The sequence below is a fragment of the Aedes aegypti genome, chromosome 2, assembly GCF_002204515.2.
Source record: "Aedes aegypti strain LVP_AGWG chromosome 2, AaegL5.0 Primary Assembly, whole genome shotgun sequence".
Taxonomy (NCBI): Eukaryota; Metazoa; Arthropoda; class Insecta; order Diptera; family Culicidae; genus Aedes; species Aedes aegypti.
The window spans coordinates 178,467,588-178,539,676 of NC_035108.1; the positions used below are offsets into that span (position 1 = coordinate 178,467,588).

The 72,089-nt window shown below is 37.2% G+C and overlaps 8 protein-coding genes across 8 annotated transcripts; 4 read left to right on the forward strand and 4 right to left on the reverse strand.

The window, feature by feature from the left end:
* Nucleotides 1–4,802: 4,802 nt before the first annotated feature.
* On the reverse strand, nt 4,803–5,424 carry LOC5571366 (pro-resilin). Its single transcript, XM_021839537.1, has 2 exons — nt 5,416–5,424; nt 4,803–5,363 (listed from the first exon to the last, which is right to left on the reverse strand). Exons 1-2 carry the CDS (start codon nt 5,422–5,424, stop codon nt 4,803–4,805), a joined length of 570 nt encoding a protein of 189 aa, XP_021695229.1.
* A 334-nt stretch (nt 5,425–5,758) lies between these two features.
* On the forward strand, nt 5,759–6,379 carry LOC5571367 (cuticle protein 19). The gene is made up of 2 exons (XM_021839538.1): nt 5,759–5,767; nt 5,834–6,379. The coding sequence occupies exons 1-2, from the start codon at nt 5,759–5,761 to the stop codon at nt 6,377–6,379; spliced, it is 555 nt and encodes a 184-aa protein (XP_021695230.1).
* Nucleotides 6,380–15,200: 8,821 nt separating this feature from the next.
* On the reverse strand, nt 15,201–16,220 carry LOC5579448 (cuticle protein 19). Its single transcript, XM_001647697.2, has 2 exons — nt 16,135–16,220; nt 15,201–16,063 (listed from the first exon to the last, which is right to left on the reverse strand). The coding sequence occupies exons 1-2, from the start codon at nt 16,141–16,143 to the stop codon at nt 15,689–15,691; spliced, it is 384 nt and encodes a 127-aa protein (XP_001647747.1). The 5' UTR covers nt 16,144–16,220; the 3' UTR covers nt 15,201–15,688.
* A 7,979-nt stretch (nt 16,221–24,199) lies between these two features.
* LOC5571369 (cuticle protein 19) lies at nt 24,200–24,774 on the forward strand. Its single transcript, XM_001659601.2, has 2 exons — nt 24,200–24,266; nt 24,394–24,774. The coding sequence occupies exons 1-2, from the start codon at nt 24,258–24,260 to the stop codon at nt 24,763–24,765; spliced, it is 381 nt and encodes a 126-aa protein (XP_001659651.2). The 5' UTR covers nt 24,200–24,257; the 3' UTR covers nt 24,766–24,774.
* A 7,817-nt stretch (nt 24,775–32,591) lies between these two features.
* On the forward strand, nt 32,592–33,112 carry LOC5571370 (cuticle protein 19). The gene is made up of 2 exons (XM_021840490.1): nt 32,592–32,693; nt 32,762–33,112. Exons 1-2 carry the CDS (start codon nt 32,685–32,687, stop codon nt 33,065–33,067), a joined length of 315 nt encoding a protein of 104 aa, XP_021696182.1. The 5' UTR covers nt 32,592–32,684; the 3' UTR covers nt 33,068–33,112.
* A 16,682-nt stretch (nt 33,113–49,794) lies between these two features.
* LOC5571371 (adult-specific cuticular protein ACP-20) lies at nt 49,795–50,444 on the reverse strand. Its single transcript, XM_001659603.2, has 2 exons — nt 50,375–50,444; nt 49,795–50,314 (listed from the first exon to the last, which is right to left on the reverse strand). Exons 1-2 carry the CDS (start codon nt 50,381–50,383, stop codon nt 49,886–49,888), a joined length of 438 nt encoding a protein of 145 aa, XP_001659653.2. The 5' UTR covers nt 50,384–50,444; the 3' UTR covers nt 49,795–49,885.
* Nucleotides 50,445–63,443: 12,999 nt separating this feature from the next.
* Nucleotides 63,444–64,117, reverse strand: LOC5571372 (adult-specific cuticular protein ACP-20). The gene is made up of 2 exons (XM_001659604.2): nt 64,067–64,117; nt 63,444–63,968 (listed from the first exon to the last, which is right to left on the reverse strand). Exons 1-2 carry the CDS (start codon nt 64,073–64,075, stop codon nt 63,606–63,608), a joined length of 372 nt encoding a protein of 123 aa, XP_001659654.2. The 5' UTR covers nt 64,076–64,117; the 3' UTR covers nt 63,444–63,605.
* A 5,937-nt stretch (nt 64,118–70,054) lies between these two features.
* On the forward strand, nt 70,055–70,672 carry LOC5565814 (cuticle protein 19). Its single transcript, XM_001650132.2, has 2 exons — nt 70,055–70,082; nt 70,141–70,672. The coding sequence occupies exons 1-2, from the start codon at nt 70,074–70,076 to the stop codon at nt 70,558–70,560; spliced, it is 429 nt and encodes a 142-aa protein (XP_001650182.1). The 5' UTR covers nt 70,055–70,073; the 3' UTR covers nt 70,561–70,672.
* Nucleotides 70,673–72,089: the final 1,417 nt, after the last annotated feature.

Sequence of the window (72,089 nt, forward strand, 5' to 3'; positions counted from 1 at the left end):
TTTCCTTACGAATTTCTTTTAGAGTTTCGTTCGGAATTCCTTTGGAATTACCTTAGGAGCTTCCTTTGAAATTCTATTTGGAATTTCTTTTGGATTTTCCTTTGGATTTTTTTTTTCGGAATTTCCTCTCTTCATTAAAATTTATTTTGGAATTTCTTCCAAAATTTCCTTTCGAGTTTCCTCCAGATTATCCTTTGAATTTACTTTGGAGTTTGCTTTGGGATTTCTTTTGCAGCTCCCTTCGGAGTTTCCCTTAGGAATAACTTCGAAATTTCATTTGGAATTTTCTGCAAAATTTTCTTCGGCGTTTCTTTTGGAATTTTCTTCTGAATTTCCTTCAGAATTGCTTTCGGAATTTCCTCTGGAATTTGCTTCGAAATCTCTTTCGGAATTTCCTTAGAAATTTCCTTTGGAATTTCCTCTGGAATTGCCTCCATAATTTACTTTGGAATTCGCTTCGGAATATCCTATGCAATTTCTTTTGGAGCTAGCTTCGGAATATCATTTAAAATTTTCTGCGCACTTTTCGTTGGAATTTTCTTTAAAATTTGCTTCGGAGAAAATTCATTCGGATTTATTTTTATGGAATTTCCTGTGGAATTTCATTTGGAATTCCTTTCGGGATTTGCTTTGGAATTTCTTCGGAAGATCGTTTGGAGCTACCTTTGGAATTTTATTTGGAATTTTCTACGTTATTTTCGTCGAATTCATTTTGCAATTTGCTTCGGAAATTCTTCTGGAGTTTCCTCGGAATTTTCTTTGGAATTATCTTTGGAGCACAGACAAACAGACGTAACACTTAGAACAAATCTCGATCAAAATCATAGTCACGAGGACATGTACGCCCAATGCTAAAATTAGTGTGTTTGGCCGACATGCCAACAGATGGCGGTAGTGTGTAAACGTCAAACGCGAACAAAAACGATGCGAGCGCTGCAGGTGGCGGATTGGCCACCTACCTTATTTTTGAATCTACCGTTAAAAAGGTGGTCGATGCACAATGATGAGAGTGTGACGTCTGTTTGTCTGTGTTTGGAGCTTCATGCGCAATACTAGAGGAAATTCCGAAGGAAATTCCAAAGGAAAATCCAGCGGAAATTCCAAAGGAATTCCAGATAAAATTCCGATAGAAATTTCAGAGGAAATTCTGAAGAAAATTCCAGAGGATATTCCGAAGGGCATTCCAGAGGAAATTCCAAAAGAAATTCCAGAGAAAATTCCGATGGAAATTGCAGAGGAAGTTCCAGTGGAAATTCCGAAGCAAAATCCAGAGGACATTCCAAAGAAAATTCCAGCGGAAAATCCGAAGGACATTCCAGAGGAATTTCCGAACGAAATTCCAGAGGAATTTCCGAACAAAATTCCAGAGGAATTTCCGAACGAAATTCCAGAAGAGTTTCCGAACAAAATTCTAGAGGAATTTCCGAACGAAATTCCAGAGGAATTTCCGAACGATGGAAGTTCCAGAGGAAATTCTTAAATAATTCCAGAGGAAATTCCGAAGGAAATCAGAGGATATTTTTCTGGAATTTCCTTCGGAATTTCCTCTGGAACTTTGTTCGGAATTTCTTCTGGAATTTCCTTTGGAATATCCTCTGGAATTTCCTTCCTACGGAATTTCCACTGGAGTTTCCACTGGAACATCCTCTGGAATTTCCTTCGGAATTTCCTCTGGAATTTCCTTCGGAATTTCCTCTGGAATTTCCTTCGGAATTTCTTCTGGAATTTCTTACGTAATTTCCTCTGGAATTTCCTTCGTAATTTCCATTGGAATTTTCTCTGGAGTTTCCTTCGGAATTTCCTCTGGAATGTCCTTTGGAATATCCTCTGGAATTTCCTTCAGAATTTCCTCTGGTATTTCGTTCGGAATTTCCTCTGGAATTTCCTTTGGAATATCCTCTGGAATTTCCTTTGGAATATCCTCTGGAATTTCCTTCGTTCGGAATTTCCACTGGAACATCCTCTGGAATTTACTTCGGAATTTCGTTCGGAATTTCCTCTGGAATTTCCTTCGTAATTTCCTTTGGAATTTCCTGCGTTTTTTCCTCTGAAATTTCCATTGGAATTTTCTCTGAAGTTTCCTATGGAATTTCCTCTAGAAAGTCTTTCGGAATTTCCTCTGGACTGTCCTTCGGAATATCCTCTGGAATGACCTTCAGAATTTCCTCCGGAATTTTGTTCGGAATTTCCTCTGGAATTTCCTTCGAAATTTCCTCTGAAATTTTCATTGGAATTTTCTCTGGAGTTTCCTTTGGAATATCCTCTGGAATTTACTTCAGAATTTCCTCCGAAATTTCCTTCGGAATTTCGTTCGAAATTTCCTTCGGAATTTCGTTCGAAATTTCCTCTGAAATTTCGTTCGGAATATCCTCTGGAATTTCATATAGTAGTTGAAATTTTCTTCAGAATTTTCTGTTCTGTTTTTCCATCGTAATTGTATTGTGTAATTTCTTTTGGAATGTTGCTTCAGGAAGTTCCTGCTAAGATAATTGCAAAGAAAATTCCGTAGAAAATTCCAACGAAAAAATCCATATGAAATTCCAAAGTAATTTCTCTAAGGAACTTCCTGAAGCAACATTCTAAAAGAAATTCCAGAGGAAATGCTGAAGAAAATTTCAACTTCTATATGAAATTTTGCGTAGGAACTTACCGAAAGAACTTCCTGAAGCGACTTCCTGGAGGAAATTTTGATGGAATTGCTTCTAGAAACATTCAGAGGAATCTCATTTATATACTCCCAGAAGGAACTTCCGGAAAAACTATGTAGAAGAACTTCCGGAGGAACTTCCTGATGGAACTACGAACTTGATAAGGGACGATCTTTTCCGAAGAATATTTGGAGGTGGAGGATTTTAGCAGAAACTTCCTAGAGGAACTTTCGGAGCTGTGAGATTTTGACAAAGTAATCAATTAAATGTGGTAAGAATAAGAAGAAATAAAAACATAATATAAGCTGTCAAACAATATCACCATAACATCAAGTGTGAACGGGTTTCGTGATACAGTTGTATCACCTTGCTTGTACCATGATACAACTCCGTAGTCTGAACAAGGCATAATCCGTCTTTGCCCAAACCCACACATATACATTAAAAATTGCCTTGTTCACTAGCAGTGTAGTTTTACGCATGGTTATCTGCAAAAGTTTGAAAAGCCGTTTTTGTGTGTTGGGTTTCACTCCGGGTAGTAGATTTAATTTTTTCAGTTTTGCGCATTTTGGTGAACTGCATTGAGAGAGGAGCGGCGATTTGCAATGAAGCTTCGAAAAGGAATTTGGTGAGTTTGTTCCAATCTACAGCCAATACGTAAATATCAACAGTTTACTGGTAAACTGTGACTCACAAGATTTGAAAGTTAGCACCATTTTACATTTAGAAACATCTGTAAATTATACCAATTATATTAGTGCTGAATAATAATAAAATCATAATATCATACTTCAATTTTTGAATCAACACGCTTAACACACACATTCACGTAAAACTGAAAATAAAAAAGTTAGGCCAAAATAACTGATTTTTCGTGTCCACCCTAAGTAAAAACTTACGAAATCAATTTACCAAGCTCAAAAGAAGAGTTAGATCAAAAGTCGTCGACAAAGTTGTTCAAAATAACATTTTCTAAAAAAATTACAGAAGAACGCAGCTACAAATTTCAACGAACAAAAAGTTCGAATCAAAATTTAAGCTTAAATAAGGGCCACCCTATTCAACATTTTTATAAGAAGATGCAAAATTCAATTACAAATAACTTCACTGAAGACATCGATCGTCTAAAATCGAAGAGAACAGTTAAAACACTTTTCTCCTGCTAAATTGTCGACTCGGACCATTGTGGAGTGGTTTTATTCTAACAAATTCAATGAAGATCAGTTGAAATATTGACAATCCACCTGTTGGTTATGGAAGCAGCACTCTGAAATTTCAACCCGATCAAGAATTCCCCACCTCTCGGGTTAACATTCCAAGGCACATGAGTATGAACTATGACATACCAACATAAATTTTGAAGCGCATGTCTGATTTCTTTTAAATGAACTTGAAGTTTGGGGGCATTCTGAATCTCTCGCGTTTAGTATCATACAGGCGTATCTGCAGTGATCAATTTCTCTTCGTCGATTTTCTCTTTGGATTAGTTCACAAAATTCAATCGATTTTCATAACATTTAACGATGCAGCTTAAGAAAGGACGATGAGTAGTTTCTATTGAATGAAAAATAGCAGTCAAAAACAGTTGCCCAGCAAAGTTATTAGCTAAAGAGAAAGTCTATGAAGAGAAATCGATCATTGCAGTTACGTCCTTATGATACTGAACGCGAGAGCTGATCTAGAATCGAAAGAGCGATGAACAGTATCAATTTTGCTATGTGAACAATTCTAGTGCACATTTGTGATTTTCTTGGGTATCGTACACTCAAAACACAATGAGCGGTCATTAAACATCATATTCCGAATTCTAATACCTAGTAAGCTCTTCCAAGTCAACTTGCCGGACGGGAAAGGTAAAAACACAAATTCACACTAGATACTTCATTTTTCCACTCGATCTACTTCGATATGCTCAATAGACACATACCACAGAGCCGTAAGTGGGTTTGTATTTGCAAAACAAAACATATTCAATTACATCTGATTATATAAAACTTAACAGTCACGGCTGCCGCAAAGGCACAGCAATGAACACAAAATAACAATTTTCACTAATTACGCCTAGTCGTCTGGTTTGACTCCGGAGCCGAGATCTTGAGATTCATTCATCTTGGCAGTTTGAGGTGCTTGTTATAGATATGTAGATTGTCCCGTTCAGTGGTGGTAGGTTTTCTGGTTGGCATAGCTGGTGGCAAACTGTTCACCACCTCCGTTTTTCCATCCATTATATTGATTATGGTTGCCGTTCGTGGTAACTCCTTCATTGGTCCAGCCTCTCTGCGGTGTGTAGGTTTGCTGCTGATTGGACTGAACCCAGAGATCATTCCCATTGAAAGAACCGCCGATGTCTTTATGTTGTGTCTGTTTATGCTCGAAACCATTGCCATTACCGTTCTGAGAGTGGTGATCCTGGTGGCGAACTACGAATGGAGCACCGTAAGACTTTGGGTGAACAGCATGGCCTATGCGTTTCACAATCGCCTGGAACCCGTGCCATTTATCAGCTTTGTACTCTACATAACGCTTAGTGCCGTCGGGTTCATCTAAAGTGTAACCACCCTTCAACCCATGACCGTGGCTGATTTCCCATTGGCTTTTATGATCACCGGTGTGAGGGTCTTCAACACCATACTCAAATTTGTACTTTGCTCCAGAGTCCCAATCGTCATAACCTGCTAAGCATTTGGCAACCAAATAGGTGCAAAAGATGATAATCTGGAATAAACGGTATTTTAGAAAGATAAACTCTAGGGAAATTGATACTAACTTTTAACATGTTTAACACTGCTTCTCCGATTTTGAACGTACAAATCTCACTAGAAGATTACAACTGATAACCCTTCAATCAGGACCTGGCCTTTTATACTATTATCACCTATGTGGCAGTAATTATTTACAATGATTTTCAAAATTATATACAGCTATGATTGTCTCACGTTTGTTCTTTTTAATACCTTGGTCATGATTTCGAAGAAACAATCTTAAGGGCAGTTGAAAGGTGAAAGGGCAAGAATATAAAAGCCATTTGCCGAAGAGAAACAGTTATCAGTCATTGATTGAGAGCAGTTCAATCAACTCTTATCGTACAACGTTCATCTTGTAATTCGAAGATGTTCCAGGTTGGATCCACTGTTATGAAAATTACCAAGAAAAACACCAAGCACATAAATTCGTTTTATTTCCAGATTGTCATTTTGGCAGCCTATTTAGTGGCAAGTTGCTCAGCACTTCAAGACCATTCGGATGATTGGGGTTGGAATGGCAAGTATAAGTTCGAGTATGGCGTCAAAGATCCTCACACCGGTGATCACAAAAGTCAGTGGGAAATCAGCGACGGTCATGGACTGAAAGGTGGTTACACTTTGGATGAACCCGACGGCACTAAACATTACGTTGAGTATAAGGCTGATAAATGGCACGGGTTCCAGGCGATTGTGAAACGAGTAGGACATGCTATCCATCCGAAGACCTATGGAACCCCTTTTGTAGTGAAACACAAGAAACAAAATAATGAGCAGATTAACAATGGATATGGATATGAAGAGAAAGATTATTCTAGCAGTGGATATCAATCATCAAATGGACAAAATGCTTATTCATCAGTTGAAGGAGGCAACGGTTGGATCAATCAGAAGGCTAGCTCAAGCAGGAGCAATAATGCGAATGGATGGATAAATGGGAATGAGAACAATTACGCTACCAGCTATGTAAAACAGAAAAGCTACTATTAAATCATATATTCGCTCTGTAACATCCATCAGCGATTTGTTTGGAATACTGTCGAAAATTACTAAAAATAAATAAAGCAATGAATTGAAAACATGAACATTATAATCTTGAAACCATCTGAATGTTTTCTTTGGTGTGTTTTAAAAGAAATATATCTTGAATTTAGCGTTTTTATTCTGATTGCCGATATTTTTTTCATTCTTTATTAGTATCATTCCAAACATTGCATTCATTTCTTATATCTAGGTATTTTGTGTTAGACAACACTATAATCCTAATTTGGTACCGTAAAATGGGGTATCTTTGATAATGCGGGTAACTTTGATAGTGCGTTCCCCCCTTACATAGCAAACCAAATATCGGTTAAGTAAAACGAATGCAAAACTAAAGAATATTAGTATGACACTTCATGTTAGAGCTGTTTTCATTTGAATTGAGAACATTTGAGGCTGTTTATGAGAATTTTAAAAATTGAAACGATTTTAGCATTTCCGAATCGCTTACAAACAATCTGTTCTAAGATCACTATTTGATGTAGTTTTGAATAGTTGGTCACTTATCTTTGACAGCCTAGTTATCATAAAACTTGAATATGCTCTTAAGTCTTTTATCGAATATCATCTTCACAAACTGGGACCATTTTTGTAATCTAAGTCAGAAAATTCCATATAACGTTAAACGCCTAGATGTATGCAATGCCCTATAAATGTTACGTTATTCATTCAATTTTGTTCGATTTATACTCCATTATCAAAGTTACCCCAAAACGGAAATCTGACTTTCGATTATAAAAAAAAATATATATCCATTCAAAATAAATCTTTTGGCAATCTATCAACTGTAATCGATAAATATAAACTATAATAACTATAAACTGTCGTCAAACTGAACCTAACGTGCGTGTTTGCACTCATTATTAGTTTTATGTTTTATCGTATGTATACCGTTTCTATTCGTATTTTGATTGAACCGGTGTAAAGTTCTCGTAATCGGCTTTCGAAAAATCGTGTAGTTCAGTGCTAAAGTCTGAAAATTGCAAAGATTTTGCGAAGACAAATTTGCTCACTTGTGATACAATAAACAGTAAAGAATCATCCATTCTTCGCCCATCTATGGGCATAGGAATCGGGTGTTTACGAAAGGGAAAGAGAAACAATGAACTCTGTTCTGTGCAGTGCTTGCGTTCAGAAGCTACAGTCTGAGAATGATCGTGTTTACTGTTTTGGTGGTTGCGATCAAATCCTTCATGTGAAATGCTCGGATATCAACACAGTGGGTGCCAAAGCAATGCATGACAATGTGGCTCTAAAATATTTGTGCCATGGATGCAGGATAAAAATGGTATGTCTGACTGACATTCAGAGAAAATGTAACAACATGGCCAAACAGATTGAAACTCTAGCCGCCACCGTTAACGAACTTGAGCTGAAACTAACTACATCAATGATGAACAAGCTAGATGGTTTTGAGAAGAAAATAACCACCAATGTAGTAAAGGCTCTGAAAATCCATTTCCAACAGACTAGAACTTCATCAGAAGTAACTCTGACTACTCTGACAGAACAAAGCACATCGTATGCAGCTGTACTTGTTCAAAATGATTCAGACGATAAAGCTAATCCTAGAGATTTATACCCTGGAATAGGTGGTTTGCTTCGTTCAGGAAAAAGGCGTAACTCGCAAGTCCAACAAAAAGGTCCCTCCACTATGAATACCCCGGTAGCACCCCTACGTGAAAACCTGCAGACAACAGCCGTATCCACTGTAAAGAAATCTCCAGCTGTAAAATCCAAGTTGGTCACTAGAATTGAACGGTCCGTCGCATTAAAACAAAAGCAACTCAATCTTCCGAAATTACAAAACGTGCTATTAGTAATCATCTGGACCTACTCGAATTCGCTGTCAAGGAAGTACGCTGCAAAGAAAATGGTGACATCATCGTTCGTTGTGAATCAAAAGAATACGCGGAAAAGATGTGCCACGTCGCTAGTGCATCTCTATCTGAAGCATACTTTGTGAATCTCCAGAAGCCTTTGAAGCCAAGAATGAAGATTATTGGTTTATCAGAGAATATTACGGAAGATGAATTGATGAGCAAGTTGAAAAAGCAGAACAATATTCCCGAATCGTCTGAAATCTCAGTTACTCGTATAGTAAAAAGAAAGCATAGGAGTTCTGACTCAGTGATGGCTTATTTAGGAATGGATCCACAAACCTTCGATCATCTGATGAAAATGCAACGTGTGAACATTGGTTGGGAGCGTTGTCCAATTATCGAATCCATTGATGTCATGCGTTGTTACAAATGCTCTGAATACGGTCATAGAGCTTCGTCGTGCATGAACTTATTATGCTGCCCCAAATGTGCCGATGGACATGAAGTGAAAGACTGTCAGTCCGACTATGAAAAATGCGTAAACTGCGATAAGATCAACAAGCAGTGAACCTCACGGGATGATGATATTATCGACATTTGTCACTCGGCTTGGAGTACGGACTGCCCACTGTATCAAAAGCGCCTACATTAGCTTTTCAGTTGAACAAGTCAAAACCGCAATCGGAAGATTGAAATCATCTTGGCGAATTGGACCTGATGGAATCCCTCCTGCGATTTTGAAGAAATGTGCAGATGCTCTTTGCGAACCATTGATGTCCATTTGCAATAAATCAATGACGCAACTAAGTTTCCTGAAATCTGGAAGAGAAGTGTAATGTTTCCGGTCTTCAAAAAAGGGGACAAACGAGATATTGCCAACTATCGCGGAATAACGTCTCTGTGCGCTGGATCCAAACTACTAGAAATTATCGTGGGAACAGTACTATTCAGCGAGGCAAAGCAGTGTATTTCATAGGACCAACACGGGTTTTATTCGGGCAGATCGACTTCAACCAATTTGACAGAATTCACATCTTTCTGCATCAAAACATGGACCGCGGACTTCAAGTAGACACAATATACACGGACCTGAATGCTGCCTTTGATCGCGTTGACCATCGTTTGCTTCTGGCGAAAATTCAGCACATGGGAGCCACCGACGGCTTCGTTTGTTGGCTCGAGTCATACCTGACCAATCGTCGTCGGTCAGTGAAGCTAGGTGATATCGAATCGTATAGCTTCTGCAATCAATCAGGTGTCCCTCAGGGGAGCAACTTAGGGCCACTCCTGTTCTCTTTATTTTTTAATGACGTATGTCTAGTTCTTCCGCCAGGCTACAGGATTCTGTATGCAGACGATTTAAAGATCTTCCTTGTAATCAAAACTCTTGACGACTGTTTAGAGCTTCAACGACTGGCGAATATTTTTGCAAACTTGTGCGGCAGAAATCGATGACTAATAAGCGTTAACAAATGCGTAGTTATATCATTCATGCGTAAAAAATCTTCTGTAGATTGGTGTTATTCCCTTTGCGATGAACCGTTAGTGAGGGTAACGTCTGTGAAGGATCTCGGTGTAAATTTAGATTCAGCGTTGACGTTCTGAGATCATTATGCGAACATAATTGCTAATCTAGGGGCGGGAAAGCTTTTGCTTTTGAGTAACCTCTCGAGTTGATTTCAGAGCAACTCTGAGTAACTCTTGTTGCTCGATTTCATGTCTGCATAGCAACCAGTGTGAAAACTTGTTATTATGTGAAAACCGATTTTGCCACTAATCGCCACTATTTTACATACGGATGGTTGGCCATAGAACCGTGGAATATTTTGTAATACTGTACTTTTCCTTGATATTTTTAGACTCCGAGTTGCTAGTCTACAGATAGCAGATACAAATGCGATGGGTTCGTTTTCCATTGAACAGCAAGGCTGGAATTATGAGAGAGAAACATGTATAAATTCGTTTCCAAAAATGTTCTATTCCCGAAGAGCTGAGTTAAGGTTGAATAGGGATCCTGGGATTTCCAGGATTAATTTGTTTAGGACACGGAATGAAGCCGTGCGTGGCATCCATATTTACTGATTATTATTATGGTTGTTATTTTTAATCAGTTTTTCACTGCAGTCCAGAAAAACGATTGTTATGAACGTTTTCCGAATCAATCGGCATTGCAAGCTAGTCCGTTATCCCATTTGCTTCTTCCAACAGACAAAAAGGCATTGAGAGCCGACTTTCTTGCAAATAAAACCCTTCCAGTTCGCAACCCCATTTCTCAGAGGTTTTAAAATAAATTTACAAAAGTTTTATACATTGTTAATCATACATTGTTTTATTATCACAACAAATTAAGGATTGCTTCAACACATGAATGATTCATTTGAATGGTCCTTTCCTCCAGAATTGACGGAATATTACTGCAAAACGGTACTCATATTGGCTGCAGCAAATAAAATTCCAGTACTAGAGATGTTATTGAAGTGTTGCAATATTGGCTTTATAAAATTGAGTGAAGAAACACTTTTACTGACACACTTAAATTTGGAACATCGCCGAACTTCACTTTTGTTGGACAGAAACACAAAATTTGTTCAATTTATTATTGCTAGCTGAAAATAAAGTTTGACATACGAAATGTGCAAACTAGATATCGTTAGAATTCCAAATCTAAGTAATCGTGAATAGTTCTGAGCAAAATGCGAGTAACTCAAACTTGCTCTGTGTTCAAAGTGTTGCTCTGAGCAAAGCTGTCCCACCCCTTGTTGCTAATGCAAACAAAAATTTAGGATTTTTGATTAGATTTTCCAGTGAATTTCGCGATCCATATAGCCTACGAAATTTATATTTCTCTTTAGTGCGTCTGGGCCTTGAATATGCTTCTATAGTTTGGAGCCCCTAAATGGATATCTGGAAAACTAGAATTGAGGCAGTACAATCTAGATTTATCAGGTACGCGTTGAGACATCTTCCCTGGAATAATCCAGTCGAACTTCCACCTTATCAGAATTTTTGTCGATTATTAGGGCTAGAAACTCTTGCCAGCAGACGTAACTTGCACAGAGTTTTATTTGTGGGAAAAATTCTCACAAGAGAGATAGACTTACCGTAATCCGGGGACAAATTGATCACTTTTTCACAACTTTTTGTCATATTTTCCCTTGGAATTCAAAAAATGTCAAATAAATTTTAGTAAAATCAGTACTTCACTGATCTCCATAAGTTTATGTTATCAATTTTTTATGAAAAAAATTTAACATTTCATAAAATTAGTTTTAAAATCAAAAATTGAAAATGACACTTTGGGGCGAAATTGATCACTATATAATAACGCATATTTTAGAATGTGAAATTTTCCTATCTACTAAATTTGGGTCTTCTGAATCTGGGATTGATGTCAAAATTCTTACAACTCGTGTATATCATCATATTATTGCAAAATTAAACATTGAAGATCTGCATAGAACGCCTAAATGTATGCAATTTCCCTTGAAATTAGCACGTTAGTCAACAATAAAATGGTTCTATGAGCAAAACACTATTTTTGTAATGCTGTACGACTTCAAAAATGAGTTCAGTAGTTCACACTGAAGCTTTCGCAACATTTTTAACACTCAAAGTTTACATGCTGGCTTAGCACCAACGGAATGTTTAGTACCGACATTTCCAACAGTATTGCTAACAACTGCAAAAACTGTAAATATTTCTATGCAAAACTAACCTTAAGGATAATGAAACAGCTTTAAATCATCATTAGACATCTATAAACTAGAAAACATGGAATGTATTTGATGGCAACGAAGCATTGAGCATCCTTGAAAGGAAATGCTATTCGGTACTGACCTGATCAAATTCACCCCAGTGATCAATTTGCCCCCGGATTACGGTACCAAATATTTTAAGTCAACTGAGATTAAATGTGCCACGCCTCATGCGCAGAGCTGATTTCCTACATTTAGAATTTAGACGCACTGAATACGGTAAGAATGATCCAATTCATGTCATGTGTAAATTGTTTAACAATGTCTGTTTGATTTTTCAATTTCAAGTGTAATGTTCAAAAATCGTATTTTAAGATCTAACTTGATGTAAAATTGAAATTAGTACAAGTAGGTTAGCCGTTCATGTAGACAATAATGTCAGATGGATCAATAATAATAATATTAATAATAATAATAATAATAATAATTCTTTGAAACAGTGTGCATAAATATAAGTTTTCTTCGAAAAAACTATCAAAGTTACCCCGTTTTACGGTATACCAAATTTAGGCTTTTATTAAAATTTTGTTAGAAATATATTACATTTAATTTACCGTAGCAGTTCGGAATATAAAAAAAACATAAATTAAAATTTCGTTTCTTTATTGTGAAAAACGTTTTTGCTTCCTTTCTGCAAATCCTGCCATATAATGTTCGAAGCAGGATCGCGAGTGCGTTGAAATTGCCTTCTCCTCACGTTTTTAGAACGGATCAAGAGTTTAAGATCATCGTCTATAATCATGGATTAAAATTTTACTCCACATTTTGGAATTGCAATGCTCCTGGCTTCAACAATGGAATTTGTTAAAGTTTCAAGAGCATTACCAATATCAATTTTTGTTTGTAAAGATATGTTAACATCAAGATTAGAGTCAATATATGTTTCATATATATTCAAGTTGGCTCGAAAATAAATGAAAGTGGAGCTTATAGGATTGAGAATCGCTTCATGAGATAATTGAAATGTAACAGGGACATGATCAGAATCAAATCAGCATGAGTAACTAATTGGCTACAAAGATGACTAGAGTCAGTTAAAACCAAATCAATCGTAGATTGATTTCAAGAAGAGGAAAAACATGTAGGGCTATCAGGGTATTGAATTGAGAAATATCCTGAAGAGCACTCATCAAATAAAATTCTGCCGTTGGAATTACTTTGAGAATTATTCCATGACCGATGTTTGGCATTAAAGTCACCAATGACAATAAAATTTGACTTATTGCGATTCAATTTTTGCAAGTCAGTTTGGAGCAAAGTAATTGAAAAGGCAAATAGGCAGCTATGAAAGTATATTTATTAAGCTGTGTTTCAACTGAAACACCTAAAGTTTCAAAAGCTTTAGTTCCAAGTGACGAAAACAGTTGATATTTTATACGCCTATGAATGATGATTGCAACTCCCCCACATGCCCCAAGTCGATCATTACGATAAACAAAAAAGTTAGGATCTCTTTTGAGTTTGGATCCAGGTTTTAAATAAGTTTCAGTAATAACTGCTATATGCACGTTATAAGCTGTAAGAAAATTAAACAGCTCGTCCTCTTCACCATTCAGAGAACGAGCATTTTAATTTAAAATATTTAAATTATTATTCATTGAATCCATTTGAAAAACGTCATCCAATAACAATTTGATTTGTAAATTTTACACCTACTTGGACTGCTTCAGTCATAGTGGTGGATTTGAACATTGCATCAATCATTAGATTCAATTGTTCAGTTAGAATATTAAAATCAGAGGCAGACATATCACTTGGAGTCGGTACATTATCTGATGGTTTTCCGTTCGAATTTTTGGTAGACGAAGAGATGGAGTAGAAGTTTTCTATGGCGGCAGGATTTTTTTTCATTCGATTTAAAACAATTAGAACAAGTACTCGTAGTATGCTTAGGAGAGGAGCTCAAATTACCTGCTACTATATCGGCAAAGGATTTTCCTTGGGTAGATAAATTCGAAATAAAAAGATTCGAACGGCTACCCGACAGATTAAAATTAGTTTGTGAATGAGCATCATTATAATCTTCCTTATAGGTATGATTCTCAATCAAGCGTTCGTTAACTGAAAAATGAGCATTGTTCGATATTCTACCAGGGACATTCCGGAAACGACCGTTATCGTAACGGATATTATCTTTCATCTGACTGGCACGAGCCTCGACGACTTGCCTACTCGAAGGGCAAGCCCAAAAATTTGACTTATGATTGCCCCCACAATTCGCGCATATGAACTTATTGGTATCTTCTTTCACTGGACAGACGTCCCGTGACCCCACTTTTGGCACCGACGGCACAGAGTGAGGGCCCAGATAGCCGTAGTGGTAAACGCGCAGCTATTCAGCAAGACCATGCTGAGGGTCGTGGGTTCGAATCCCACCGGTCGAGGATCTTTTCGGGTTGGAAATTTTCTCGACTTCCCAGGGCATAGAGTATCTTCGTACCTGCCACACGATATACGCATGCAAAAATGGTCATTGGCATAGTAAGCTCTCAGTTAATAACTGTGGAAGTGCTCATAAGAACACTAAGCTGAGAAGCAGGCTCTGTCCCAGTGGGGACGTAACGCCAGAAAAGAAGAAGAAGGCACTGAGTGAGGTTCTGGTAATTTCCTCCAGGTTTCTGGATCTTTTTTGTCAAAGTTAAATAAATAATAATATTGTTGAAAAAGCCCTTTTCGAACAATGCCAGATTGGGTTCTCTTTTTCATAATGATTACTTGGACTGGGAAAAATCCAAGTAAATCATTTATTCCATTTTTGAACTCTTCAGGTGACTTATAGTCACTTGAGAGTCCTTTCAAGACGACTTTGAACAAACGTTCAGTTTTGTCGTCATAAGTAAAAAAATGTGCTTCTTCTCTTCAAGATGTTTGAGAAGAAGTTCGCGATCTTTAAGAGTTTCAGGCAAAACGCGGCAGTCTCCTTTCTTTGCGATTTGGAAGGAAACCTTGATTCCCCTAATGGAGTTCAAGATCTCCTGCCTAAATCCCCCAAATTCAGAACAACTGACCACGATAAGGCTGCACTCTTTGCTTCCTCGCTTGAATCAAAGAGCCTGACCTCGTTCGATTTGCTGTTCGGAAATTTTGTCTAGAGCATCGAACTGATTGCTCATTTTGAAATAAATTCTTGCGTAGAATTTCAATGAATTTCAACAAATAATTAATTGCCACGATTAATAATTTTAGTTGAGTTCATGAGCAAATTCTGAACTGCTGCGGACAACTAAATAATAATTAGCCCAATGAATAAACTCCACAGCCTTATTAAATTTTACCAAATAAGGATGCTAATGTTGTGTATTACAGGACATTGAGAAATAAGAAAGGATTGTTAGAGTTGACAATAACAATGAAAGAAGGAAACAAATGATTTGAGGTCCTTATTTTATGTTCCTAAGTTTTGAATACAACCGTTTAAATCACTAACGAAAAAATAATTGCGCATCTCATTGTCAATGGCTCTGCACCTCAAACAACAATTGACGAAAGCCAGGAGCATCATGCAATTCATCACAGATAGAAATGTCCATTTTTTTACACTTCTTCTTTTTTTCTACGACACTTGTACGGTTCTAATAAAAAACATTGTATTTTTGGATGCACAAAATCACCGAGGGAAAATTCAACTCGTGTTTATCCTGCATTCACTACAATACACTAATATCACATTTTGTTCAGTCTCAATGATGATGTTGGTACAAGTTGGCGTAGCTGCTGGCATGGCCATGTCCATGCTCGGCACCAGAATGATGATGTCCTTCTTCATGTCCATATAGTTGCGGATGCTGGGCATGCCCAACTCGCTTCACATGCGCCTGGAAACCGTGATGCTTGTCTGAGGAGTATTCCACAACGCGTTTTGTTCCATCGGCTTCATATAAAGTGTACTGTCCTTTCACAACATCGCCATCCCGGTGTTCCCACTGATCTTTGTTGTCACCGGTGTGGGAATCCTTGACTCCATACTCAAACTTATACTTCGGATGGGAATAGTGCTCCTCGTGGTACTCGGCTGCTACTGCCAGGACAAAAACGGCAACAACAAATGCGACAACCTAAATAATGGACACAATACACTTCTTAGTTCGATAGAAGCACTCAAAAGACACAAAACGACCAGACAAACCTTCATCATGGTGACTGAGTTCTTGAGCTGTGACTGGTTGATAGAACACTGTTTAGTTAAGTGAGCGAGTAAGCCGCTTTAAATACCACAAACCAATCATCGTGATCAAAAAGCGGCAAAAATTGTATATGAAAATCACACTTAGGCACAAATTTTGCGCAATTTCTTCATTCGAGCGGTTTTCATAGAACAAGTGCACCCCCAGCCACAGCACACGACTAGTTGGTATGATTTGTGGTTTTGCCTTTCGGTTAGCACACTTTTCAAGTTCGCATGAGCATTTTTCTCCGTTTTCTTCCTATCACGCTCATTCATCTCCATCTAGCCTGGCGGTTTTCAAATCGCGGCGTTGTTCGATGCACTATGGGCCAGGAATCAAAAGTTTGTGAAAACAGTCCAAAACCCCTGTTTTGAATAAAAAAGAGTTCAATTTCTCATAATTGAAAATATGTGTGATTGTATAGCGATAAATATGTTGAAGGGTCAAGGTGTTCTGTGTTTGGTAATACTATCATCCTAATTTGGTTGAATGAAATTAATCTGTTACTGACATTTTGTTAACAACATCTTCTTCTTTCTGGCGTTACGTCCCAACTGGGACAAAGCCTGCTTCTCAGATTAGTGTTCTTATGAGCACTTCCACAGTTATTAACTGAGAGCTTTCTTTGCCGATTGACCATTTTTGCATGTGTATATCGTGTGGCAGGTACAAAGATACTCTATGCCCTGGGAATCGAGAAAATTGCCTTTACGAAAAGATCCTCGACCAGCGGGATTTGAACCCACGACCCTCAGCATGGTCATGCTGAATAGCTGCGCGTTTACCGCTACGGCTATCTGGGCCCCAAATTTTGTTAAAAAAAAACGATTTTTCACCATTAGCGCACCGCTCGTTTTGAATTTGTTAACAACATATTGAATTTCATTTGCATTAGCAGTTCGGAATTGAGTTCACCTCACCCCACTCAGTGCCGTCGGTGCCAAAAGTGGGGTCATGGTACAAAAAATTGTCGCATGGATGCTAAATGCATAATTTGTGGAGGTTCTTCTCACGCCAAGGACGTCTGTCCTGTGAAGGAAGATACCACCAAGTTCATATGCTCTAATTGTGGGGCTAATCATAAGTCCAATTTTTGGAATTGTCCTTCACGCAAAAGAGTCATTGAGGCTCTGTAGATGAAAGATAACATCCGTTACGATAACGGTCGTTTCGGGAATTTGCCTGGTAGAGTATCGAGCAATGCTCATTTTTCAGTTAACGATCGCTTGATTAGGAATCATACCCATCAAGAAGATCATAATCATGCTCATTCACAAACTAATTTTAATCCGTCGGGTAGCCGTTCGAATCTTTCAATTTCGAATGTATCTACCCACGGTAAATCCTTTGCCGATATCGTAGCAGGTAATTTGAACTCCTCCCCTATTCGTTCCATGAGTACCCATTCTACTTGTTTCAAATCAAATGGAAAAAACCCTACCGCCACAGATAACTCCTACTCAGCTACTTCGTCTACCGAAAATTCTAATAGGAAATCATCAAATGTACCCACTTCAAGTGATATGTCTGCCTCAGATTTTAATTTTTTAACTGAACAATTGAATCTAATGATTGATGCAATGTTCAAAGCCACCACTATGACTGAAGCAGTCCAAGTTGGTGTAAAATTTACAAATCTATATACAGTTTTATACTTATGGAACAATTTCCCCAATTAATAATATCTTTAATTCAAAATAGAATCAACGGTGTTATAGTAATAATTTGATGCGCAGATTGTGCATGATGATTACCAACAGATTATACTATTTATAATCCAAAGGAAGCAGAATTCATGAGGAAAACATAAAAAGATTTAAATACATTTCAGGAATCCGATGCTGAATTGATTTGACAAGATGTTCATTGAAGAGTTCTATAAATAATAACTCCATGGGTCCTTCCTTAGACTGGTGGTTAGAGTCCGCGGCTATAATGTCTGTTCGTTTCCCAGTCGGTCCAGAATATTTTCCTAATGAAAATATCCTTGACTTCCCTGGGCATTAAGTATCATTGTAGCTGTCACACGATATACGAATGCGAAAATGGTAACTTTGGTAAAGAAAGCTCTCAGTTAATAACTGGAAGTGCTCACTTTCGTCCCAGTGGGGACATAATGCCAAGAAATCACTGAAATATTCGATTTGCGTATGCCACACTGTTGAAGTAAAACAAACAGATTGAGGATCACTGTAATCCAATAACACCTGTTATATCATGTAATATAGAAAAGACGAATTACAAAGCTAGCAAAAACACGAAATAGTAGTTTACGCAACAAGTTGCAGATTTCGTAGAAGACCGCTTGAGGGTATCAGATATCGCTTTCAATTTCTGAATATTTTTGTGTAATGATTCATTACGCAACTCAAAACAGTAGCGTGATGAAAAAGCGTTGCTCAATAGCTGCATTAGGTAACTGTTTTTAGCCTATTACGATGAGAAATTGCAAAAAATAATTTAAACCTATGTACACTGAAATTAAAATATTTTATTTATTTTCCCCTTCTAACTAACGGGAGACAAAAGTAAAATTTCAAATTTGTTCCAGCCTTATTTAATAATTTATTGCAATATTTTATTTAATAATTTGTATTCATTATAAAAACTATGTAAGTTTGGGGAATTTTCCAGGTTAGGAATACAACAGGAAAGGAAAGGATTTTTCGGGATTTCAATTGAGCTCTTATATAGCCATTCCATGAAAAACCGATATAATGGGTCTCCGAATTCCGTGAAAATTTACTATTTTGTTCCTTATCCGAAATAAGGATACACGTGTTTTTGGATTTTTTGATTAGGGTGACCATTTCCGAAATAGGCTGGGTAGTGCTTCGTGAAGCCCAAGCAGGACAGTTCGGTTTTGCGTCGTCCGATAGATTTGGCTCACGGTTTCGCGCGTGTTTTCGGCTCCTAAGATTTTTTTTCTGTTTTGGAGCGTCTTGCTGGGTAGGTATTTGGAAGGCACAAGCAAGACGGTTTGTTTTCGGGACGCCAAGAAGTTTTGCTGTCAGTATCAGTTTTGTGTTCAGTCGAGGATGGATTACCAACTGGTGAGTTCGTTTCATTCTTGTGATAACACATATTTTCTTGAAAGCGTAACTTTTAAGTAATTTTAAAACAAACTTTGTATGGTTCGTCACTATAAGTGTCGGCATTATGTTTTTTTCTTATACAATTTCAATATACATATATTTGTCTCTTTTATACGTTATTAAAAATTATCTTTTGAATTGTTCGACATTGTGAATGTTGACGTATTTTTTAAAACTTGTACCATATCGAGACAAAATGCACAGTAATACTCATATGTAATTTTCAAACAAACTATGTATAGTTCGTCACTACAAGTGTCGGCATTATTCCTGTTTCATATAATTTAAAATATATACATGTAATTTTCAGTTTTCGTCATTAATAAAAACATCTTTTGAATAGAGTAGTGTTTGATCCTTCGACCTTGACACTTGCTCCTGCTGGGGCGGGTGATGGGGGCAGGATCAAACATGTCGCGCGTCGGTAGTGAAGCGGTGAAAAAGTGATCGGTTCGTTAGTAGTGTTTGATCCTTCCACCTTGACGCTGGCTCCTGCGGGAGCGGGTGATGAGGGCAGGATCAAATATGTCGCGCGTCGGTAGTGAAGCGGTGAAAAAGTGATCGGTTCGTAAGTAGTGTTTGATCCTTCGACCTTGACGCTTGCTCCTGCGGGGGCGGGCGATGGGGGCAGGATCAAACTTGTCGCGCGTCGTTCGCTCAGAGAAATGAAAAAGCGCCGCGGATCGCTAGTAGTGTTTGATCTATTGATCGCGTCGCTTGCTCTTGCGTGGGCGAGTGACGAACACTTGTTCGGCGTTTAATGCGATTATCGAATTATTTCGCGAATCCGGTTAGGCGTGATTATATCATGGCTCGCATCACCAAACATTGGTGATTCCCAGATCTTTACCTTATCCCACTAACCCAATATCCTCTCCATGACAACCGTGGAGATGCAGAGGTGATCTCGGTCTCTAGTAACAACGGTAGTCACACTAACATTCCTTCCCTTCCCCGATGACCGTAAGGACGTGGCCGGCGCCGTTATTGACTTTTAAATTTGAGCTCTCGATTTGTGCACATTGAAGAATGGTAAGCTAATCCCAAGCCCCATTCATTAATTCCCTGTGCAACTTCGATTGTTCTGGTCAATCACGGAGTAGCAACTACGAATTGTACGGTCATCTATGCTTATGCTTATGCTTATGCTTTTTGATTAGGGTGACCATTTCCGAAATAGGATGGCCAGAAAAATCGCAACATTGCTATACTTTTATTTCTTGAAAAATCATGGCTTTTGAACCGCTTGACCGATTTTCCATTTTCTTGGACGAAATGAAAGCTAAATATTTTGACTTTTCAAGAAAAATATAAAATTTCACAAAAAAAAAAAATTTTAGCATGAAAAAACATCAAAATTTTCCATTTTTTCGTGTTTTGAACGCCTCGGGACAAAAGGGGCTATTGCTGTTCTCATTTTTTCTTGAAAGTTCAGTTTACGTTTACTGTTAAATTTTCAGCGATGCATGTTTTGAGTTTTTGAGATATATTTTTTGAAAATAAAAAATAAGTCTTTTTTTTATCGGCACACACTGTAGGTCTCAGCGCATTAGATTTTTTTATTTCTAAACAATCATAACTTTTGAACAGCTCAACCGATTGCCAATTTTTTTATAGAATAAAAGCTTAAGCTTTCAAAAAAAAAAAATATAAAACTCTTATATAACATTTTTTTTTAAGTTGAAATTTTAAACTAAAAGAATTAAAAATTTTATTTGATGAATCCCTACGAAATTCCTTGAGAAAATCTTTTAGAGATTTTCCTACAGAAATCCCTAAAATATTCCTTGAAGGAATCTCTTGAGGAACTCATGGCATAATTCCTGGAGCAGTTGCTGAAGGTATCCCTGGAACGCTATCTAAAAATCTGGTAGCAATCAAAAGTTCTTCCTGGGGAAATTCATGAAGAAGTCGATTATATCGAATGAATTTAGGAATTTCTGATAAAATCTCTAGATGAATATCAGAAGTAATTCCTGAAGAAATCTATTTAAGTTTGACTGGAGGAATCTCTGGAGATATTTCCAGAGGAGTTATTGTTGAATCTTAGTTTTCCTGAACCAATTCCCGCAGGATTTACTGGAGCTTTATTTGAGCTAATGATAGTATTGCGATTGTTGTCAAAATTCCATATTTGCCAGCGATAAAACGTGTTATACCTTATAGGTAAAAAACGCGTTATGACTTGTCGAATAATGCTGATTCGTCTTTATGTTGCTTCAGGAATGATAGCAGCCGCATTCCTAGACGTAGGGGGAGATCCCCCAGTACCGGACACTTAAGCCACTAAATTCATAATTCGAAAACTATTGATTTTATGGGCTCGTGTTATACATTTATGATAAATATTATCATTTTTATAGTGTACAAAAATAAATTTGAATTTTGACAATGCATTTTGAGGATGTATTTTAGTACCAAATTGATCGATCTTGAAAGGTGGCACCCAATACCGGACACGATCTGGAAATGCCACGAATTCTGCAAATTTGAACATCATTGAATGTGTACACTATAGGAATAGTTTATAATTACCAATTCAATGCATTTGTAACAATTACAAGAATAATTTAAGTTTTTCTTAGTTTGCAAGATGCCTATCAAAAACCTCTTCCCTATATGATGAAAAATAGCACATTTTACGATGTTGTTCTGAATGTTCATTCTTCTTAATTTTATTGCATGTTTGATACCATGATTGTCGGAACCCATGAAAAATGAAAGTATTTTGAGACACTGACGCAATAATTACAAAGATATCATATAACAAATCAAGCTGTCCGAAACTGAGGGACAGGAGGTGCTTAACGAAAATTGTAATTTGTCCTTATTTAGTTCAATTATGGTACAAAATACATTCATACTATCAAATTAGGATTATGTTCGATCAAGCTTGCGTGATCCAAAGTATTTTTTCATATTCAAAATAATTACTAAATAGGCTCAAAATTAAAAGAATTCGTCAATTTTTTTAAGATTTTCAAACTTTTCTACTTTTTTAAAAAGTCATGCATATTTCAAGGATGTGTTATTCTACGCAAACATTAGTCTACATAATAGCTTTCTTTTCTAATAATACACCATCTTGTTTAGACCATGATTTCTCAATGTTTCGACTTTGTCCGGTATTGGGTGCTGTCCGGCACTGGGGGATCTCCCCCTATTACTTTTTAGCCCTCTCGTGCATATGGCATGCAGAACGAGGTATTATTTCGAGAATTTCGATAGTTTGATTATTTTTGAAATTTCGGCTACCTTTCTTTTTTCTGATGCGGTATAAAACTTCTGTCACAGAAGCTGCTTCAAATCCACCTTCACATAAGTTTCGTGCGAGAACTTCGGGTTCTCTAGCTGCGCGAGCCAAATTTTGACACGCTGCTCCTCTTACTTGGACGTCGTTTTGAAAACTGGAGATCAAAAGGTAAAAACTCATCATACAAACCATAAGGGTGACTTTGGGCCAAGATTTTTACAGCAAACTAAAACTATAATAATGAAAACAATGTGGCAAGCTTCAAGAATACGTTATAAATAGCCATTGTATGGTCATGGATTAGTTTGTTGACTCCCGTACTAGCCATGGGATGCACCGAAAAGGGCGGTCAAAGTCACCCCCTAGGCCCAATGTCACCCCGCACGGCGGTACACTCAACTCTAAATGCAGCATTCCAGTTTTTTTAATGCATTTTAATTAGAAACACATCCATTTGAAACTGACTAATTTTAAGCGTTCCAGTCTTTATGTTTATTCTCCAAGAAACAATCCTACAGTAACGGCATTTGCATAATTGCAAAAAATGAGTATGCAACTAGACGACTAGTCGTATTTATCCAACTCAGATAACACTGCGGAACATGTTTTTGTCTCCAGCACCAAAATACCGCTATTCACTTAATTAAGAGTTGCTGAATCCATTGCCGTTTTCAGAAATATCATAACACTTCTAGTTTTTTAAACATTTTCTGCTGAAAATGCAAAAAATGACTATTTCAGACAACTTGGATGCAAGTTTGCCAGCTTGTAAGGTAATATATTGGCATAATTTGCCACAGAATTCAAACTTTATGTGTATAACAATACTTATCATCAAAGTTTGTAATACTTTCGATGCGAAAAAGTTGTTTTTTGATGGTTTAGAGAATTGTTGTATTTTGCCATATAGAAGAAACGAAGAATTTTGTATGGAGACTGCAAGCATGTTGAAAAATAGGTTTAATCGAAATTTAATCGCGCAATTTCAATCAAATCATATCTGAAATGAAAGTTCAAGTTCTATTTTGCATGTTTGGTGGATTAGATTACAAAAAAGTTTGATAAATTGTACTTCAAATATTATGTAAACATTAAAAAAACAGGGTTTTATATAACTTTGGCGACCTGTAGCTAAAAATTGTGACGTGCTGGAACATTTATGAGAATGGCACCTGATTCACCAACCCCAAATCTACTAGTGACGCATAATTTGATTCTTGAGACACGAAAAAATGTCATTTTTGTTACGCTGTGTAATGTACGACTCTTGCTGAAAAAACATCATATTACAACTTGTTGCACAAATAACTATTTCAAAATTGATATTTATTTGTAAACATCTTAATCATATTAGTCATATTCATAAGTCATATTTTCAATTCAATTGAAAATCCAACTTAGTCCAAACATGACTTTTTCATGTGCACTAATACATAATTTCGTTTCGATTTTTTTTCTGACCCATAGTGCGATGGAAGGTGGATTCCAGCATGTGGCGCTTAGGTATCTGCCTTTGCCAGCAGGATTGGGAAAACCAAGACAAAAATAATATGCACCGAATTATGCGCTTGTGCTAAGAGGTTCAACTATGTAGGTGGTGTTCAAGCTCTCTCCACTAGAAGTGGCAGTTGCCTTTCATACTGATTTAGTTCGGTATAAATTGATAGTTCTGATCTTGTTTTGACGTAGTTCAGTTCTGGCATCTGCATAGACCAACAAAATAGATCCAATCATCATGTTCAAAGTAAATTGGGTTTTAGATTTGAAGCAAAAACATTTTTTGAAAGCATTTCTAGAAAATGACACTTGTACTTATTTGAACCAGGAATATTAATTAAATTCCTCAACCACTTCTTGTTCTATCTTTACAGGCATTAGTTATCCTTGCAATTGCAGCATTTGTCACTGCGGAGTATCATGAAGAACATTATTCCCATCCCAAATATAAGTTCGAATATGGAGTAGAGGATCACCACACGGGAGACAACAAGGATCAGTGGGAACATCGGGATGGGGATGTCGTGAAAGGCCAGTACTCCCTGTACGAACCTGATGGAACGAAACGCATCGTGGAATACACCTCCGATAAGCACCATGGATTCCAAGCTCATGTGAAGCGAGTTGGACACGCTCATCATCCACAGATCTATGGCCACGAGGAGGGACATCATTATTCCGGAAACGAACTTGGTCATGGTCATGGTCACGCCAGCAGTTATGCTAATCTATACCAACATCATTGAGACTGAAGATATGTGAATTTTTCAAATATATTTTGATATGAAATCATGAGAAGCTGTAACTTGATCTTAGTAATTTATTGATGACTAAACACTTGCACTGAGATCGATGATGGAATAATCATCGCCATTTGTGTAGAAATAGGTGGACCAGTATAAAATGGATAATATACTCCAGGATTTCACCACAAAACTCTGAAAAATTTAGTCAGGTCTACTCAAACAAATTTCACCATATAGAACCGTTCAAAATATTCTTTAGAAATTCCATCCATTACATTCAAAAATTTCGTCGATAACCTGAGTTATACTCATGACACTTGTTTTAAAAAATCTTCAGAAAAAATGATGGAAATGCTCTTTTGTTATTCGAAACAATATTTTTAATACGTATAGGCCTAAGAGAAACAAAAAATTCTAAAATTCACCGATCAGCAAATATTAAATGGATTTCAATTATTTGTTGTCGATATACTCGTACATATATCTAGTTTCAAAAGTGGTCAAAGGATCTCGGGAATGTTCCTGTGCCCGGAGTTATTCCGGTGGGTCACTGGGTCAGGTAGGGTGAAAAGGGTGCTTTACTTTTGTGCCCCTGGAGGTGGGCAAATTTCAAGTCACATATGGTTTCTGGAACCGGTTATAATGTGACCACAATATCAAAATATTTTAAGAAAAACGCCTTTTGAGAAACGATTAAATTGGACAATCATGTTTCCTGCATTTGATTGATCCTACAAACGATCATTTTCGGATCCCTGTGACGCCTCAAATTTACTATAAAGCGGCTAACTTGTATCGAAACATCTGTATCGAGCTTATGGGACCGCATTTTTGTATACTATTATGTTTGATCTCTATTTTTAGAGATTGAAACGATTCAGTGTTCATTAAATTTATAGTCGGTTCTTCAGATAGTTTAGTCCGAGTGGCCACATCCGGTACATTCTAAACGGTCCAAAATACTTCCTTCATAATATTGAATATGAGATCTTAATGATTCATACAAATCAAATTGATTGAAAAGAGATGAAAAACGTCACATTTTTTATTAGTGAAATGGTGGTGTTGTCCATCGTCCTAGCCTTCTGCTAGCCGGCTTCCATAGCTTGCAAAGGCTGGGATGAAACCACTCCATGCGGTGTGTTTGGAAAAACATTTTAATTGTTAAAACCCACAATGGTGAGACCCCTCAGTAGGGCTCAAAGACTGGCCCCTTTACTCCCCTTCCATACCCCTTTTTCATGATTTGCCCATCTGGCATTCCCTTATGGCAGACTTCCGGTGTTCCTAATCAGGTGAAGAACTAGCTATAGCTATATAATTAGCAATTAGCTATTTCTCAAAAATATTGGATTTGAAGTGCATCAGGTATATTTGACCCGCTGCGCTATATGCTTCTCGGAATTTGGCCTGTAGTTCAAAAAGGTGACAGGCCTAATCAAGGGATCCTTGATGAAACAGTTTTAATCATAACTTACGAAGGATTTACCATTTTGAACCAATCAATTGCAGATTCTTTATTTACTTGAAAACTTGTAAACCAGTATAATTTTCAACAATAGTCTTGGTAGTGAATACTAAGTATTAACATTACCTAGTAAGTCGGTCCCAGCAGAAAACACTCTGCTGCTTGTTGATAAGCTGAGAAACTAAGAAATTTTAAAACCTTATCTAAACCCTTTGTGGATGACTCAATTACTAAGATAGTGGATGTGTTTTATCGATTTGTTTTTTTCATTCCGAAACATACCTTCGATATCAACTTATGGAGGTTTAAATTTAGGGGAAGGGGTGGTAAAATGAACACCTTAAGGAAATCATCTTGTTTCTGATAGAAAAACGGGGAATTTGTATAGTTCTATCGCACAACATCAAAAATAGGGATATAATCTATAGCAGCCACATGGATTCAGACTAAAATTGCTAAATTTTCACATATTTGCATCGCTATCAAAAAGCGATGCAAATGTTCATTTTAACTGTACTATGTGGGTAAAATGAACACCCCGCAAAAAACGTGAACAAAACAAATATTTCTAAAAAAATGTATTACTCCACCGAAAATACATTCATTAATGATTGTAACCTATTCAAAAAGAATTCTAAAGGTATCAAATCATATCATAACGATATTCACGTCACTGAAAAACCTCAAGTCTTCCGAGCTGAAAGTTACGTCAATTCTAATTTTCAAACGTGGTTTTCTTAAATCTTAGTTTTCGTTGATATTTTCACTTCAATTGACCTACGTATCAACTCGAACACGCAGGTTTATGCTCTAAATCGTCCGTGCGTGATAAAAATTCATCGAAATGTTCATTTTACCACCCCTGTTCATTTTACCACCACTTCCCCTACACACTACAGAGAACATATTTACGTTACGTTCCATATTCTTAATTTAAAAATTATTTTTTTATTTTTGTCCTACAACATCATATAACAAGTTACTACTATACTGTTTCACTCTGTCTTTTTTAATTTGGTCGAAATGTTTCATCAATTTTACAATTTTTTTTTTTAATTTCTTTATTAGTATCATTCCAAACATTACATTCATTTCTTATATCTAGGTGTTCTGTGTTATTTGACAACACTATCATCCTAATTTGGTAAAACAAATTTAAGATTTAATTAACATTTTGTTAACAACATATTACATTTCATTTGCCGTAGCAGTTCAGTTATTTTACAGGTGAGTTGATTTCACCTGCTTATAAGAGAAAAAAAAACGTTTTTAATATACTTAACCTAACTTAACCTAAACATATAACGCATTAATCGTGGCAATAGAAGATTGTAACGATTTTTGCCTGAAATTATTAATGATTGTTTTTGACATTTGTTCCAATGTTTCAACATTGGATATTCTATGTAACTCATTGGTACTATACCAGGGAGGAAGCCTCAGAATCATTTTCAAAATTTTATTTTGAATTCTCTGCAGAGCTTTCTTCCTGGTATTACAACAGCTAGTCCATATTGGTACAGCATACAACATGGCTGGCCTGAAAATTTGTTTGAATATCAACAGCTTGTTCTTAGGACAAAGTTCTGATTTTCTATTAATAAGGGGATAAAGACATTTTACATATTTATTACATTTGGCTTGAATGCCCTCAATGTGATTTTTGAAAGTTAAATTCTTATCTAGCATGAGCCCTAGATACTTAACTTCATCTGACCAATTTATTGGAACCCCTCTCATCGTGACAACATGTCTACTTGAAGGTTTCAAATAAAGAGCTTTTGGTTTATGTGGGAATATTATTAGTTGAGTTTTGGAAGCATTAGGAGAAATCTTCCATTTTTGCAAGTATGAAGAAAAAATATCCAAACTTTTTTGCAATCGACTACAGATGACACGCAGGCTTCGTCCTTTGGCGGAGAGGCCTGTGTCATCCGCAAATAAAGGTCCCAAAATGCTGCCTTGAGGAACACCAGCTCTTACAGGAAGTCTTTCAGATCTGGAGTTTTGATAATTAACCTGAAGTGTACGATTTGACAGATAACTTTGAATTATTCTAACAATGTATGTTGGAAAATTAAAGTTTTTTAATTTTACAATCAAACCTTCATGCCAAACACTGTCGAATGCTTTTTCTATGTCTAGAAGAGCAAGACCAGTAGAATAGCCTTCAGATTTGTTGGAACGGATCAAATTTGTTACACGTAAAAGTTGATGAGTGGTCGAATGTCCATGGCGGAATCCGAACTGTTCATTGGCAAAAATTGAATTTTCGTTGATGTGGGCCATCATTCTGTTCAAAATAACCTTTTCAAAAAGTTTACTGATGGAGGAAAGCAAACTGATTGGACGATAGCTAGAAGCTTCTGCAGGATTTTTGTCTGGTTTTAAAATTGGAACAACCTTAGCATTTTTCCATTTGTCAGGAAAATATGCTAATTGAAAACATTTGTTAAATATATCAACTAAAAATGATAAGCTACTTTCTGGAAGTTTCTTGATGAGGATGTAGAAAATTCCATCATCGCCAGGAGCTTTCATGTTTTTGAATTTTTTAATAATAGTTCTCACTTCTTCCAAATCAGTCTCCCAGGCATTTTCGAAAACGTTCTCTTGATTGAGAATATTTTCGAACTCCTGAGTAACTTCATTTTCAATTGGACTAGTAAGTCCTAAATTAAAATTGTGCGCACTTTCAAATTGCATAGCAAGTTTTTGAGCTTTTTCGCAATTAGTTAGTAATAATTTGTTTTCCTCTTTCAATGCCGGTATTGGCTTCTGAGGTTTTTTCAATATTTTAGATAATTTCCAAAAGGGCTTAGAGCCAGGGTCCAATTGAGAAATTTTATTTTCAAAATTTTTGTTTCTTAATTGAGCAAAACGTTTCTTGATTTCTTTCTGCAAATCCTGCCATATAATTTTCATAGCAGGATCGCGAGTGCGTTGAAATTGCCTTCTCCTCACGTTTTTAAGACGGATCAAGAGTTTAAGATCATCGTCTATAATCACGGATTCAAATTTTACTTCACATTTTGGAATTGCAATGCTCCGGGCTTCAACAATGGAATTTGTTAAAGTTTCAAGAGCATTGTCAATATCAAGTTTAGTTTCTAAAGAAATGTTAACATCAAGATTGGAGTCAACATACGTTTTATATATATTCCAGTCGGCTCGTAAATAAATGAAAGTGGAGCTGATAGGATTGAGAATCGCTTCTTGGGATATTTGAAATGTAACAGGGACATGATCAGAATCAAAATCAGCATGAGTAATCAGTTGGCTACAAAGATGACTAGAGTCGGTTAAGACCAAATCAATCGTAGATGGATTTCTAGAAGAGGAAAAACATGTGGGGCTATCAGGGTATTGAATTGAGAAATATCCTGAAGAGCACTCATCAAATAAAATTCCGCCGTTGGAATTACTTTGAGAATTATTCCATGACCGATGTTTGGCATTAAAGTCACCAATGACAAAAAATTTTGACTTATTGCGAGTCAATTTACGCAAGTCAGTTTGGAGCAAATTAACTTGCTGTCCAGAGCATTGAAAAGGCAAATAGGCAGCTATGAAAGTATATTTACCAAACTGTGTTTCAACAGAAACACCTAAAGTTTCAAAAACTTTAGTTTCAAATGACGAAAACAGTTGATGTTTTATACGCCTATGAATGATGATTGCAACTCCCCCACATGCCCCATCAAGTCGATCGTTACGATAAACAAAAAAGTTAGGATCTCTTTTGAGTTTAGATCCAGGTTTTAAATACGCTTCGGTAATAACTGCTATATGCACGTTATTAACCGTAAGAAAATTAAACAGCTCGTCCTCTTTACCATTCAGAGAACGAGCATTCCAATTTAAAATATTTAAATTATTATTTGGATCCATTAGAAAAACGTAATCCAATAACAATTTGATTTGTAAATTTTACACCTACTTGGACTGCTTCAGTCATAGTGGTGGCTTTGAACATTGCATCAATCATTAGATTCAATTGTTCAGTTAGAAAATTAAAATCAGAGGCAGACATGTCATGTGATTTCCCATTGGAATTTCCGGTAGACGAAGAAGCGGAGTTACCTGTGGCGGTAGGGTTTTTTCCATTTGATTTGAAACAAGTGGAATGGGTACCCATGGATCGAACAGGGGAGGAGTTCGAATTTCCTGCTACGATATCGGCAAAGGATTTACCGTGGGTAGATACATTCGAAATAGAAAGATTCGAACGGCTACCCAACGGATTAAAATTTGTTTGTGAATGAGCATGATTATGATCTTCCTGATGGGTATGATTCATGATCAAGCGATCGTTAACTGAAAAATGAGCATTGTTCGATACTCTACCAGGCAAATTCCGGAAACGAACGTTATCGTAACGGATATTATCTTTCATCTGCCTGGCACGAGCCTCAATGACCTTTTTGCGTGAAGGACAATTCCAAAAATTGGACTTATGGTTAGCCCCGCAATTACAACATATGAATTTGGTGGTATCTTCCTTCACTGGACAGACGTCTTTGGCGTGAGAAGAACCTCCGCAAATCATGCATTTAGCATCCATGCGACAATTTTTTGTACCATGACCCCACTTTTGGCATCGACGGCACTGAGTGGGGCTCTGGTAATTTCCTCCAGGTTTCTGGAAATGTTCCCATGTCACACGGACATCAAACAAAAGTTTTGCTTTTTCTAAAGCTTTAATATTATTTAGTTCTTTTTTGTTAAAGTGAACTAAATAAAATTCTTGAGAAAGCCCTTTCCGAACAATGCCAGATTGGGTTCTCTTTTTCATAATGATTACTTGGACTGGGGAAAATCCAAGTAAATCATTTATTCCATTTTTGATCTCTTCAGGTGATTTATAGTCACTTGAGAGACCTTTCAAGACAACTTTGAACAAACGTTCAGTTTTGTCGTCATAAGTAAAAAAATTGTGCTTCTTCTCTTCAAGATGTTTGAGAAGAAGCTCACGATCTTTAAGAGTTTCCGGCAAAACGCGACAGTCTCCTTTCTTTGCGATTTGGAAGGAAACCTTGATTCCCCTAATGGAGTTCAAGATCTCCTGCCTAAATCCCCCAAATTCGGAACAACTGACCACGATAGGCGGCACTCTTTGCTTCCTCACTTGAATCAAAGAGCCTGGGCTAGAGGCTGCTTCGATTTGGTGTTCGGAAAATTTGTCTAGAGCATCGAACTGATTGCTCATTTCGATACAATTATTCATTTCACCCTTGGAAGAAAGTTCGCATTCCGGGGAAGCGTCCTTTCTTCCATTCTTGCCACGTGTAGTGACAGTTTTAAAACCCACTTTTTTGGAAGGAAGTAGTGAATTCAGAGATTCACCCTTCCTTTTGTTTGTTGTTGATACCATGTTTAATTAATAAACGAAAGAAGACGTGACCTTCGAAAGGTTTTTTCCCAAGACGGTGTCCAAGAAGGATTACCACCGCTAGCTTTCGCCAACGGGTCCAACGAAAAATCGAAGGCACGGGTCCAAACAAGGATCGTAAAGGGATCAATAGTAGAAAAATAGTACTGAAAAGTACTGTTTTAGTAGCACTGAAAAGTACCGTTTTTAATTTTAGCACTGAAAAGTACTGTTTTTGTAGCACTGAAAAGTACTGTTTTATTGCTTTAGGTAGTTTTTAAGAAAACTTCCAAGAGCAGAGAGAATTCGTGTACGCACAGCACGAAGGTACGATGCGCACTGATCAATTTTACAATAAGCTACATTTGTTAAGGTCCATAAATGAAGTTGCATTTTTGCCAATTTTCAGACACCCCCTTCTCAATGGTAGCCTATTTTCCCACACCTAATACATGGTTCGTCAAAAAATCATAGACTCCCCCCCTCTCCTAAAATGCTACGTCATTTATGGGCGGTCTTTTCATACATATTTTCAATCAGTCATCCAACTAAAGATACAAAAATATAATTTTTTTTCCTTAATTGGCTTGCTATGCAAAACAATAATGGACACTAATTATCCAATAAACGGAAGTGGTTGACCACTTTTAGCTGCGGACAAAGCTCTCATTTTTTTCTAAATTGAGAACGATTAAAAGAAAAAGACGTCCTCTTTGCTCTGATTGAGTCTCTGGGTCAATAAAAATTTCCGCTGATCTGACGTCTGATCAGGCACGCAATTTTTGCGCCGGCAGACAAACAGTACCGGTCGGTACCATCAACCCAAACGACCTTGAAGCTGAAAACAAAAGTGTACCCGGCGGTCAATTTAATTATGTGAGAAAATGTCTAATGCAAAAATAGTGCGCAGCCGGGTGCTGCATGTCATGAGGAAAATCAAAAAGAAACTGTTTCCACAACGAGTATGGGTCACGAATCTTACCAAATGAGTGTAAGTATATATTCTGCTGCGGTTCTTCGCAATCATCAGTCAAGCTTCACCAGTTTCAGCGAAATCAACACTCTTCAAAGCTTTCCATAATGATTAAGGTTTGAGTAGACAAAACATGGTATTTGAACTAAATTTGAATTCAACTAAACTTTGACATACTTCACAGATCATCGCCCTGCTTGCCTGTCTGGCTATCGTCGTTGTTGTTGCTGAAGAACATCACTCTCATCCGAAGTACAAGTTCGAGTATGGAGTGAAGGATGAACACACCCACGATCACAAAAGCCAATGGGAACACCGCGACGGAGATGTCGTGAAGGGACAATACACTGTGGATGAAGCTGATGGAACCCATCGGGTAGTGGACTACAGTTCGGATCATAAGGGAGGCTTCCAGGCTCATGTTCAACGCAGTGGACATGCTCACCACCCACATGGCGAGAGCTACGCCAACATTGATCAACACCATTAAGCACTGACACGGAAAACTGATTAAAAAGTACAATGATACCAATTATTTTCAAAATATTTTTTTCTGATAATAATTCTCACAAAGCCATGTAGAAGAAAAATCACAATCCAGTTGAGTATTTTTTCTTTTTGTTTGGAATTTTTTTCAACTTCAATGAGCGAGAACGAACATCATACTGATTTCGCAGTGCACATCGTACTCTCGAGCTGTATGTACACTATTTTTTTGCTGCTGGAAGTTTTGATACTATCTGAAGTAATAGAAAACACTCTTCAGTGCCTTTTTTTTTCGTTGAAACCCGTTTGCGGAAGTATCATTTCGTCAGCGGTTACAATCTTTCTTGGAGACTTTTTGGAGAAAACTCTAAGAAAGCCTCTTCTTTGAATAGGATTGCTGTCACAAATAAAAGGAAGGGTGACTACCAATATCTACAACTTTCTTCCGAAAAAGTTAAATTTGAAAATGTCACTGAACGCAGAAGGGAAAATAAAGGTATTTCTCCGGAATGTGCAGTTGCATCCAAAAGTGAAATAAATAATTTGAAAAACTACATCGATATAAACAATCTGCACATGAAAAAGAGAACCCAATCTGGTATTGTTCGGAAAGGGCTTTCACAAGAATGTTATTTAGTTCACTTTAATAAAAGTGATCTAAATAATATTAAACCTTTAGAAAAAGCAAGACTTATGTTCGATGAAATAGAAGAAACTAACGTTATCCAACGTGAATTTAGCGGCCGCATCTCGGAAACAACTTCCTATTTTTTTCTGCAAAATTATGAGTCAAATCCTCGGATTATACAAAAATTATCTTCGAAATGTATCTTGCCTTCGAATCTTCAGGGGAAATTTGCTAAAAAAACTGAAAATACTTTTGGACTGTAGAGGGGACAGGAACTCGAGCAGCAGCGAAGTTCTGACTATCAAATCGAGATAAACTTTTTTCGCCGGCTCGGGGATTTATTAAGAAATTTATAAGGAAATTGGCAAGGATCTGGCTCAAAACATTTCTTTAGAAATATTTCTGGTGCAATTTTTATAAGCTCCTGTTAGAATTCTGGGGAATCCAGAAGTCAAAAAAAGAATTCTGATAGATTTCAGGGATAATTGGCTTGTTTATAGGTATCCAGTTTATTACATATTCCGATTCTACGTTAAAAGCTAAGCCCGATCTCAAAATTTCAAAATTGTCCGTGCCCTGCAACTATACTTAAAACTCGTTTGAAGTTAGCATGGAAATCACATTTGAATTACCCCTCGGCAAATTTTACTACGGGACGAGCTGTCATTGTAAATAGAAATGTCATTGAGTCTACAGATCGAAATCTTTATAATTCATTTTAAATTACAAAATTTTATTTTTACGTTGTTGGGACGCAATAAAATTGTGCTATACTTGAAAAAAAAAAAACAATTTAAAACTGCAAGTTTTTCATCGCTAAACAACCCAACAACCCAATTTCTGATGTAACTCCTTGAGAAGTTAAGTGTAGTATGAGCAGAGCCGTAGCGAGACCTTACGGCGCCCTTGGCGAACCGCCATTTAAGCGCCCCTGATTCAAAGCTCACTTTTTGCAAATTCACGTGAAACATTGCAAAAATTTCGAAGGAATATTTTTAAAAGCCTAGGGCGACTTCTGTAAAAACCGTAAATCGAAATTCCCAGAAAGTTTCATGATAAAGATCGAGTAATGCTTAAACATTAGTAAGGCTTTTTGAAGATGGCATTCAACATGTTTCAAATCACTTTTAAAGGTAAACCATCTGAATTTCCTAAGGTTCTTGTCGATTTTTAAAATAAATTGCTGAGAAATACCAATTATATTTTTTAATTCAATTCCACCTCGTTATTGTTATTTATAAATCATATTCAGTTGACTTTTTCCCACTACAAAAATTGTTCAAATAGCGATAACGTTTTCATTTATTTTTTCATAAGTTCTCAAAAAAACTCGTTTTGTTTTAGAATCTATGTCGATATTGACTACCGGTCATCAAAAAAAAAAAGTGAACTATAGAATCTCATATAATGAAGAATTCTCCGAAAAAAAAAAACATACAAATCGGTTGAGTTGTCTCCAAGAAATCTAAAAATTACAAAATTAAGTTTTTTGAAGTTTTTAAGATTTTTTTTGGAGAAACATAAATGTTCCATACGGTTGCATCAATTTGCTTCATGTTTTCACAACAGACTCACGTCAAAGCATTGTTTCGAAAAGCGAATAACCAAACACGAGAACAATTCTGTTGTTTGAGATATTTACGTGAGTTATGGCTGCGCGTCAGTCCCCCAAGAAATTTCGGAATATCTGCAGATCCAGATAACCAATGATCAAAATCGGAACATATTAAAAAAGAAGAATTTTTGGAGAACTTTAAAAAAAATGGTGCATAAATATCGAAAAACCAAAAATTAAGTGATTGCGATTTCAATAATATTTTGTGATGAAAAAATGATACTGCTAGCAGAGGGGAAAATTAGGCTCAGAAATGAATTAAAAATTTCGTTGAGTTTCTTTGTAAGATTCTGTGAGAACACCATTCAGTAATACCAACGTATCCTGCCTAAAATTCTTTCCGGAACCCGCCTAGTATTCTGTTATGATATAGCTTATTTAGGTTATTTATTAGAAGTCTGACCTAGATGTTTTTTTGTAGAAATTATGTTCCAAGTTTTATGAGAACCCTACCAACGATTCTGTGGAACCCTGCTATTTCAACTACAAGTTGATAGAATCTACATATTTGTTTGTAGGATTATTGATACTGGCCTTTTTAACACAGGCACAGCTGATTTATGATTGCTGTGGAGAACTATTTTCCAAGTTACTGAATGACTTTTTGTTAGTTAATCTGGTTTTTAGGAATTCACTATTGAAAGAGATGCTTCCAAAATATTTAGTTATAATCGTTTCAGGAATAGTTTCAATCTATCATGTTTAGAAATAGAGCAACTTAATAATATAAGAAGCAATATTCGTCCTCTATAGTTTTTTGCTGCTATTTGTTGATATCTCTCACTGTTTTTATAGATACTGATGCGCCCTTGCTAAATATGTATGAATCTTCAAAATATTTCCCAGATGCGTCCGGTATTTTGGCGCCCCCTGAAGCCTGGCGCCCTTGGCGGGTGCCAACCTGGCCATCCGCACGCTACGGCACTGAGTATGAGTAGTATGAGAGAGCTTTCAATTATCCTGTAATCATTCACCTCTAGAGAAAAGATCATAAATATCACTCATCTTTCGTTATTCCGTTGTCCATCATTTTCTTAGATGTTAAATACAAATAGGACCTTTGGTTTAAATTTAAATTCTTGAAGTTTTCGACAGGAATTTAGTATATTTTTTTTTTCAAATTAGGGTAGGTGTACCAATTATGGATGCAATATGTCAACAGTAGTGATAAAAATCAAGTTTTCACCGCGTTTCTAAAACGTAAGCATGACTTGTTGGTGTCAATTACTAGTTTAAAACCTTGCGAATCTGTTGATTTAAACAGTTTTAGTACTAAATTGACTTTGAGCTGCTAAAAATTGATTTTAAAAAGCGTTGTCTTTGTACCAATTATGGCAATAGCGTTCCTAGCATTCGACATAAAAGTGTACCAATTATGGACTATCGAATATTTGCACGAAATGAATTCAAACGCCATCCAGAGCGAATGATAATGCAACGCTAATATGTAATGAAGTGATTGCTCATAAAATTTTCCAAAAATTTTGTGTTAAATAGATTTTAAATCAGTTTATTGCAATGGGTTCATGGGAGAAAATTAATTTTCGAAAAGGAGTCGAAATGTAGTGTAAATGCAAATTATGATACAAAACAGCATTAATGATCTCACATTACCTTTCCAGTGCCTAATTTTAACGAAAAAAGAGGGAAAATTCAAAAATCGAGTGTCGCTGAAAACGCTTCTATACCATGAAATTAGCATCTTCCGCTTGCGAACATTTTCGAACGTGTGATTGAAAAATCTCAGTAATTGGGTACAAAACACGCAGATAATGCCTTACCAAACCGGCCCGTCGTGGAAGTAACCCGTGAAATAGCTTTACCTTTTTTATTTCACTGATCAAAAAATGTAAACAAACCGCCTCCAGAGTATTGCCATAATTGGGCTCTCATACACTCTTTGTGCCAGTTATCGACATAGTGGAAATAACACGATTTCCAACATAAAACAGAAGATTTGTTTGCACACCAGCTACATTTATTCATTTGTTCTCACTAGGCATCATACATTCATCGGTTGAAGCAGTTTTTCCGGATGAAAACATACATTTCGTAACGGGTGTCCCTTAGCAAACTGCTAAGAAGGTGACATAAATGTGAGGTAAAATTTTCAAATGTTCATTTTTCGAAGCTTATTGCACGAATGTTCTTTTCAAGGTTTAGTTACCATCAAAAACAAATAGTTTTATCATTTCTGTGAATATTAGTCGTTATATTCTAGTGAAACATTAATAAAAATCTCTTTTTGTTCCCACTATTGCCATAATTGGTGCTATAGCCATAATTGGTACCGTAATCCGGGGTAACATTGATCAGCGGGGTAAAATTGATCGCTATGACCCTCTTCGTAAAAAGCTCGAATCACCATTTATTGATGAAATATTTTCAATGCATGAATGGTGATTCTTTTGCTTCTATTAATGAGCTAATAAAAAATAATATTTTTGCGAAAGTTAAGTTGTGTTCATGTGTAAATTTGTCAACTTTTGGAAACAACGATTTTCATGATTATACATAACACCATCAAACAATCATTTCTCACATGAGTTCTGAAAACGATATGAGCAAGAGAAAAGCGGTTGCTACTAAAAATGACATCGCCGAAAACGATCCCGTTGTCAAAACTTCCATAAATATGTTCAAACCAGCATAATTCACAAATTACTATAAAGCGTACAAAATTTCCTTAGGAAATTGCCTACCTTTAGGCGTATTCCACAATCCAAGGTGTTTTTAATTTTAAAATAATTCAAAAAGTAAATGACTTGTAAGAGTTTGGCCTTCATATTCGGCTTCAGGAACCATGATTTTAGTAAGTAATGATCTTTTCAATATTACCGAACGATGTTTTCATGGGTGATCAATGTTACCCCATATCAGCTAAATAAGAAAATCACTTAAAACATTTTATAAAACATGCTTTAAACTTTCAGAAAACAAAATACAGTACATAGACACGAGCAATTGGTGCCAGTACTTGTTTTAAAAATATAAAATAACCAACACATGTATTTTCAAATCAAATGTTTAAGAAACATTAAAAAAAATGATCAATGTTACCCCGGATTACGGTACTTCTACCCTATACTTAAGTTGATTTTTTATCCAACTTTTTTCAGAATTTCTTTCAAAACTTTTAATTTAAACAAACATTGCTCTAGAAAAGTAAAATAAATTGATTATGAATATGGAGTGATTCGTAGAGTAATTTGTGAAGAAATTTCCAAAATTATATTGAGGTATTTAAAGAGTACTTATCCAAAAATGGTAAGTGGATTGATTTCTAGATGAAATTTAAGAGTTTAAAAATCCCAGGATTACCATTCTGAAAGGAAAAACAATACCTGATTGAATTTCTGGTGAAATTTTTGAGAAATTAAAAAATGAATTGCAAAATCCTTTGAAAAATCTTCTAATGAATTTCTTTGAAATATACTAAGTAGAATCGCTTGTGTTGTTAAAAGGAAAATATCTGCTGAAGAAATACTCGAATGAATCTTTGGTATTTTTTTGAGGAATCTTAGAACGACATCTCAGAATAAAACATTTATTTTTAAGAAATCCTTGAACAAATTGCTCGTTTTTTTTTATTTGTTGAAAGAGTTTCTGAAAGAACAGTTGAGCGAAACTTGCTAGAAATGATAATAAATCTTCGAGCTGTTTAGTAGAAAACCTATAAGTAGATGAAAAAACCGAATCTACTACTAGGGAAGGTGTACCGGTATTCGCCAATTGTGTTCGCTAAATTGCTTTAAGATGATACGGAAACATTCTTGGAAATCGCAAAATTTTCTCAGAAAATAATAGAAAAAAAATATTTTCCTTAAAATTTTTGCTCCTTTGCACCTATTTTTCGCCACCTGTTCCTGATTCGCCACCCTCCATTAGAGATCAACGTAAGTGGCAAATTCAGGAACCGTGGTCCAGTATTCGCCACCACCATTTTTAATACAAAAACAAAGTTTCTGATTAGTTTTTATATTTTCCCTGCTGAGCATGGATTGAAAGCTTTCGTTTGATGTATTGACAGTAACCTAAGGTCTTTTGATTCATAAATAAACAATATTTTTCCTTGGGATGGCCATAACTGGTACACTTACCCTATACCATTTAATTCCACTAGAGTGTGTATCCTTTGACAGATACGCGCATTTCGACCTCAACGTCTTCAAGGCCTTACAGTTGAGGTCGAAATACGAATATCTGTCAAAGAATACAAACTCTAGTGGAACTAAATGGGATAGAACTAAATTTGTTTTTTTTTTTTCAGCTAGAAATGTTTGAATTATTATAAATTTTCTTAGGTAGAAATTTTTGAGGAAATTTAAAAATATTATTTTCCAGAGAGATTTAAAAAGATGCGGTAAGGCGGCATCCACAAATTACGTAACGCTCTAGGGGGGGGGGGGGGAGTAGGCTCAAGCGTTACGGCTCATACAAAAATTTAAAAAATTTCATACAAAAAGCGTTACGGACGGGGGGGAGGGGGTCGAAAATTTTCAATTTTAGCGTTACGTAATAAATGGACGCTGCCTAACCAGTGGTGGAAACGTTCGCATCACGAAGCAGCTCACGAGTGTATACTAACGCATTTTAGCAGAAATGTTCGCCACTTTCCATCACTGGCGGCAACATCAATGCTGCAGATTTTTTAAGCTATACTACAACAATTACAATTCTGAAGGATTTGTTGAAGGAATTTGAAGCAAAACTTTAGGAAGAAACTCAAAGGTAAAGTTGGAAAAACTGTTGATGCATTCTTCGATGAAGGTGTGTAAAGAATCCTTGGTTAGTGGTCTTGAAGACAATTTTGGTGAGACTCCTAGAACTTCTTGTACTTTTTTTGAAGAAATCCTCATCAATTCCAGAGAATTCTAAACCAATCAATAGTGAACATCTGGATAATATTTTCAACTAACATTTGAATGTATATGTATTAACTACGTTGGAGGTCTTTCAGGAGAAATGTTTTAAATAATTTCAAGAGTATTTTATGGTGGAAACCTTCAAAAGTTTGTTTTATACAGTTCGATAGCGATTCTTCGAGAATATTTCTGGAAAGATCGGAAAGTGAAACTTCATGAAAAATTAGTTGAACAATAACTATTAATCACGGGAAAGATGCTCAGTGGGAATCCGAGGAGGAACTCTGGCAAAGGAGTTTTTGGAGAAAGCACTGAAGAAGTACGGAAATATTTCATAAAGAAATTCCCGTGGGAATTCACAGAGGAATAAAAGTTCATGTTTGAATATTTGGACATTCCTCGTGAGTTTTTTGGAAGAACTCTAGAAGGATATTTTACTGGATTAGTCAAATAATGAATATTTTCCGAAGAGAAAATGGAAAATTACAGATACCCTGGTATGCAGCGATGGGAGATAAAATCACAAACAAATGAAATCATCACATATCCATGCAGAATAAAAAACTTGTGTATTTCGACCGACATAACTTCTGAAACAAAAATTTGGTAGGCCTCTTCTGTAAAAATATATTCTAGCTACGCCAATGATAGAAACCGAGCCAAAAAAGGAGGATCTGATGGGCAAGTTGATCGAAACGCAAAAAAAAAGCAAACAAAAGGCATGTGCATATGCGTTTATATGCAGATTTATATTATGTATTATCTCTAGACTCACATTTTTATTGAATAGGTTCCACAGAAAACAATAGCTGCTGCTTTGGCTCCGTATAGTTTTAGGTATGAACCAATATTGGATAGCTGTTGTAATACCAAGAAGGAAGCTCTGCAGAAAATTCAAAATAAAAGTTTGAAAATGATTCTGAAGCTCCCTCCCTGGTATAGTACTTTTTTTTGTTAATATAGCGTGTTTTATTTACAGAGATATAGATTTACATATACATTGCAATATAATTTCTAAGGGATTCATTAGTTTTAAGATTGTCAGGGACTTCTAAATTATACATTATATATCTAATGAACATTTTCAAAACTTTACCTTTAAGTCTTCTGTTACAATTTATTGTAGCATAATGCAAATTTTCGAAAGAAATGTTATTTTGTTGAGCTACAAAATGAATATCTGCAATGATTTCCTGCCACAAGTTGTATACTAGCACACATGGTGAAAATTTGTGCTCAAGAGTTTCTATTTGACCACAATGTTGGCAGTCTGGCTGGTCTCTTCTCTCCTGTCTGAAAAACAGTTCATTATGGTGCAGCTTTCCATGAACCAAAAGGAAATATATAGATTTCTCGTCAGAAGAGAGACACGGATGGTTGATGTTTTTCCAGACTGTTTTCCAATGCCGGGTGAACCGAGTGGTGACTCCAACAGGCGGTAACTGCCTAAGCAGATGGTTGTAGATAATATTGGCCGCTGGGTTGTCAATCATCTGTTGCGGAATGTTATCCATCGTTGATGTTATCAGTTTTAGATGTAGAAGATCCGATGGAATTTGTTGCATTTGCATGTATAGCTGTAAGGAGGGTGTGACATCCATAGTTCTTAGATATCGGTTTACCAACAGCGCCTTCGTTTTCAGTTCTGGAGAATGTAAACCCAAGCCTCCTTGCATCCGTGGACGAAAAGTATCGATCATCTTGACCCGTTGAGCTGGTACGCCATTCCATAGAAAAAACCCCATCTGTTTGGTGAACTGAGCGACATATTTGTTTGGCATTGGCAGGATTGAAGACAAATACCATAGTTTTGAACATATATATGCATTGAGAAGGATGACTTTTTGTTTTATGTTCAAAAGACGTGGCCGATGCATCCATAGTAAACCGTTTACATTACGATAAACTGCTTCCCAATTGTGAGTGACCGTATCTTTAACGCTGTTTTTGAAAAAGACACCAAGAACTCTAATCACATCTTTTTGGATGAATCCAGTCCAATTTGGAAACGGGATACCAATATTCATTGCTTCAGTCTTCGTCAAATTCAGTTTTGCTCCTGCAGCTCGCCCAAAACGCTCAAAACAGTCCTGAATTCGACGAATTTTTGATGGGCAACGAATTATAATTGTTATATCGTCTGCATACGCTATGACACATTCTCCAGGGCTGTCGCATATTTCCACTAAAGCGTCCAAAAGAGGCTGAAGATAGAGCACAAAAAGCAGCATGCTTAGCGGGTCCCCTTGCCGTACAGACCTCTTGATTGGAAAACTTTCACTGGTGCATCCATTGATTACTATCTGCGATTTTGAATGCACTGAGAGGTCGGTCAATAGATTCACAAATCGGATGTTGAATCCCATTCTACGAATAGTAGACAGAAGATATGAACGACTAACCCTATCGAAGGCGTTGCTGAGATCACATGCGATTACAATGCCTGCTGTGCCCTCCTGTTTGGATAACGCAATGTGGTCTCTGATCGTGCATGTAGCTTCGAATATGGTACGATTACCATTGCTGCACTTTTGGTGACTAGATAGCACGGCTGTAGCAATCTGCTCAAGGCGTTGTTTCATCACTCTGCTGAATATTTTATAATCTACATTCAGAAGCGTGATAGGTCTCAGCGAGTTCAAACTATTGTCTCCCCTCTTTTGCGTACGAGAACGATCACTCCGTCCTGCAAGTCGTTTCGTATTTGTCCACTTTTGATTTCGTTCATCACCATAACAAATTCTCGCTTAATTATTTCCCACGCTTCGATGTAGAACTCCCTTGTCAGGCCATCTCTTCCGGGTGACTTGTTAGCTGCAGACCCCTTTATAATGGCAAATACTTCATTCTCCGACAAATCATGCATGCTTCTATCATTTTCCTCACTGTTGGGATCTAGTGTTCTTCTTGGGTGAAACATTTCGTCTTCTTCGATGGCTTCCTCGTCAAAGAGATTTCGATAATGCTCTAGAACGCATCGAGTAATATCCGCGTTACCGGTGACTTGTTGCTGATTCACGTGGAGCGTTGTGATATTGGTATCTCGTCTTCTATTTTGTTGATCCACAATTTGGAAAATTGAAACTTCTTCTTCTCCCAAAAAGCAAATATTTTTCCGTCTCCGTGAGTCATTAAACTGTTTTTGTTTTTGCAGCATAATGGCTTTTATTTTATTAATTTCAGTTGTGCAATCGCGCTCTCTGTGTTGTTCGAAGGCATGATTCAAACAAGAGTAATAAAAGCCCATGTTGTTGTTGAATGTTTGTATTGCAATCGAGTTCTTCCATCGAAAAAAGGATGCTATTTTACCCTTGGCGTAAGATGACCACCAGTCAACCCAAGAAGCAAAATTTCTTTTTTGTCGTACCCAGTAGTTCCACTTCAATCGTAGTTCATTCAAGTTTTCAATCGTCAGCAACTGATTATTCAGCTTCCAGAATGGTCGCTGACCGGTGTTAGCTCGTAGTGGGAGGACTATACGCGAGATAACAGCCTTGTGATCACTAAAACAATTAGGTTCAAGTCTACAATATCGAGCATTCGGAAAACATGCTGGAGATACGTATATTCTGTCAATTCTTGACATAGATCTTCCACGAGTAAAAGAAAAGTCTACTTGACGATTAAAATGCTTCCAAACGTCTTTCAGGTTCAAACTGTCGCATAATCTTTTCAACATTGAGCTCAAATTCGAAACACCTGTTGCATCAGCTGGGTCAATCACTGAATTGAAATCCCCCAGGATTATTGTGTGTGCTGAGTAATTTTGCAAATATTGCGGAACTGTTTGGTTGAAAAAAGCTTCGTGACCCGCTCTATTATTGGATCCCGATGGTGCGTATATATTCAAAACTTTTATTAAATTAGCGTCATTTCCCAGTTCGATGCATACGACTCTCGAATCCATGCTTCGCTGCACTCGCCTAACGTCTATTCCGTTGCGAATTCCAAATGCCGTACCACGCTGTGTTTCATTGATGTTCATTATCATGTAGTAGCCGGGAATACTTATACACTCCCCAACTACTTCTTGCAAAGCAATAATATCTATATCGAAGGTATACACGAAAGCCCTCAATGCGTTTACTTTAGTTGTGTTGCTTATACCGTTAAGGTTAATTGTTACAAAGGTGTAGGTGAAGTGTTGAATACTACTAACGTCTTCCATGCTTGAATCTATCTACTTGCCGTCCTGTCTGGTCTTCGATGATCGTCGAGTTCTAATGGAATCCGAACTCATCATCCGAAATTTCCATCGTGCGTTTCTCCGCTCCCCTGGTGAGAGAGCTTGACCTGCTGCTTGTTGGTGTGATTCGCGAACGGTCACTCACCATCGTTGACCTGGGTGCTTGGTGTACAGTCTGCTCAGTCGTAGATTCGGTGCTCGGCGAAGTGGTTTTAACAGTCTTCTCTCGAGACTCCATGTCAAGAGGAGAAGCCGGACGTTTGAATTGCTGTTGTGATTGGTGCTGTGCTGGGATTTGCTGTTGGACCGAAGAATGCGATTTCAGTGTTGTTTTTTCTGCCGCAGTTTCTGCTTGTTCCGGGGTAGGACCGGCGAGTACCCTGGAGTAGAGTGACGAAGTTTTGTTTTGCGTGGACATCTTTGCTCGGTTTTCTGCGCAACTGGCTCCAAAATGAACCTCCTGGTTGCAATGCTTACAGGTCTGGATCTGGTTTGAATACGTGCAGTGGCTGCTGTATCCCTTGATATTGACAAAGGATGGGATAGGACTGGTCATACAGATACGTGCTATACGTACGCCACTAGGCGTTTGAGCGAAGAACTCTGACCGGCACATTTCATGCTTGATGCTGATGATCTCCCCGTAAGCTGAGAGATACTCCACGATCCACTCTTCAGGCATTTTGGGTGGCAGATGATGTAGTGTGACGTCGGTACCTCCATCCTCGACATACAGCCTCATACGGTGAGTAGCCCCATTGCTGTTGAGTACGAACTTGTTGTCGAATTCCTCTACTACCCTTTGCACCTCCTCCTGCGTCCGTAACTCCACGAATACTTTGCCTTCGATTCTGTCGATTTGTATGGCAGCCATGTCAACTGGTGTTAGCTTCAGATTTTTGGCGATGAAAGTAAAGATGCTTTCATCTTTTAGCTTGCGAATTCCACGTATGTCGATGAAGAAGTTTTGCTTCCTCAACGAATCCATATTCGCGATTGGGGGCTTGGCCCGAAGAGCAAGCTTTATACCCCTTAACCGTAAAACTTTTCGATTGACAATAAAGCGCGATGTTTTAGGTCTTCTCAGCTTGAGTGCTCAGGGATAACTCAGCACTAGTGAGTTCCATAGAATATCAAATGAAACTAATATCGAATGAAATTATTGATAATTTTAAACAAAAACCGTTGCAATATTCTATACTCACGATTAATGTGTTGAATATTAAAGTTGAGTTAGGTTAAGGTAATTGAAAGCATTTTATTTTCCTATGAGCAGGTAAAATCAACACACCTGTGAAAATTCTGAACTGCTGCAGCAAATGAAATGTAATATGTTGTTAACACAAGGTTTATAAAAGCTCAATTTTGTTTACCAAATAAGAATGATATAATAAATAAATGTAATGTTTGAAAAATTTACTTATAAAGTAATATAAAAATAGGAACAACCGATCCCCAAAGGAAAATGTCAACAGAATAAACCTTAGAATATTAAATTCACAAAAAAGAAGGCAATTTTAAGGTACCGCATAACAGGGCAACTTTGATAGTTTTTTCGAAGAAAAAGTTGAATATTTATGCATGCTATTTCGAAGATTTATAATTTATATTTTTAAAACATTTACTGGCATCCTAGCTATCGACTGCAGTTGATAGATTGCTAAAAGATGTATTTTGAATGGATATATAATTATATTTTAACACCGCTAGCGTATGACGGCTCACCATAGTAGCATGTCCGAAAGAACTTCAAACTATTGAGAACCAGAGCTACAAGTCTAAAGCCCTGATAAAGGTGGATGGTTGTGATGGCTATGACCGTGGTCATCATGTAAAGAACAAACGGACAATGCTGTATCGTGTAAGCACCGAGGAGGCCTCTAGCACTATGCAGGTAGCGCAACCCTGGTTAGGTGGCCTATCTTAGACTCTTCACCTACCAAGAAAGGCAGAAGTAGGGCAAACGAATTGATTTTACGGCAATAGACCCGGCAACGAATAAAGGACAACGATTGGAAGGTTGAATCTTGGAACGTGAGAACTTTGAATAAAACCGCGCGTGTTGGGCTCCCGTGAACTGTGGAATTTCGGCATGAACGTGGCAGCTATCCAGGAAATACGCTGGCCGAGAACCGGAGAACGTGAATTCCGAGCGATGGACCCCATCGCGAAAACTTCATTCAAGTATCACATCTACTACAGTGGTGGCGACAGAGTAGAGGTGGAGTTGGCTTCATAGCGATTGGGGAGCAGATGAAGCTAATTATTCGGTGGAAACCGGTAAGCAACCGAATCTGTGTGTTGAGAATGAAGGGCAAGTTCTTCAATTACAGCCTGATCAGCATATATGCGCCAACGAACGATAAGCCCGATGACATGAAGGATGAGTTCTATGAGAGCCTGGATAAGGCCTACGGAGAGTGCCCAAAACAAGACGTCAAGATAGTCACCGGCGACGCAAATGCGCAGATCGGGTAAGAAGATTTCTTCCGACCCGTCATCGGAACGGAAAACCTTCATTCCATTGCCAATGATAATGGCCTGCGGCTAGTAACCTTCGCTGCTGCTAGAGGGATGGCAATCAGCAGTACCTACTTCGCACGAAAAGAATATCCGCAAACACACCTGGCGACACCCGAGTGACGATGCCTGCTCCCAAATAGACCACGTGCTGGTTGATGGGCGACATTTTTCAGATGTCATGGATGTCAGGACCTTCCCCTAATATTGACTCGGATAATTATCTCGTTGTAGCTAAAATTCGGGCGCGGTTATCCAGCGTCACGAGTTCCAGAAAAGACAGAACGCTGCGCTTCAATATACAACGCTTGTCAACTGATGGGGTAGCTACACAGTACCGCCAGCAGCTAGACGAGCAGTTGTGAAGAATCAACGTTGCTGGAGACGTCGACAGCCTATGGGACCCTATCCACGAAGCTGTGACAACAATGGCGCGGGAAGTGATTGGCACTGGACAACGACGAAGACGAAACGACTGGTTCGATGAAAAGTGCCAGAGAGTGAAAGACATGGAGAATGTCGCCAGAAGCCGTATGCTTGTGGCTGTAGAAAAGCAAATCCACCGTAAAAAGAGAAGCAGCTTTATCAGTCGATCCACCGAGTACTTCTGCAGGTATGGGAGGACGAAGAATTGCCCACCGGCTGGTTGGATGGCCTCATATGCCAAATCTACAAGAAAAAGCACAGACTGGAGAGTGCCAATAGGGTCCTAAAATGTTGAATGAAATCTTGTTTTTATTTAATAACACGAAAGAGCATGTTACTGTAACTACTTTAGCAAGTTTTCTCGCTCAAATAACGACTATATCATATTTAAACTTTAATTTAAAAATTGGGTTCATAAATGAACCATGACACTTTTGATCATGTTTGACGTTCGTTTAGTCGACAAAAACACCACAGGGGTTATAGTTTTTTCACTGGGGTTGTTCCTATATGACATTTCGGAAGGGACACGGAAAACAAAATACACCCAAAATTTGAATTTAAGCCAAGGGGTGTGACAAAATCTAATAAAAAATATAAAAAATGTTTTGTGGATTTAAACAAACAGAAAACATTAAAAAATTGAGTAAACATGTGTTTGTGGCCTAAACTTAAGCGTTTGGCACTAAAATTGGGACAGGGCTTTAGGACCCTATTACAGAGGAATTACCCTGCTGAATTCTGCGTACAAAATTCTGTCGTGCATCCTGTTCAACAGACCGAGACCGCTCGAGGAGTCCTTCGTCGGCGAATACCAAGCTGGTTTTCGTGAGGGCCGTTCGATAACGGACCAGATGCTTACCTTGCGAATGATCCTAGATAAATTCTGGGAGTATAACTTGCAGACTCACCATCTGTTTCAAGGCGGCGTACGATTCAGTGAAAAGAAATGAACTGTAGCAGATAATGTCTGAACATGGTTTTCCGGCGAAACTACTTAGGCTGATACGTGCTACGCTGGATGGCTCGAAATCAAAGTGCTTGCAGGCAATACTCGGTGGGAAACTCGAAAATGGTGTGTGGCGCAGACGCATGAATCACACGCAGTGGAAGAGGACCTGGCGACCCTAAACGTTAGGGGCAACTGGAGAAGTTTTGCCCAAGACCGACGAAGATGGAGCTCTACAATACGCCCGGCAATGGCGTGACGCTACGCTGTAGCCATCAAGGTATCAAGGTAGGTATATGATTTTTTAAATAATCGAAAGTCGGTTTTCTGTTTTGGTAATGGAGTATAAATCGAACGAAATTGAATGAATATGTAACATAACATTTATAGGGCATTGTATACCTTTTGGCGTTAAACGTTATATGAAAATTTCTGACTTTGATTACAAAAATGGTTCCAGTTTGTAAAAATGGTTTTCGCTAAGAGATTTGAGACTATATTCAAGTTCTATGATAATTAGGCTGTCAAAGATAAGTAACCCAGTCAACATTTCGGTTGGTATATTTTTTGCTTTAAATCATTATATATAAATCAAATCACTCGTATAAAATGCATGAAAACGCTATATACACACCAAAGTGGAGGCCATATACGCACTTCGCACGACTTTTTCAGACTTTCCATAGTCAACGATACGATGCCACAAAATTCCGATAAAAATAAAAAAAAAATGTTTCAGTGAGACTCGAACACCGGACCTTTGGATCCCTAAACCAGTACCATACCACTACACCACAAACCGCTACATGAATATGGTGTGGTTATTTGCCAACATGAAAGGGAGTTTGCTATACAGCACACACGCTTTGTTGTTCTTTGAAGCTCACCGACTCGGGTGGCAAATTTTACTAAGTTATTGCGATTTCATTTGATGCTAATCTGCATTGATATATGATCTGTCAGTTTATACAACTTGATGCGATTCTAGATTATACTATTTACGGCATGGTTTGTTGTCAACAAAGTTTGTCGACAATGAATCGTAGTGGGGAATTATATACAATTTGTGTTAACATTTATTCGTTTTGATTTGACATATTGTGCGATTCTGATTTTTGATGTATGAATATGACATTTTTGGCGCACATCCTTATACAATACGTGGTTCACTGGGGACCAACTATTCAAAACTACCTCAAATAGTGATCGTAGAACAGATTGTTTATAAGCGCTTCGAAAATGCTAAAAACAATCATTTTTAATATTCGTATATAAAGCCTCAAATGTTCTCGATTCCAATGTAAACAGCTCTTATATGAAGTGTCATACTAATGTTCTTTAGTTTTGCATTCGTTTAGCTTAACCGATTAACAGAAATTATGATATTTCGTTAAGTATGTGGTGGGTATCGCACTATCAAAGTTACCCGCATTATCAAAGATAGCCCATTTTACGGCACTATATGCTGATCAAACCATGTAGAAGATGAAAACAACATTTTTTCCAGGTAGGGTATAAAAAAAAACAAAACATAATGAGCAGTTGAGAATAAATTTGAAATGTATTTACACAGATAAGCGCGACGAACGACAGATACGAAAAAATATTGAGATCAGTCTAACAGAACATTCAATTAATGATGATAAGAATGCAAATTTGAGTTCGCATAGCTGCTGGCATGTCCATGACCATGTCCATGCTCTCCAAACGAACCTTCAGCACCTCCGTAGCCGCCCTCATGATGTCCATAGATTTGTGGATGATGAGCATGGCCAACGCGTTTCACATGTGCTTGGAATCCATGATGCTTATCGGAAGTGTATTCCACAATACGCTCAGTGCCATCGGCTTCATGCAGAGTATACTGTCCCTTCACGACATCTCCATCCCGATGTTCCCACTGGCTCTTGTGGTCTCCGGTCTTATGGTCCTTAACACCGTATTCGAACTTGTACTTAGGATGCGAATGGTGTTCCTCATGGTGATGATGATGATCTCCACCATATCCACCTTCCCATTGAGCGGAAACAGCAGCCACTGCCAGAACCAACACTAAAACAAGCTAAAACAAACAATTAATTTGTAGCAAAAATCACAAAATGTAACTTTTGAAGCAATATACCTTGAACATTTTGTTATTTTTCTAAGATCTATCTGATTGGAGTACCAAAACAGGACTGATACCAAACAGTTCTGCGAAACTCTAATTTATACCCACTCATGTCATACTTCTTAATGCTCTGTCTTAAGCTCACACTCTCACGTCACTTGGTTTAGAAATCATTTTTATTTTCCACACCAAACGAGGCTCGTAAGACAAACTCTCGATGGGTCCCTTCGTAGGACAGCGCCGAAGCCAGTGATGCTGAAAAAATCAATTACCACACTTACACGTTCAAATCAAAATCCAAATCGAATCAAGTTCCGAAAATTGACCGACCGTCAGCTCCACCAATCATAACGTGTTTCGCAAAAATTAACCCTTGGGCAGACAATTTAATCGCCTTGCATTAGTCGAACCATTTGTCAACTTTTCGTCACTAATAATTGGAATACCTATATGGGAAAATCGTTCAACCGGCAAATCAGACACATGTGAAAACGAATGGAAAACATAGCTTAAAATAAATTACAATAAAATCCACCAAAGGAAGGCTTCATATGCAGGCATACCTACTAACCTTTCATTAGTGCCACACATGTTGGATGTTGTTTCACTCGTAGGTGGGAATTAAGGGCCTAATGAACACATTAAGCGAAATCATATTTTAAAACATTGAAATTGTAGTGCTTCTCAGCTACCTCAGTTGGTTTCGAACAACGTGACATATGTTCACCATGCCCCTATTCCCCCTAGCCGCCCGGTGGTCAATCATGTGTTCGTTGAGTACCACCAACATCGATTACCATTCCAGAGCAGTCGAGCAATAGCGGGTGGTAAACACAAGTCAGCTTTAATGCCCTCGCCCTTAGCCACAATTGTTGGAAACTTCTCTGGGCAGATAGATTAATGGACTCTGAACATCAAGCACGGATCGCTAAGAATTTGCCTGATGTTCAACAAGTGTAGTTAACATGTGTTACAATCGTCGTAAAGGAACGCTGATTGATATTATACCTATATCCGATATGTTCGATTGCAACCGGAATGGATGTTGTACTTTGGTATCGTGAAAGTTGTCCAAGGTGATTTATTGATGTGATTTATTGCATATCAACAATTATTAATTACAGAGGTTCGCAATTAAGGAGACTTTTATGTTGCGAAAACAATATACTATTGACAGTTTATATCCGTGAGTGCCCAGCTGGGTAAAGCCTGCGAAAATTCTTAAAACTCGAAAATTGAGATTACTCTCACTTAGGTCGTTAACCGCTTGTTTTAACAATGTTTCCAATCATATAGTACTGCTTTAGTATTAGCACGACGATGCTCAGGGTGTTGGGATCGAAAAATTGCAGCAGAGGATCTCTTTATTATTTATCATATCGAAAAGTGATCGCAAACATTCAAAACGGGATATTTCAGAGCAAATTTGATCTTTTTCAAACTGTTTTAAGCATATCTTCATCGCGTCGTCAAGTACATATTTACGAAACCAACAAAATATTGGAAAACATTCGTTGATACAAATACAATAATATATATCCAGTACCTGAGAGAGACTTGCGAAGAGAAAAAATATCAACGTCATATGCAGCCCAGATTCCGCTGTCACGAAACGTCAAATGCAGCCCGTCGTTTTTATGGCTGAAAAAGTAAAAAGTAATGTATTCAAAATAAACTTTTAATAAAATCCTCAGTCAGCGGAGCAGATTTTTCAAAGATGCTGATAAATCTTAACAAAATACTAGTTATTCATAATATCTGCTACGTCCGTCGGCATGAAATTTCACTCGAAAGGCTATTTATTCTTCGGTGTGATACAAACGCAATATTTTTTGCTGGGATGTTCATGTGAGAGTTTGAACGGCTTGCGCATGATTGATATAAACACAGAGTGGAATAAGAAAAAACTCAGCAATCACAGAAAAAGAAGACCGTCTCCGCGAGTCTCGTCTCAGTCCAGTACTAGTGGTCCTGGCAAACCTCGTCTTGCCATCAAGTAGGCTGTTATAAAACGTCATGTAATACCGTCTGGGACCGAAATCCGTACACCTAAGCATTAAGCCAAATAATGTGGGCTTCGTGGCCGTGCTATAAGTGTTACCAAGCATTTAACCGCATCGAGTCAAGGAGTGTAGGTTTGATTCCCGCTTCAGGTCGGAAAACTTTTCGTCAGGAACGTATTTCGACTGTGTCACTGGGCGTTGCATGCTAGTCCGTTGTCTAGTATGGTGCTTCCTTCAAAGGGCAAATCGTCCACTGGAAGCATGAACGTGTCAGTGTCATAAAAAAAGCCTCTGTTTAAAATATTTTGATTTGTAATATATAATTCATCACGCTTTTTCTATGACATTCACATCTCTTAAGCAGTGTTGACAAGACTCATTTCCCCGAAATTCGAATTGTGAAGCCATGAACTGTTATAACTGTGCGTTGTATTCCTGAGATGGAGAGGGAGGTGGTTGGGCTTGAGTGTTGCACATGGGATCCGACAGTTTTGATCTCGGTGCGCCGCAATTCAAGTTTCGGTGAAATGATTCGCACTCACTCACTCACTCATTTCATTTCACCGAAACTTGAATTGTGGCTCTCTGGGATCATAATTGATCGATTTTGTGTGCAGTACTCAAGCTTAACCATCTGCTTTTCTATCTTAGGAGGATAGAGCATGGTTGTAGTAGTTCGTGGCTTCCTAGTTCGGAAAATGTTATTTTCGGGGAAATGAGTCTGAGCAACACTGCTCTTAAGGCATAATTAATCCCAAAATGAGCCTGATGTTGAGTAAAAACCTTGAAAAAACAGGAACAAGTGATTTTATGTCTTGGATCGAAATACGTACAGCTGCCCAAAATTCAAAACTTAAATGCCAAAGACGTCAATTTTATCTTATTATTTTTATTCCAAGTGGGCATCAACCTTCAAAATGATGCTTCCAGCTGCAAATTCAGAACCATTAGACGCTAACCACTAGACTTATGCAATTTTTGAAGTTTTTGCTCCCCTATGCTTAAATGATGTCAATTATGATGAAAATGATCCTCCCAAAAAGTGATTCGGAAGAAATTTAGTTGTGCACACGCAATTTGAAGTTTATATGGAAATTACTATGGAAAAGGCAAACCTTTTGTGTTAAGTCCTCCAACTGCTCGTCATAATAATCTATGGAAAAGTGAACACACTCATCTCATGTGAAAACTTCCCTGCTACAACTTTGTCGAAGCCCACATTTTGATGGGACGTAAAGATAATTTGTTATTATTGATAACAAAGTCTGTATCATGCTGAGATGATCATTCAATTACTTTCAGAGCAACACTGCTTTTTTGCTGTAGAACATAGTAGCCTGGATTACTTTGATCTATTCTTCCCGCCAGGAGAACCACTGTTGCCTGCCGAATAGTTGGTGAAGCATGCTACATGCAAACCAACTTTATGATGATGAATAACAAGTTATCCTGACGTCCAATCAAAAAGTTGTCTTCAGCAAAGTTGTAGCTGGGAGGATTTCACATTAGAAGAATTTGTTCACTTTTTCATAAAATTTTATGACGAAGAGATAGAGAGCTGAACACAAAAGATTGGCGTTTTCCATAGTAATCTCCATATAAACTTCAAATGGCGTCAGTCAAATTTCTTCCGAATCACTTCAAACTTTGGGAGGATGCTATTAACCATAATTAAAATCGTTTAAGCATAGGGGAGCTAAAATTTCAAAATTTGCATCACTCTACTAACCACTCTATAGTATGTTCAAGGTGCTCCAGGGAATGTGGCCAAATCAAAACATGTCCGGAGTTACTTCAATATGGGTATCAAATATTGAGATTTTCAAAGCACTTCCAGAACCACCGGCTGCCATGACCACTGTTTAGTAGGTTCGAGGTACCCCGATGGAAGTGGCACACATGTACGGAATCATATCAATTTGGGTAACAAAGTTTAATATTTATAAAATTCATGCTTTTGGAAGCAGTTTTAGAATCACCGACTACCATGGACAGTAGGTTCCATGTGCCTTGGGGGATGTGGAGCATTTTCAAACCCACAAGGTGTAATAATCACTCTATAGTAAATTCCAGGGGCCCCTAGAGAAGTGGCCAATTTGGAACATGACCACATCTCCCGAGGCACTTGTAACCTGCTATACAGTGGTCTAGCAGCAGCTGGTTCTGAAAATGCTCCCGGGAACTTTACCTTAAAAAATCTTGAAGTTTGACACCTATATTGATATGGTTCCAGACATGCTGCTAATTGGACACTTCTCCCAGGGCACCTGGAACCTACTATACAGTGGTCCATGCATCTAATGGTGCTGCCGAAAGCATAATTTTGAAGTTTGATGCCCACTTGGATATAGCTCCGGTTAATATTTACATGATTGGAAATACAAACATGACTGACCATATTTTCCGGAACCTGTTTTACAGAAATGCGTTCACTGGCATTCAACTTCCAATTAGTTCTAGTTTCTTGAAAAATTGTAAACATCTATACTACTTCACATCGCCCAAAATACAAGCGACAGAAAACAATGTCATTTGGACATAATCTCGGAATATTCAGAACATCTCCGGTGTCCAAAGGCCAGTTTGCATGGCCAAGCAAGTTCCTGAGACTAGACCAAATTTGCCGTCGACTGCTTCTGGATGCATCCTATTTCATCAATTTTTCATAAAGTTATAAGCATTTGAGTTTAGGAAAAAAAATTCGTATCTCAATCATTTAGCCTATCCCCTGTATTAACGTATCTTTGACGGTGATTTTCAAAATACCTAAAGCATCCGCAGGTTTCGGGAATCATTGGCCATTATACACTGCTTCAACGCTTTTTCTTAAATCATCAGCGTTATATTTCAGCTTCATACTATCATAATTATTGGTTAAAACATGATGAAATATGTTAAAGTTTTGCACTGTGCGGATGAAGATTAAATTTGGAATTATGAATCAAAACCCGTACAGCACAATAATTTTCCCAAACAGTTATTGTACTGCTCAGAAATAGCATTTACTCCTGCGGAATTACAAAAACTCATTATAAGAAGTGAACATGATCAACACTTGCTTCAGAAAAAGTGCGAATTTGACTATTAATATGTTGGAAACTATTCTCACTCTTCTTAGCAAATCACTAAGAAAGCACACAACCAATCATCACAATGCTGAGCGGTCACATTTTGATTTTTATTATTTTCAAATCATGGTCTACTTGTATCAAATTAGCATGAACAACAACTTACAACTTATCATAATTAAATGTGTAATTTCAAAACTGTGTATTTATTCATTTTAATATTAACCCCTCTACCGGCAGCTTTCTTTTTTACCGCTAAAAAAATATTCAAATCGCGATGATTTTTTTGTTTCTTAATATTTTTGCACCATTCTTTCACAAGTTCTTGAAAAACTCTTCTTGTTTCGGAATATGTGTCGATATTGATAATTGTTCGTCTAGATCCGGAGATATTCCAAAATTCCTTGGGGGACCGACGCTTAGCCATAACTCACGTAAATATCTCAGGCTACAGAATTTTCATCGTATTCGGATACTCACTCCTCGGGATCATACATTAATGTGAGTATGTTGTGAAAAAATGAAGCAATTTGGTGTAGCCGTTTTTGAGTAATGAGCATTTATGTATCTGGTACCACGCTGGACAAATAAAGATCTTGAACACTCTAAAAAACCTCACATCGTAATTTTTAGATTTCTCCAAGAATACTGAACCGATTTGTATTATTTTTTCAGAGTAACTCCTTATTACCTGGTATTGTATGGTACACATTTCATTGTTTTATTAATTGACCAAAAACAAAATGGCTGCCAAAGACATTTTATATGGAGAATGTCGGTCCCCCAAAGAACATCGGAATATCTTAAAAATTAGATCACCAATTATTAATATCGACACGGATTCTCAAACTAGAAGAGTTTTTTGAGAACTTGTGAAACAATGATGCAAAAATATCAAGAAACAAAAAAGTTATCGCGGTTTGAATTTTTTATTGGCGGTAATAAATGAAGCTGCCGGTAGAGGGGTTAAAATAATAAAAATTCAATCGAGTGTACGTATTTCGGTCCCACACGGTACCCCATACCCCAAACGATATACAGGTCGAACTCGATTAAACGGAGTATTGATTTTTTTTTTTTCATTCCGGATAATCGAATAACTAAAAGAAAAATTAAAATCTGCGATAAAAGAACTTAAATAATATCTTTTGCAGTGGCGTAGCCAGAAATTATTTCTAGGAACATTGAGGGTCTGGAGAAGAAAAAAAATAGCCAGCATACACAAAAATCCCCTTTTTCAAACCCCCTTTTAGTACCTACGTCAAAACTGCTGAACCATTCATATTGATATTCATTATTCATATTCATAATCGAATCCGACCTGTATTGGTCTTTTCCTGTTTTCCCGATCATTCCGGAGACTTTCCCAAACGTTTCCTCGCACTACCACGTCGCATCCCTTGTTTAGTGCAACTATGAAAAACTTACGTCAATCCGTTCGTTGGCCCCGGGCCGCCACATCTTGGGGGCCCCACAAATCTCGACAAACATATTTTTGCAATTCCGCATTATATGAGCCTACTTTTTATTAATAGTATGGACAGCATAACGGCCTACTTTTCCTTGCAAAATAAACAGTGCTGAAAAGTGCTACTTTTCAGCACTCAAAACGGTGCTGAAAAGTAGCACTTTTCAGTACTATTTTGGTGGCAGTAAATTAGTTATCGGTGGCTCTTCATACGCAATTCATCGAATTACTATGTGGTTCTCAATTACTTTGTCTACAAGACTACGATTTTATATCCATTGGGTGATCCGTATCTGTTGGTGAGCCATACCGACATAGAATCGGTTCGTCCAGTGAACGTAGAGGCGGTTGGTGAGCCAGATCAAAACTGACCGGAACTTCGTGTTCCCACACGGTTTGGGTAGGAAGTTTGACGCAAGGTAAATAACAAAACAAACGAAAACTGCAAGCGGCGTTTTACCTGGTCCGTTCACGAATTAACAATCAAGATCCATTTGAGTTTGAGTGAAGTGAAAAAAATGTGACATTCATGTTTATGATCATAGATACTACTGCATCACCGCCTACCTGATTGAAAATACCAAGTCGCTGCTACGCATGGCTGTCCATGTGGATTCTCTTTAAAATTTTGATTGTGCTCCAAGAAATAATCCAACTGATATGACATGTTTCGTAATTGCAAAAAATGTTGTATGCAACTCGTTGCAAAACTCGATTTTTTCAGCACTCGTCGTATTTATCCAACTCGGCAAGCCTCGTCGGATAAATGTACGGCTCGTGCTGAAAAAATCATCATTTTGCAACTTGTTGCATAAATAACTATTATAGTACGGCTTTTTTGAATAATTAGATGCAATGGTACCGTAATCCGGGTGCAAATAGATCTCTGGGGTGAATTTGATCAGGCCGGTACCAAAACCATTTCCTACCAAGGATGCCAAAGGTTTCGTTTTCACAACAGACATTCCATGTTTTCTAGTTTATAGATGTCTAATGATAATTTTGAACTGTTTAATTTTGATAAGGGTAAGTTTTGCATAGAAATATTCACACTTTTTGAAGGTGTAATCAATACAGTTGGAAATGTCGGTGCTAAACAATTCACTGGTACTATGCCTACATGTTAACTTTTAGTGTTGAAAATGTTTTGTAAGCTTGAGTATAAACTAGTAAACTCATTTTTGAGTCAAGTGCTCGACACTGAAGAAGTCTGTAAGTCGCAGACGAAATAGGCCTATCTGTCAAGATAAGCAACACATATTAGAGTTTAAAGGTATTTGCTCGCCTTACTAGTGATTTTAATATTTTATTTTTTGCAAAAAGTGAAGTGTTAAAGTTCAATTAGTAGTTTTAAACATACTCTAATAATCCCTCCTCTAAACTTAATATAAAAAATGTAGATTTTCATAGTTTAATTTTACAATAAAATGATCAAATACTCGAGGTGTAAGAATTTCTACATCATTTTCATATTCAGGAGGCCCAAATTTAGTAGAAAGGGATTTTTATTTTGTTCTTAAACCTGCTTTGTTTCGCCCCCATGTGTCATTTAATTTTTTTTATATTAAAACTATTTTCATGATAAGTCAAATATTATTTCATGAAAAATCGTTCACATGAACTGATAAAGATCAATGGAGTACTGGTTTTGTCGAAATTTATTTGACAATATTTGAATTCCGAAGGATAACACAACAAAAATTTGTAATATAGTGATCAATTTGCCCCCGGATTACGGTACATACTTTTGGATTTGCTCCATATCATTCATACGCTCCAAGATTCAAGGTGATTCCATAAATCCGGAATAATGGGCAAAATTCATGCAATTAAATTCAAATGAAATTACCATAACAACATATCGTAAAATTCAGAATGGGATTTTGTTGACTTCACAAGAAACAAGAAGATTAAGAAAGATTCAAAAACAATTTGGATGAATAATTAAGTATAATTAATCGATTAAGTAACCTCTTGAAAATTTGAGGTTTGGCTCCGATTCATCTTCACCCTAATTATATAAAAATAAATTATGAAAATGTCTTGAAAATAGGAACTTTAGAAAACTCTAGCCTGAAAAAAGACCAAATAGAGACCAGGAAGGAAACAAAATGAAACCAAAAATGGACCAAACAGGAAACAGAAAACCAAAACTTAATCTACTAGAAATCAGAAAATAAGAGTTTGATTCTTCATCGAAGATCTTCTTCTCTTTTTTGTAATTCCTTGTGACATAATGACTGTTTTAATGCTCGAATTATTGTAAGTATTTTTTATGACTTTCTCGAGGAATTTCGTGAGAATTCATGTATTTTTCTAAAGATTCAGAGATTATTCCGAAGATTTCACCGAGAATTTTTTTTTTTTAAATCTTCCAAGAATTAGGTTTTGAATCTCTCAAGAATGCAAGCTTTTTTCATGTTTTTTCAGGAATTTCTCCAAAAAATCATTTTGATATATTCCAAGAAAGTCCCAAGTCCTCCAGAATTTTATTTAGTGATTCTTTCATCGATTTGTTTAGTTTATTCTCCAAGATTTCCTATTAGAACATCATTAAAAAATCTTTGTAAGATATCCTAGAGAAACAACTGGAAAATTTGGATGAAAGTTTAGTGAAAAAATATGTGGAGGATCTCCAAAACAATCTTTGCAAAAAAATATCGAAGTAATCCCTGCGAAAATTACTGGAGTATCGTTGGAGGGATCTCTATACTGCCCATAACTGCAAAACAGTCACATTCGACATTTTTGACAAAATGGAGTTAATACCATGGAGAGTCATCAAATGATAAATACTTTCGATCAACTTACTGAAATCTGTGAGATTGTTCTAGAAAATTCGAAAAAAATACAAAGTTGTTTTGTCACATTGGTAATTATAACCGCATAACAATCACACTGAGATTATAAATGAGCCTCGTAATGTGATAGCAATGAAATTTCTATCAGAATTATTTTCTGACAATTCACCTAGTATGCAATATGAGTTGTACAAAATATCAGCCTCAAATAAGCATTTTTGAGTTCCTGGTAATTTTTAGAAATTTTAGTTTCCTCCCACACTGCCACAAAATGCACACTTAGTATTCCATTTACTCAATGCCTACTTTTGTCGAATGTTACAAATATGCAGTTATGGGCAGTATAGGAGTTCCTGAAAATAATCCAGACAAAACTTTTAAATGTTTTCCTCGACGAATGTGAGACGAAATTCTCGAATAGCCGTGTTAAAATCTTTGAATTTTTCTCTGGAGCCTGTAGAATTTTGCTTCATGATTCACTGCAATCTTTGCAGTGCAGACTTTGAATGAAGACTTTTTGAAGATAGGGAATGTTTTTAGGAAGATATCTTAAACAAGCCCTACACAAATTTCTTCAACTCAAAACTGATATGTAAATCTGTATGTTCAACAACTCAAATATTAAAACATGAAGAGTATAAGCATAACTTGAATTGAGATACCAACTGGAAGGGATTAATCTAGTGGATTTGTTGTTGACGAACAAGCCCCCAAAAAAATTGAATTTATCCTGTGAACATAGAAAATCTACAATTGTTCGAAAAATCTTGAAAAACATACACTATTTATGTTAATTTATATTTAACCCGTATAGGCCTGAGTGACAGCAAACATACTGAAACCGCCACCGCTCAGAGAATTTTGAACGGATTCAAATTATTGTTTGTCAGCTCACTGGCTCACATATCTAGTTTCTAGAATTGGCCAAAGGAACTCGGAAATATTCATGTGGCCGAAGTTATTCCGGTGGATTACTGGGTCAAGTTGGGTAAAAAAGAGCAATTTTTTGGGTCACGGTAAGTTACCTCTATTTATTTGCAATGACAATAATTTTAATTTGTATAATAAGCGGTTTCTTCACCACCGCTTAGACCTTAAACCTGGTTTAATCGTATGGGTAAACGTGGTTTACGACATAAGCAAAGGTGAAGAAATCGGCCCTAAATCATTAAGATCTGATATTCAACATTATAAATGAAGAGTTTTGCATCGTTTAAAATATACCGGATGTGGCCATTCGGACGTTATGTCCGGAAGAACTGGCTATAGAATTGTTGGATACTTAATCGTTGCAATTCTCGAAACGAAGAAATCACACATAATTGTGCACTAAAATACGTTCCCATAAACTTGGAACAGATGTTCAGATACAAATTGGCCACTTTATCGTAAGTTTGAGACGTCCCGGGACCCGAAAATGATCATTTGTAGGATTAATCAAATGCAAAACTCATAGATATCCCATTCAATCTGAAAATTATCTGTGACTTGATATTTGCCTACCTCCAGGGGCACAAACGCACAGTACCCTTCTCACCCGACCTGACCCAGTGATCCACTGGAACAACTCCGGCCACAAGAATATATCCGCGTTCCTCTGTCCACTTATAGAAACCAGATATATGTGCCAATACACTGACGAAAAATCATTTGAATCCATTGAGAATTCGCTGGGCGGTGAGGGTTTTAGAATTTTTAAGTAGATGAAAAAACCGAATTTAGTACTATACCATTTAATTCCACTAGACTTTGTATCCTTTGACAGATACGCGTATTTAAACCTCAACTGTAAGGCCGTCTTCAGTGTCGTCAGAGGTCGAAATACGCGTATCTGTCAAAGGATACAAACTCTAGTGGAATTAAATTTTATGGTACTAAATTCGGTTTTTTCATCTACTTATAGGTATTTTACTAAAGAGCTCTGAGACTCTGACTGAAACCGCTCGAGGAGTCCTTCGTCGGCGAATACCAAGCTGGTTTTCGTTAGGGCCGTTCGACAACGGACCAGATGTTTAGCTTGCGAATGATCCTAGACAAATTTCGGGAGTATAACTTGCAGACTCACCATCTGTTTATTGATTTCAAGGCGGCGTACGACTCAGTGAAAAGAAATGAGCTTTGGCAGATAATGTCTGAAAATGGTTTTCCGGCGAAACTAATTAGGCTGATACGTGCTACGCTGGATGGCTCGAAATCAAATGTTCGAATCGCAGATGAGGTGTCAACCTCGTTCGTGACATTAGACGGGTTGAAGCAAGGAGACGCACTTTCGAATTTACTGTTCAACATTGCACTTGAGGGTGCTATTAGGAGATCTGGCGTGCAAAGAAATGGCACTATTATCACAAGGTCGCACATGCTCCTTGGCTTTGCGGACGATATAGACCTGATTGGAATCGATCGCAGGTCAGTGGAAGAGGCCTTCGTGCCTCTGAAGAGGGAGACAGCGAGGATAGGCCTGACCATCAATTCTGCCAAGACGAAGTACATGGTTGCAGGTAGAGATAGAGTCAGGCATGGTGGTGTAAGTGCTGAGGTAGTGTTTGATGGGGATGTGTTTGAAGTTGTTGAAGAATTTGTTTACCTTGGAACACTTGTGACATGTGACAACGACGTTTGCCGCGAAGTGAAAAGACGTGTTGCGGCTGCGAATAGGGCCTTTTACGGACTACGTAACCAGCTTAGGTCCCGCAGCTTGCAAACCGAAACAAAATTCGCCCTGTATAAAACATTGATTAATTCGGTGGCTCTCTACGGGCACGAAGCGTGGACGTTGAAAGAGTCAGACCGGAAAGCTCTCGGTGTTTTCGAGCGTAAAGTGCTGCGGACAATACTCGGTGGGATACTCGAAAATGGTGTGTGGCGCAGACGCATGAATCACGAGTTGTATCAAGTGTACAAAGATGCGAATATTATCAATCGTGTAAAATACGGCAGACTTCAGTGGGCTGGTCACTTAGTGCGAATGTCGGAAGAAAGAATTGCGAAAATAATATTCAGCAGGGAACCAGGTAGAGGTCAGCGGCTTCGGGGAAGACCACGAATACGCTGGCTGTACGCAGTGGAAGAGGACCTGGCGACCCTAAACGTTCGGGGCAACTGGAGAAGTTTTGCTCAAGACCGACGAAGATTGAGCTCTACAATACGCCCGACAATGGCGTGATGCTACGCTGTAGCCATCAAGGTATCAAGGTAGGTACTAAAGAGCTCAAAGATTTATTATTAGAATTTTTGCTTTCACTCAGGTCTATACGGGTTAACACCTAACGAAATCCGCGATTTTATTCGGTAAACCGCATTGCTTGCCCCTCAGGAGCCAGTGTGACGCGATCAAAAGAACACTTTTTCATTTCACTACTCTCTGAATAAGTTTGACCCTGATCCTAACATCCCGCCTCCACAGGAGCAAGCGGCAAGATCAAAGGGCCAAACATTACTACTTATTTTTAAAGAACTTTATCAAGGAAATGTTAGGATTTTTTCCAAAGATTGCACTACATAATTCTGCTTCAAACTAAATAAAAATGGTGGGACCTACATTAGCCTAGTGGTAACGTCTATGGCTATCCCTGTCAGTCCGGACGATTTTTCACCTTTCTGATCAAATTTATATGAATTGCAAAGTGATGCCAATAAATAAAACACTACTTTCCATTGAGTAGATAAACTCTGAACAGTAAAACTTTGTTTTATGTTACATAGAGAAAACAAATCATTTAAATGTATTTATGATTATAACATTTATTTCTTTGATTTTGGTTTTGTTTAATTAGTACTCAAATTTCCAATAGTCATTACACCTAGCTCTTACAAATAAAAACAAAAGCACCCAACATGCATGGTACACATTTGCAATCACACATTAATCGATAATATCACAGTCTATTGAGTCTCTTGCATTCATCATACACCGTGGTGTCCGTGGACCTGTGGGTGATGGGCGTGGCCCACACTCTTCACGTGAGCCTGGAAACCATTGTGTTTATCGGATGAGTACTCAACCACACGCTCAGTGCCGTCAGCTTCATGCAGAGTGTAACCGCCCTTGACAACATCCCCATCGCGGATTTCCCACTGGCTTTTGTGGTCTCCGGTGTGGTGATCTTTGACGCCGTACTCGTACTTGTACTTGGGATATGCATGGTGGTCCTTGTGCTCTTCGTGGTGTCCACTTTTACCATAACTCCCGAGTCCTTCGCCGGCACCACCATCTCCATACCATTGAGCGGACACTACCACCACCAGCAGCACTGAGACAACAGCAATCTAACGTGTCGAGCCGATGGCGAGGAAAATTATAAATTGGTCATTAAAAACGGACTCGAAACATAAGAAACACCGAAACGACACGTTATTAAACGCACCTTGAACATTTTGCTTTTGGTTAATAGAAGCTGGCACTTGGTCAAGCGAAAACACACGGTTGAATGATGCCGCCGCGGTGGAAGCGATGGGTTTTATAAGTCTTTGGGTCAAACGCGAAGACTACCTTGCATGTCAAACGTAGACTTTTTGTACATGAAATTGCACCCAATATAATTGAGTTTGAAATCAATGAGCTTGAACCATCACGCGACATAATTTGAAGCAATAGTTTATATGACTTAATTCGAGAGGTATGCTAGTCTAAATAAGAGTATAACTCCATTGTTTCTTCTATCAAAAGTAATAAGCTACACCTTATATTAAGAAAAATGTTATTGTACTATTCTATTCAATTAAAAATAAAGTAAGTACCGCCATTCAATTGCAACTATAATTTGTATCCTAAGGCCGCCATTTTCAATCATTTTCAAAATTTTATTCCGAATTCTCTGTAGAGCTTACTTCCTGGTACTGCAACAGCTAGTCCATATTGGTACAGCATACAACATGGCTGGCCTGAAAATTTGTTTAAAGATCAGAAGTACGTTCTTAAGACAAAGTTTTAATTTTCTATTGATAAGTAGAAAAAGACATTTTCCTTTGAAGAGTGCATAGTTTTCCTTCGCAATTACTCCAAAAATTCATTGTAACTTTCAAATTATTTACTGAGATATTACGATATTTCGTTCTATTGGAAATCTGTGAAGAAACATTTTGCAAAATAACTGGAAATGAAGGGTTTTTAAAAAAACTCATATAGAAGTTTGTAAACAATTATTTAGGAAGAATATTAATAATTATTGGGAGAATCAATATTTATGAATTGATTTTTTATGCATTTTTGAAGGGCTAAATTCTTGAAAAAAATTGGGGAATAAGAAAGCTATGGACAGAATTCTGCTAGATTTCAAGGACAATTTCATAAGAAGATTCTGACTTCCAGAGGTTTTTAATTAAAAGGAAAGGTTTGAATACATAGGTTTTTACACACAAAATTTTTTTCATACTCCAAAAAAAACAACACCATCAATAATCTAAAACTAGGTAAATTCTACAAGTTTCAGGGCTAGAAAGCGTCATTGTAAATAAAGAACGTCGTGCGACTTTTACAAAGAAGCTTCCCTCACTGTCGTCCGATGGCGAGACAATGACAGAGATTTTTTTCAAATTCTTAATACTTAACAACCCTGATTGCGGAATTCTTATACCTGATTTTTTAAAGCCCATCAGAAATTCCAAAATAAATTTAAAGTAAGGTACCGTGGGGTAAGTGGATACAGAAAAATCAATAGTCAACTTCATTGTTATATACAGCTGATGTGAATAATGTAATTCAAACTTTTTTTCTGTGGATAACAAATGAGGGACTAATATACTTCCAATCGTCATTTATTTCGATTTTTCTTATTGTTATGAATTGTGCATGAGAGACTTAAAAATTTGAGCCAAATGATCCACTTGCCCCACTATGGTGGGGTAAGTGGATCACCAATAAATAAAATCTGTTGTGGTGTACAAATGCGGTGTAATTATGTATAGTAAGAATGATATTACTCTCGTTCTAGTTATTTGTGCTAGTAATGTTACATTTCAGTACTTTCAAATTGAAAAGTATCCTTATTTAATCAAAATATAATAAAAAAGTATGTATATATTTGTTCATACTAATTTGAACAAAAAAACTTACTTTTGAATAACAAACTGAAATCCTTCTATTTTATTTATGAATATATGTTTATCATCTGTCTAGAGCAATTTATATGGTCAAATAAGGTACAATACTATGCTTTCGATTAGAAAATTAATATATTTTGCTCTTTTACCACTTAGCTTAGATAAACTACGAAAAGTTTCGTGTCAATTTTGAAATTATTTTTTTTTTATTTTTTTATACCCGAAAGGTTAAAAAAACTTTTAGGTGGATTAATTCAAATTTTCTATGATCAATTTGACAAATTCAAGCTGGGAATGGAACAAAATAAAGGAAAACAACATTTGCGGATATTAAAGCTTTTCAAAATTCTCGTAAGCAGTCTGCCAATAAATGATAATTATTCTTGATCCACTTACCCTACCCCATTAAAAAGTAGGGGTAAGTGTACCATGTCCAATATATTTGTATTTATTTATAAAAATGACATTTTTTTCATTGTGATTCATTCAATTAGAATTGAAATGCTCACCATGTGTCGAAAAAAATAATAGAATTCGATTTTAGACAGAGATACAATGGATTTTTGATTGATGGAAAACAATTTTCAAATTAATTACTTTTTGCAGCTAACAAGTTTGCTTGTGTTAGTGTACGTGTAGTACCAGTTTTGGAATAGTATCAGTGTGGGCGTAAGAATATAACCTAAAACGAAGCAATGGTGCGAAAACATTGAACATATTGAAGTATTTATGCTTAATATTGACGAATGATCCACTTACCCCACTGATACACTTCCCCCACTGTACCTTAATGCAAATTTTTTTCCAAAATATAAATTCTTTGAAATTTTACATTACGCCGCTACCGCCAATAATATTGGTGATCCTGACAAAAAAAAAATTCTTCATGAATATGTTCACCATAGTATCCTGAAACTTCGGATTTCATGCAAACATCCTAAGATGTTACATACCAATAGCTACAGTAGAAAAAACCATCAGTTTTAACACCAATATTTTAAAAGACGAAGAAAAAATAACAAGAATATTAGTATTGAATCCTACAAAAACCACTCAATTTTTTATGTATGATATATCGACAGAAATTTAATAAAGAAGGGTCAGAAGTTCTACGATAAATTCTTTAATTTTTCAGACATGGATAAAGTATTTTCTCATGAACTCTTCTTCTTCTTTCTGGCATTACGTCCCCAATGGGACAGAGCCTGCATCTCAGCTATTAACTGAGAGCTTACTGTGCCAATGACCTTTTTGCATGCGTATATCGTGTGGCAGGTACGAAGATACTCTATGCCCTGGGAAGTCGAGAAAATTTCCAACCCGAAAAGATCCTCGACCGGTAGGATTCGAACCCACGACCCTTAGCTTGGTCTTGCTGAATAGCTGCGCGTTTACCGCTACGGCTATCTGGGCCTCAATTTAAGCTCACGAACTCAATTTAAGCTGAAATAAACCAACAAATTTCTATAGAAATTCATTCAAAACTTTTTTGTATGCAATACTTTGGAAATCTGATGCAAAAAGAACAATGTCGTTTGAACAAATTGCTCGGGAATTTTTGAGTATTTTCGCGAAATAGTTTTTGAAGAATAGTTGAGCAAACTCCTCTAGAAACTTTATTGAATTATATTTTTTTTTTATATTCTGAGTAAAGTTTAAAGTATTATTTCTGAAAGAGCTTCGATGGAATGCAAAGCTTATTGATTTTTAGAACAATCTTAAGAAACCTTGTTTTTGCTTTGATCACCGTTTACTTAATGGTTTTCAGTTTATTGGTGCTTTTCGTTGATGGTTTATAACTTCCGTTGATGATTTTTTTACGTTTCAATCTACTTTTATTTTTTCGGTCATCTTCAGAAAAATTCCGCCGGCCATTCGTCCGATGAGGCGGCAAACTTAATTCAATTAAGTTATTCAATTCTTTCTGGCGTTACGTCCCAACTGGGACAAAGCCTGTTTCTCAGATTAGTGTTCTTATGAGCACTTCCACAGTTATTAACTGAGAGCTTTTTTTGCCGATTGACCATTTTTACATGTGTATATCGTGTGGCAGGTACGAAGATACTCTATGCCCAGGGAATCGCGAAAATTTCCATTACGAAAAGATCCTCGACCAGCGGGATTCGAACCCACGAACCTCAGCATGGTCATGCTGAATAGCTGCGCGTTTACCGCTACGGCTATCTGGGCCCCGAATTTATGTATATGTAATAAGTACGTCGAGGTCCTTCCTGGATATTTTTTTAAAATAATTTCTAAAGCATTATCTGGTGGTATTCTTCAAGAGTTTTTTTAGTAGTTTGAAGAAGATTCCTCCAGAAATTTTCTTTTAAGACCTGAAATTGATTTGATTTGATTTGACTTTATTAACGAGATTTTTAGCCCTGGGCTAGTTCATCTCGGGACCAACGGCTTTACTTCCCTTCCTGAAAGCCTAATGAAACTTGAGAAACAAAAGAAAACTTTTGAAGTAATGATTTTCTGTGAGAGTCTGAAAAGAAACTCAGTAAAAACTGGTAAAAGAGTTCTTAAAGAAAGCACTACTGATTTAAGTGAAATTTGAAGTGAAAATTGAAATTTAGAAATATCATTGATGTTCAGTGAGACAAAATTTCAAACAAAATTAAAATCAATACAGAATTATGCAAACCACGAAATTTATTCAAATTGTGATTACAATAAATCACATGACCAAAATTAATCTGTAATGCCAGAATTTTCTAGGCCCCCCTAAGCCCATCTAGAACACAATCCCTACGCCAATGATCCAAACTTGTTTGCAATCTATTACAGTTGACACGCAGCTTCGTCCTTTGGGGGTGAGGCCTGTGACATCCGCAAACAAATATATTTGACATCCCTGAGGTAACTCAGGGAGTCAGTTGTGAAAATATTGTATAATACTGGTTCTATAATGCTGCTGTGTGGAAAGTCTTTTACAGAAAGTCTTGCAGACTTGGAGCTCTGATAATTAGCCTAGTTTACGATTTGACAGATAACTTTAGATTATTCTAACAATGAAGTTTTTAAGTTTTTAAATTCTGCAATCAAGCCTTCATGCCAAACACTTACGAATGCTTTTTCTATGTCTATAAGAGCAATACCAGTAGAATAGACTTCAAACTTGTTGGAACGATAGCTGGAAGCTTCTGCAGGATTTTGTCCGGTTTCAATATTGGTACAACCTTTGCATTTTTTTTTTCATTTGTCAGGAAAATATGCCAACTGAAAACATTTGTTATATATATTGTATTGAAACATAGTAGCACTGAAAAGTATTAGCATCTAATTCTTCCGAAAGAAGTGCGCTTTGAGAAAAAGGAACACGTGATTATTGAGCTGATATCAAATACAAGTTAACTTCTGCGTTCATTTTTTCGTGGTGTATGGGTAACGCGCCCTATCTAGTGAACAGGTAGACGTGTGTTCAATTCTCACCGAGAAGACGTGTAACTTTTTCACAAATTTAACTTCAATTAAAAAAAAAGTATATATAACCATCGGAAGTCATTAACCGTCACCGGAAAATACCAATAAATGGGAAACGATTAAGTAAACGGTGATCCAAATCACAGCAAGAAAGTATATGTGATGTTTAGTTGCTCGGTAGTAATCAAACCACGAATCATAATTAAACAATTTGTGAATTTGTGTTTTCACCCAACGTGAAACAAAATAAATTCCACCGAAAATAGACAAATTCCTAACCAGACAAATATTCCATTTTCACACTCAATTAGAGACGCAAACAAACCCGCAACAAGATCATTATTGGTTTCTCCATGGTTTTGCGTTCGTCTGTTTGCCCAGCTCCTAAAAAGCTTACTTCCATTTGGGGGTTTTCTCGCCTTCTCCTTATGCACCACCGCCATGTTAAAATGTAAGGAGGAACTACAAAAAGTTAATTTTTCAAGGCCACATCCAACAGCTGTTTACGGACGGTTTGGCTGGATAGACGAGGTTCAATCGATCAGGTGACCTTGGGTTGTGGTGGTACATTTTTATAGTTTTGGCATAGCTGCGCTGAGCTGCCCTTGTCGGATTTTATGCGGTTGATCGCAGCATGGTTCATTTACCGTTTGGTGCGGTAAATTTAACTCGGCGACAAGTGAAATTTTTTAGGGTCGCGTAGGCAGCTAAAACGTTTGCGGGGAAATCGAATGCAAATCTAGGCACTGATTGATTGTACATTGTTCTGAACTGTGGAGACTGTTGACCGACATTCTTTGCTGTGCAGTGCACAATGTGCACTAATCAACTAATCGATACTATATAAACAGAGGTATGGTTCTGTACCGCTATCAGTTCTTCAACAGACATTCTTCTAGCAATATGTTCAAAGTAAGATAGATGTTCAAATTTTTATATTTATATGTTATTAATCAGAAAATTGTTTTAGATCACCCTTTTCACAATTAGCTGCCTGATGGCTGTTGCATCCGCCCAGTACTGGGGAGGAGAGAGCGGTTATTGGGGTGGTGAAGGCGGTTATGCGGCAGATCACCAAGATTATCACTCGTATCCAAAGTACAAATATGAATATGGAGTAAAGGATTACCACACTGGAGATCACAAGAGCCAATGGGAGCATCGTGATGGAGATGTGGTCAAAGGTGGATACACCCTGGATGAAGCAGATGGTACGAAGCGTGTAGTTGAGTACTACTCCGATAAGCATCATGGTTTGACGGCTCATGTCAAAAGAATAGGCCACGCTCACCATCCTCAGGTTTACGGACATCACGGTGGCTACTATCAAGGATACGGCCATGGTCATTCCGGTTATAGTTACAACAATTTGGATCAATACCATCATTAGGATTGATTAATGATGTTGAATAGATTGTTTATCAAATGGATTGAGGAATGCAAAAGTTATTGAAAACAAAAAAGTTTTTCATAAATAAAGAATATATACCATTAGTAAAAACCAACACTGCCGAGCTGTTTGATCCGTGAGCCAAATCTAAAAAACATCATTGTGCTGCTCAATGGAATGGGCAGGAAGTTTACTTACTTCAAACTGAATTGCAAAAATTGGATCTTGGTAAGTCGAAAAAAGCTACCAAACATCGCTTGTACAACAATTCGCATAACGAGCCCAACGACAGTATTATATTTGAAGAGTGCTTTTCACGATATTTCTCAATTCAATTCACACATTGCCATACTCATTTGTGATGTTCACATTTCTTTGCAAACAAAACTTGATATTAACAATGCTCTTGAAATTTTAACAAATTCCATTGTTGAAGCTGGGGACATTGCAAAACCGAATTGTGAAGTGAAATTCGAATCCGTGATTATTGATGATCTTAAACTGTTGATCCGTATTAAAAACGTAAGGAGAAGGCAATTCCAACTCACTCGAATTCCTGCAATGAAAATTATGAGGCAGGATCTGCAGAAATATTTTTTTTCCAAATTGAACATTTTGGAAATACCCCAGTAGATATTGGAATAGGAAAACAAATTGTTACTAACTAATTACGAAGAAGCTTAAAAACTTGCAATGCAGTTTGTGATTATTATTGCGTTTGTTAAGATTTTTTTTTCCTGTTTACAGTAGTTACAGACTTCTACCGCAACTTTCAAAGTTCAACCGCAGACTTCGAAATCATTCGATGATTTCCCTTTCAATCGTCACGCGGTTTGCCACCGTCAGATCCACCACGCTGCTGTTGTGATCGAAAAGCGAGGTTTTTTCACCAGTGTCATACAAAATATAACAGCGCGACTACTGAAATGTTAAGGGAACAGGATCCGTCATTAATTCCAGAATTTTCAAAAGTAGTTGTTTCGTGTAAAATCAACAAAGTTTAAATGAAAACGTGTTCACTGTATATTATTCTCTAATCAATATACAGTGAGCACGATTTCATCGAATAAATTCCAGTTTTGAGCAGAAAAACTGTTTTTGAAGTTTCGCTGATTACGATGATTGCGACGACGGATTCTTCAATGTTTAATCAAGCAATTGAATCATAGTATGCTTGAAAGAGTAAACGCTTTGAAAAATAGCAACATTCATCAAGACAGTATCCAAGGTATCGTTGGAGCCTACTGACTAGATACTGATGATTTTCCAGATTAAATCATTGATGTGACAGCTGCGGTAGCTTTTCGTTGAACCGTTAAACGAAAAATATTCCCTAATATTATTACCCTCTTTTAGACATAAACAAAAACATTAGACAGGGTTCGGCATGAAGGCTTGAATGTAAAATTAAAAAAAAAAACTTGGTCACAATAATAAGGACTTTGCTCCGTTTGAGCTCCCGTAAAATTTTTGGTTGAATTTTTAGTTTTAAAAAAATGCAAAAGATTGCAAAATGAATGTACCGATAG